Below are 72,089 nucleotides of genomic sequence, written 5' to 3' on the forward strand. Positions count from 1 at the left end.
CATCAAGATCAACAAACCAATTCACATAAGGAACAACAGCAAACACAAACTAGAGAGGCAAGATGACAAAAGAGATGAATATAAGCATAAAGCACGTAAGGTAATAGAAAAGAGACCCCACGTGCTAATTAGAAATGACCCACGAGATCGATCAAAGAGGGGGTGTAGAGAGAGAGAGGAAAGAGACGAGAACTAACACGTGTGAAGGCACTCGCAGATGGTGGTGGCGTCGCAAAGGAGCCCCTGGCAGAGGGGGCACGTGAGGCACGTGACGAGCACCTCCCGCTTCACGCTCACCTTCCCCCTCGCCACAAGTCGGGACAGGGGAGGCTGTGGCGAGCACCCGTTACCGGTGGATGCGGCGAAGGAGGCTGGCGTGCGCTGGGTTCTCCGACGACGACCCAACGGCATTGTCTCGCTAGAGAAGGAAATGAAGGAGAGAGGTAATTTTGTGATTTATTACTTCTCTCGCTCTCTGTGTTGGGATGGCGATGTGTTTCAATATAATTTCTCTCTCTACCCCTCAGGCTCGCTCGCTAGTTGCTTGGCGAATTAATAGGGAGTTTTTGTTTTGGTTGCCTACGGGCTACGGGTATAATTTAGTTTATTTAAAAAATTGCTAAACCGAAAGGGCGAGTTTTCCTTTTATGACCCTTTTTAGGATTGGTTTTAGTGGGCACAATCGTACAACTGGCGAATTGAGTATTTTTTTTTTTTTTTAAGAAATAATTGAGTACTTCAAAGTTCAACCTGGTTGTCACGCTACTTGGCACAAAAATGGAAGGGGTAAGTTTTCTTTCATTTTTTTTTTCTGAGAAAGGGGTAAGCTGCACCATCATCGTACTTCATAGAATTATATACCGAGTAAGATATAAATAGTATAAAATATTCCGTACTATTATTTTAAAAATTTATTGTATAAATTTTAAAATTTGATCTAAGTAGTTTAATAAGTTGGTTATATAATGAATTTGTAGAATACTAATTTTTAATATTTTTGAAATTGTTTTTACTAATTTTTATGATTTATAAAATGTGGCAAAAAAATAGCTAAAAAATAAAAGAAAATTATCAATATTTTAGGTCATTTTTTGTCATCTTTCATAAATCATAAAAATAGAAAAAATTAGTATCTACAAGTTCATCATATATAACAAATTTACTGAGCTACTTAGATCAAAGTTTGAAGTTTCTACGATAAGCTTTTGAGGTAATAGCATAGACGGCCATTTTTATTAATATCCCTAAAAAAAATGAAAATTTTAAAAATAACCCTATGTATCATTTTTTTTTTATTTCTGCGCTGACCGCCTGGGCTTCGGGCAGCCCAAAATACCTTGTGAGGCGCCAGCTCCTGGGGCGCCCCATAAGGCCAGTGAGGCGCCAGCCCCCCGGGCGCCCCATGTGGGTTTTGTTTTTTTTTTTTTTAGAGAAATCTTAGTATTTTGATTTGAATAATTTTGTGAAAAAAAAGTTTAGGGTTTATGTATATGTGTATGTGTATGTCAAAAAATAAAATATTATGTATATCATCTTATTTCATTTATCAATTACTAATTAGAAGTATCATTTAAATAAATGATATTAAAAGAAAATCAAAGTTAACTCGAATATTTAACTAGTAGAGCTTTCGTGCTTATAACGTGTTATAAAATAAAAACAAAGAATAATAAACAAGATAGAGAAGATATAAAAGATGACAATCTCTTTATTCATACATTTCTCATATGTGTACAATACAAGATTACAAAGGCTCTATTTATATAGACCACAAATATATTGTTAATGAAAAACCATCTAAATTAATTACAATAATAAATGGGAAAATGAATTTCGATAGTAGTTGGAGTAGTGGAGAAATGAATATTGAGAGTAATGAACATCCATATTAATAATTTATTCATAACATTTTTTTATTAATTTAATTGGAGTATTAGCAAGAAAAAAGTTACGTTAATTTATCAAATAAGAAAATGAGAAAGAGTTATTTTGCACCCTTATAATTAATCAATATTAAATTGTACATAGTTTTTTTAATTTATACATACTACTATATAATTTTTTGTTATTATGATTAAATTTATTTGTACATCATTTTTTATTAAGTAATTTATTATAAAATGAACTTGTCCAACATTTTATATTGTTTATTAATTCATAATTTATGACAAAATTGAATTATACAACATTTAATTATGTTTGATAACTAATTTATAATTTTGTCACTAATGGAATAAAAATATATCTTTCATATTTTATAATATTTTGTAGATGATAAGTTTAATCAATTTATAATTATTTTTAGATTAAATCAACTAAAATGTTATTTTTTAGATAATTATCCTACTCGTTTCGCTATCTAGGATATAAGTAAAGTCAAAACTTAACTAGTAAAGATAAGATATGAATAAAACTAATTATATGCGGATATGGAGTATGAAAATACTTTCACTCAACTCATACCGTCCTCATTGACACCCTATAATCTCTATGAGAAAGAGATTTCATGTCAATATATAGGATAGCATTCTAACAAGGGAGTAGGGTTGTTAATGAATCAAGGTTATTAATGAGCGAATAAACTCGAGTTGAGAAGACAACACTGAGTAGACAACTCAACTTGTTACCAACTCGAGATAACTCATAACTCATTAAGACTTAAGACCAATTGATGTTAAATTTTTTAAAGCTGGAAGTCCTAAATAATGCCTAATAGAAAGCAAATTTAACAAAAAAAATAAATAAAAACACTAAATCTTTGAATAATATAATTTAACAGCTAAACAATACATGTCAAACAACTAGAGAGTAGATATTTAACATAAGCAAACAACCAAACAATACAAAATTTAATATAAGCAAATGGATAGTCGATGAGATAGGGTATATATGCAGGGTCCTTTACAATTTTGACTTGAGTTTGGATCCGTTTGAAATTGGATGTGATATGACTTCATGTAATTTGAGTTGGTAATGAGCGAGTTGGAATCTACTCGTACTCAGTTCATTAAAATAACAAGCAAGTTGATAAGAAACGAGATATTGGCGAGTGAGTTATGAACAAGTCATGAAAAAAAGAAATGAAATAATAGATATTAGCGGACACGAGTTACAAACTATTTTCTCTCCTTACGTGGGAGGCCACTTCAGGGAAAAAGAAATGAAATAATAGAAGCTACTGAATCCAACTAGTCAACTACCCATATAATTCGTCAAAAACTCTATATTATTTTAATATTATTTTTATAAATAAAAAATTCTGCTTATTCTGTGATCGGCTGGAGACCTGGAGTTGGGTCAAGGTATGTTCCTACTTCCTACACAGCTACACTGATACATAGCATCTTCCGACTTACGAGTGGAACTGGCTCAGGCTGATAGCCTGATACTGATACATAGCATCTTTCGATTTCTGTGATCTCCCTTGACAGTTGAATAGTTGATGGGATAGCTGCTTTAACCACATTTGGGATCCATACAACGGCACAAGGGGTATGTCGCATTAGCGTGCACAATATTTGCAGTTATCTTGGAAGAACGCTATTAATAAGAATTAGTTCTAATCTTGGAAGGTTAGGAAGCCCAAGTAATATGTACCTTCCATTAAGGGTGTGCTCCAGTCGGGGGTAGAAGTTCCTCATTAAAGGAAAGGGAGGGGAGACGCGCTCAGCCCGCTGCTGCCCGTCTCGTTTACTCGCTCCAGAAACGAGGAGATCGAAGAGGAGAGGAGGGGAAACGGCTGTTGGAAATATCAGACCCAGATCAGAACACACCACGCTGGTTTCAGAACAAATACCAGTAAACACAGAACAACAACAGAGAATTTTTTTGTGGTGCAAAAAACTGCTACACCATTTTCTGGGTTTTCTTTCTTTTTATTAGCATCTCACTATTACAGCAAATTAAAACTTACCTAAAAAATAGTTTACAAATATGTTGTGGCTTTCCATTTTCTTCCACGCCATATCCATAACTACCAAAACAGAAAATTGCTTACTAAAACTAATTTTGCACCATAATTGGTGCTACAAAAATATAACTCAGAAATAAAACAATAAAATTAACTTGACACAACACTACAGCAACAAAGACTTTCAGAGACCGGTTTTCCGGTCTCTGATAGTCACGTCGCCGGTCGCTGATAGTCATTCCGGTCTCAGAAAGTCAATTCCGGTCTCTGATACCCCGGTCGCTGAAAGCCTTGTCGCAGATACTCTTCTGCTGACGTCACCGGTCGATGAATGACGTCAGCCGGTCGCTGATACTTTTTCTGCGACCAATTGTTTTCTGTCGCTGTTAATTTTTGCTGACGTCAGAAAAACATATCTGCGACGAAATAAACGGTTGCTGATAGTCAAAAACCGGTCGCTGATAACCTTCTGTCAATTTTTTTTGGTTTTTTTTTGGTTATTTACTTTCCCCCATTTAATTGGTACCACACATACCAAACATTCACATCGATCAAACATAAATAACAACATCTAAACATACAAAATATAAACAACATTCAAATCAAACAAAATCGATCAAAGCAAGAGTATATTACATCATGCTAAATCAAACATAATATCACATTTTGACAATACTAATTACATGAGCTAATCCACAAACACTAAAATCTTCTTGTGACCTAGAATTAATTGATAACTTGGTCATGAAGGTTCTTGTTGACAAGTTGTAGGTGGTCTGTTTGAAAAAAGATGCAATTATATCTGTTACATCATGCTAAATTCTGTATAATATGCTGTTTTCATATTTTTGAAAAGTCTTAACTTTGAAAATGGTTAGAAAATAGCAGAAAAATCAAAATGGAGAAAACTTTGGCTCTAAACCACTTGTTTTTCTGTCCTCTATCTAACTGTGTAAGTGGATTTTGGATTTAGACTTTTGATCAGCCTGCACTGGCTGATCTGTCACAGGAGGTCAAGAAAAGATCGTAGCCAACTTTAGAAATTCATTCCAAGAGTTTTACTAAGCCAAATTTAATGTTCTTTATATGAAAATTCTCAAGACATGGTGTTCTATATGCTGGTAATTTTTCATAAATTTTGGGGCTCCCTAACTATACCAAACAGTAGCCTAAACACAGGGGTAAACTGGGAACAGTGCTGTCATTTTTGCTGTTTTTTCCCATTTCAAAGGCTGAACTTCAAAAATTCATTAAAAATAGCAAAAAAATCCAAATTGATCAAAATTAAAGCCTAAACTGCATGAAATTAAATCCTCTATCTATCTGTCCTATTTATTTTACCAGAATCAGAGTTTATGTTCTCTAATTTGGTAGTTTCCAACAGAAGTTATCTCATGAGCAATCTACAAATGAAAATACCAATCTACAAATAAGCAAGTACAAATAAGCAAAATTGCAAAGAGTAAAGAGCTTACTGAATTTTGTAGTAGTTAAATTAATGGTCAAATCCTACCACAACAGCACCAACCTGCAATACCACATATAAATATGCTAAAGTAATAATCAACCACTTTATTACAATAAATAAAGGGTCTTTTGCCAAAAAAGAAAAAGAAAAAGTAATAATCAACCTGCAATTCACCTTTTGGCCTTCTCCAGTTGCAATTCGAGCTCCTGAATCCTTCTTGCATGAAGCAAATTTCTAGTTTCTGCCTCGTTAATCCGAAAATAAAGTTAATCTGAAAATAAAGTTAAGATATTTTAGTATGGACCAAACTGAAAATAAACTTTGATCAAAGTATGTACAAAACAAGGAAATGAGATGGAAATTAATTGAACTTTCTTGGGGTAAAACCAAATTCAATAATACTGGATCATTTTGTTTCCTTTAGTAAACCAATGTCTGCTTGGAATGAGCCTACACACAAGATGTAAATGCATCCTCTAACAAAACCAAAAGAATAAAAAGTGAAAAACATTTACAAGAATTGCTTCTTTCTTGCGGCAGAGAACAGTCAAATACACCGAAATAGAACACATACAAGCTTAATTCTCACTTCTTGCACAGCCAATAAGATTGAATCCTATCCATGGAAAATATGAGCAAGTTGAAGAATGTGTGTCAGAACATGACAGTGAGGATGCCCAAAGATCTTAAAGCACATGACAACCAACTATTTAACCTCAAATTATATAATTAATTGAAAGATAAAAGTTAAAAATGAAGCACTTGGTTAGAAAGAAGCAGTAATCCATTTAATTCTTACTAGAGGAAAGATGTAAAATCATATTAGTAACTCTAGATGCTTTTCACTTTCCTATTTTTTCAACTTTTTCCCATAGGAAAGCGGCATACTAAATTGAAACATTTGAGTATGAATATACTTGAAAGTAAATTAGACAAAATTGAAAGTAAATCATCTACTTTCCTGTTTTCATCTCTCAAGTTTAAAAATTACATTTGGTACTAAAATTGTACCAGTTTGCTCCATACTTTGACATGAGTCACAAATTTCTAGTTTCTGCCTCGTTAATCTGAAAATAAAGTTAAAATATTTTTAAGCAACATTTCAGCTCATATTTTGAGACAAAATTTGGCTTTAGATTCCACATATTTTTTGAGCAAATCAACAAAACCCTAAATCGGGTGACAAAAGAGAAAGAAACAAAAAGAAAAGGAAAAGTACCTAAGAAGAGACGAGCGAAAATCACACGATTGCGGTGCTTGAGAAACCTCGCCATCTTGTCTTGAGCCGTAGCTGACAGAGGAGATTGAGGTGCGCGGAGGAGAGAGGAGGAGATGGAGGTGAGCGGAGATGGAGGCGCGCGAAAGAGAGAGGAGGAGATGGAGGCGCGCGGCACTTGGCACCAGAACCCTAGCATCGGGGCGGAGAGCTGCGTTTTGATTTTGGCTGAGGGGGTGGCGCGCATTTTATTTTTCATTAGCCGCTTTTTTAATTTTCAGCGATATCAAAAAAAAAAAAAAAAAAACTTTCTGCGACCGGTATCATTCCCGGTCGCTGATACCGGTCGCTGATAGTCGTGGTCGCCTGACAAAATAAAATTTCATTTTTTTTTATTTGAAAAATAGATTATCTGCGACCGGCGTCAGCACCGGTCGCTGATACCGGTCGCAGAAAATCTGTTTTGCTGTAGTGCAACTAGCTTAAAACTAACATTCACTTCCCTAAGCTTGTTGTGTCTTCTTCACAATACGCAGTCCAATCCTTTCCCTCATTTCAATAAACTTTAATCTTCCCAAAGGCTTAGTTAGAATGTCTGCAAGCTGATCATTCGTCCCAACGTGCTCGACCATAATCTTTCCTTCTTCTACACATTCCCTTATGTAATGAAAACGTGTATCGATATGTTTACTTCTGTCATGGTGTACTGGATTCTTACACAGAGAAATAGTGGACTTGTTGTCGATGTTGATCATCACCTTGTCAGGGTTTTGGTTCAAGAGATCCGCAAGAAGAGATCCTAACCAAACTCCCTGACACGCCGCAGATGCTGCTGCTATATACTCTGCTTCACATGAGGATAGTGCAACCACCAGTTGCTTCCTTGACAACCAGCTGATCAGATTAGAGCCCAAGAAAAAAACAACTCCAGTTGTACTTTTACGATCATCTACATCGCCGGCCATGTCACTATCACTGTAACCCACCAAACACAGTTTCACTCCTGCTTTTCTTCTCTCATAGTGACAGCCCATACCAAGCGTTCCTTTAACATACCTCAGTATCTGTTTTACAGCAGCCATATGTTCGGTTTTTGGTGACTCCATGTATCTGCTCACAATGCCAACTGAATAGGCTAGATCTGGCCTAGTGTTTGTGAGATATCGCAAGCTACCCACAATGCTTCTGTACGTGGTTTGATTCACTGGTGGTGAAGAGCTTTTCTTACTCAATTTGAGCCTTGCTTCCATCGGGGCTTGAGTTGGATTGCAATCTGCCATACCACATTCTTGAAGAATCCTTTTTGCAAATGCCTCTTGGCAAAATGAGATACCATTTGGCAATTGATGAACTTCTATGCCAAGATAGTAACTCAATAAGCCTAGATCACTCATCTTAAAAATCTCCTTCATCTGCTGCTTGAATTTTCCAACTTCTTCCTCATTACTTCCTGTAATAACCAAATCATCCACGTACACACCAACAAGGAGACAATTCTCCCCTTTGCCCTTTTTGTATACAGCATGCTCAAATGGGCTTCTCTCAAAACCCAGTGACAACATTGTGCTGTCTAATTTTGAGTTCCAAGCTCTTGGAGCCTGTTTTAAACCGTACAAGGCTTTGTGCAACTTCAATACTTTATGTTCACTTCCCTTCTCCTCAAAACCAGGCGGCTGTTTTACATATACTTCTTCTTCTAATTCTCCATTTAAAGACGCCGACTTAACATCCATGTGATGTAGCCGCCATCCTTCTTGAGCTGCTAGTGCAATGAGTAATCTCACTGTTTCAATTCTTGCGACCGGTGCGAACACTTCTTCAAAATCGATACCTTGTTTTTGCACATACCCCTTTGCTACTAAGCGTGCTTTGTGTTTCAACACCTTTCCATCAGGATCCTTCTTCACTTTATATATCCATTTGAGTCCTATGACTCGCTGGCCAATAGGAGGATCTTCTAAACTCCATGTTTGATTGTTGCGGATAGAGTCGATCTCTTCCTGCATGGCGCACCTCCAACTTTCCTCTTTGTCAGCATCCAGGAAGCTTGTTGGCTCTTCTGTGCCCAGCAAGCAAAGGCCAGAATATTCAAGTTGCATTGGTTCGGTCACATCGTAAATTTCATGCAAATTTCGCATTCTTACCGGGGCTTCCCATGATGAAGTTGGTTCCTCAATTATGCCATGTGCTGAGGATGACTCCGGTGTTGTTTCTCCCTCTGATTCACCTTCCTCCTCTTGTACTACACTGTGTGTTGGAGTGGGCGGTGTCTGCTGTAGTTCATGTTCACCGATGCTCTCATCGCTGCCTACAGATATAGCTTGTTCATAGTTTACATGAAACACATCATCTGTTGGAATTTCGTCTGCATCTTGCATCATACCCCAGTCCCACGCCTTCTCCTCCTCAAATATAATATCACGTGTTATAGTTACCTTTCTGGTGGAGGGATCATACACACGGTATGCCTTCGAACCGCTCTCATATCCAATGAACACCATCGGACAGCTGCGGGCTTCGAATTTTCTGATGTGGCCATTTACTTCTTTCACATGCACCACACATCCAAACGTGCGCATATGATGTACTGTCGGCTTTCGCTTGTGCCATGCTTCGTACGGCGTCATCCCAATCACACTTTTAGTTGGCGCACGGTTCAGTATATACACCGCGGTCATTACAGCTTCTCCCCAAAATTTTGCAGGCATTTTCATACTCTTCATCATGCTGCGTGCCATGGCAACAACTGTCTGGTTCCTTCGCTCGACCACCCCATTTTGCTGAGGAGTATAAGGGGCAGTCAAGTATCTTTTGATGCCCATCTGCTTGCAATAGGCAATGAATTCATTTGACTTGAATTCACCTCCCCGGTCAGTGCGGAACGCTTTCAACTTTGTATTTGTTTCTACTTCAGCCGCCACCTTGATCTCCTTGAATGCTTGAAATGCCATATCTTTGGATTTCAACAGTGCAATCCACATGTATCTACTATAGTCATCAACCATCAGTAGAAAGTACTTGTTGTCACCCGCAGTTGAAGGTGTGATGGGCCCGCACAGATCACCATGTACTAGTTCCAACACCCCGCTTGCTCTGAAATTTGCCTCTTGTGGGAATGGTTTGCGGCGTTGTTTTCCAGCTAGACAACCATCGCACAACTGTTCTACATGGTTAACCAGCGGAAGGCCTTCAACCAAGCCCTCCTGGCCTAGTTTGCGCAGCGCTTGGAAGTTTAGGTGCCCATAGCGTGCGTGCCATCTCCAAGCATTGTTGTCGAGGCGTGCCATCAAACACACTGGCTGTGCAAGATTGAGATTAAGGATGTACAATCTGTTCCTTGCTCTCTCGACTCGAACCAGCAATTTTCCCTTTCTATCAAACACACGCAGGTAGCCGTCTTCCAACACGACTTTGCATCCGCGCTCCTCGAGTTGACCCAAACTTATGATGTTGCTGGTCAGCTTCGGTATGTAGTACACATCGGTTAGTGCCTTGTGTTCACCTGTGCGACCCTCAATTAGTATAGTGCCTCGACCACCGATAGACACCGCCGAACCATCACCAAATTTGACCGTGCCTCCGATAGATGTGTCAAGTTCGGTGAAGTACTTCCTACAACCAGTCATATGATTGCTAGCACCTGTGTCAAGGTACCAAACATCCTTCTCATCCACTTGCAGATGGAGTTGAACGTTCTCCTCCATGAGTGTTATTTCACCAATTGTTTCTTTCTTGGTTTCCATCAGTTCACAGGTTTCAAGCATTAGTAGAGCAGGCTCATCATCTCCTTTCTCTGCCACAAGTGCCTTCTCCTTCTTGGGCTTGTGGCACTCTGATGCAAAATGCCCATATTCTGAACAGTTAAAACACTTAATTTTGGATTTGTCAAACTTTCGATATGGCCTTTTTCCTTTATCATTTTCGCGCCCACTTCCTTGGCTATACCCATGCCCGCTGCCAGAACCTTCACTGCCCTTGTTTTCTTTTATGGACAGTGCTTCCCATTGTGCACGTGTGAGCATCACCTGCTCTTCTTCTTCCTTGCGATCTCGCCGTCCCTTCAGATTCTCCTCAAACACCCTTAACCGTCCTATCGCCTCTGTAATGGACATAACCGACATATCTCCCCATTGTTCTATCGTACCAATGATAGGGAGAAATCTATCCGGTACGGCACTGAACAATTTCTCAACAACCGTACTGTCCTTCAATTCTACTCCTAGGGAGCGGATTTCACCCACCATACTGGTGAGTTTCTGAGAGAACTCAACAATATTTGTAGAGTCTTCCATGATAATACGATCAAATTGCCGTTTCAGAACTTGTGCCCTTGCTTTTCTGACACGGTCCTCGCCTACACTCATCTCCTTGATGGCCTCCCATGCTTCCTTTGCTGAACCCTTCTCCGCAATTGCCATCATTACATTGTCTGGCACGGCCTGAGAGATTGCAGCCAGGGCGCCATGATCTTTATCTTCTTCGATCGGTACTTCACCCTCTATTGCCTGCCACACACCCAGTGCTCGCAGGATGATCTTCATTTTTACAGCCCACAGGCCATAATTTGTGTCACTTAGCATAGGATACTGAATTGGCACAACACCTCCTCTCGCCATTGCTTTCGGCGGTTGGGTCTTCTTCTCATCGGTTTTATCTTCCATTACCTTCAAAGCCTAGGCTCTGATACCAAATGTTGGAAATATCAGACCCAGATCAGAACACACCACGCTGGTTTCAGAACAAATACCAGTAAACACAGAACAACAACAGAGAATTTTTTTGTGGTGCAAAAAACTGCTACACCATTTTCTGGGTTTTCTTTCTTTTTATTAGCATCTCACTATTACAGCAAATTAAAACTTACCTAAAAAATAGTTTACAAATATGTTGTGGCTTTCCATTTTCTTCCACGCCATATCCATAACTACCAAAACAGAAAATTGCTTACTAAAACTAATTTTGCACCATAATTGGTGCTACAAAAATATAACTCAGAAATAAAACAATAAAATTAACTTGACACAACTAGCTTAAAACTAACAACGGCATTGTGGTAGGGGAAAATCAAGCGTAGAAAGTTGCGAAATTCGTACCCCCGATTTGGAGTGTAGACGGAGTAACACGATCGCGTTCTCCTTCCTCCGTCTTCCGTCTCCTTTCTTCGCCCGACAGACTTCTAGAGCACACCCTAAGGATGAGTTCGATGTTGAGCCATGGAGCGACCGATATGTGTACCTATCGTTTTTCTAATCCCGAGTTGCTGATGTTAAATTAATAAATTTATAAGTGATCTTAATTATTGTATAATTATCTGTCCTTAGTAATAAAAATTCAAGTTAAATGCCACAAACACAATGAAATGGGTCGGGTTGCATTCGATCCAAATCCAACCCAATCTGAATCTTGTTAAAAAAAATTCTAGATCCGTATCCAACCCATTTTACCTCAAATGGATTCAATCGGTGATCGACCCATTCGGATTGAGTTGAAAATTAACATTCCTAATTTGTTAGCGTGGATGGTGAAGGGATATTAATTAGCATTATCAGAAAGGTATTTAACATTCCTAATTTGTTAGCGTGGATGGTGAAGGGATATTAATTAGCATTATCAGAAAGGTAATTAAGGGTTTCGGTTGGTATGTTTTTTGTGATCATAGTAATAAGATTCACGAATAATTCATAAATAATTCGAATTTGTACTGGTGAATCAATTTGCGTATTATTCAGTTTTCTTAACTTTTTCCAAACTATTCGCTAATTTTACGAATTATTTGTGAATTTTTCAAGATTTTTTTTTTTGGTCTAGATGTGGAATTTTTATTTTTCACTCTCATTGTATAATTCCAAATTATAACCGAATTATTCCCGAATCACGAATTTTTGACCCCATCAAATCTTTCCTGAATCATTAAGTTGTCACTATAGTTGTGACTAAGGGTGTCAATAGGTTCAATATGATTAGTTGGAAGCATTTTCAGACTCATACCCATTAAGAATTGATCATACTCATATCTCACCCTTAATCATTAAGAATCGACTTTCTCTTACTCTACATTTATCTTTTAAAATTATTGGATAACAAAATAGCAGCGAACGAGGAACGAGTAACGAGTAATATTAATATATTAATTAGTTTTATTATATTTTTTGTAAAATAATATATTAAAAATCATTCATAGAAATCACATTACTAGCATGAAAATCAAAATACAAATGTGCAATCACATCCAACTAATAATTTTTTGTAAAGAAAAAAAATTCAAACACACGAATATCTCTTATGACAAATTCAATTACTTAATTAAATAACAAAACACGTAAATAAAAATAATATGTTTAACATAATATTAAAATATTACGCTTCTAACAAAAGGAATAGACATTTTCATGATATCAATTTTAACAAGTGCATCACTAATTATTCTCCAATATTAATACATTATCATATGAAATACCACACAAATCAATTTCACTAGCTATAAAAAAAATTAATAAATTCGGATATGAATAAAAATGCTACATCAATTTCATTGCATTGGAAGAAACTGTTGGTCTTGGGAGCCCTCGACTTATTCGTTTGACTAGATTTGTAAAACATATATAATTGCATTTTATAGTTTTTCTTCTTGAGTATTTGTGCAGGTTCATGACAAGTGAAGGATCAGTAATTATACATCAAAGATGAATTAATGAACTGCAATACAACATCAAGGATGTAGTCGTGAAGTACAAGACACTAGATAACAAAAGCATTAACTCAAGATTAAGAATAACGTATATGTAAGATTGATAAAATAAGCTTGGAATTGACCTAAGTGAGGCCTACCACTGTAACGGTCCAGTGACCGTTACAACGGAATAAATAAATCTTGTACAAATCTCGTGACGTATAAAATTAGTTTTAGCATCACCGAATGCTAACCATTCCAGAGGATTTTTGTGGTGGGTACCGTGGTCACGGTCAATGACCGTTATCAACAGTGACCACCATTATACTCCAAACCACTCAGATTAACCTACCGTTGTAACAGTCCCCTATACAGTTGCAACGGTCAGCACCACTTACTTCTTTTTTATCAGCTCTCTATAAATAAAAGCTATACCAAGGTTTGGAGTATCACTCTAGCCGCCTCCAACTTCAATATTTCGTATTTACAGATTTAGAGAAAGCCGTTGTTGCTTGTGCATTCCAACTTCAATATACACAATCAATCCCAAGCTTATTCAATCAATTAACCAACTCCTAGAGTGATCCTGCATTATCGAATCATTTACTACTTCGAGCCTTGTGCTCATCTAGTAATCATTGAGTCCTCGCGAATCAGATTGTCTTGTTAGGGCCGTGTTACTTTCCAGAAGAATTGTAAGGGCTCATCAGTTCCACCTTGTACTCCTTTCTCATTGGGTAAAGAAAGGCGCGCCATCTCGAAGGTTGCAGGCCCCGGAGACATAGGCATTAGTGCCGAACTCCATAAATAACTCTCGAACTCTATAAACAACTCTCGTGTCAATTATCTTTAAACTCTACTATTTACTTTACTTACTTTGCATTTAGTTTAGAATATAGTTATTCTAGTTTTTACAAAAAATAACTTATAGACACGCTAGAACATTATTAAATAGACAAAAATATAAAAAAAAAAAAACCTATTCACCCCTTAGGTGCCTTTGGGACCAACAGAAACATAAGTTATAACCTAGTTAAGCTAGAAAAAGAAATGCCACGTCAATTTGTCATATGTACAATAAACTTTATGAATGACGAAATATTTATTTTATTTTGTCACAGTTCAAAAAAAAGTAAATGGGGTTTGGTTCAGGTTTATCTATGTATTATTGTATTATATATTGCTGAAATTTAAAAAAAAAAATCTCACAAAAAAAAATAAAACCAAAAAAAGTATTGAATTCTGAAAATTTTAAAATTAACACGTCTGCTATTTGTTGTTGCAGCGGATCTCAAATTAATTCTCTATTTATCGTTGCAGATCCATTTCTAATTAAGCAGACACTAATAATGGATTCATTATGGAATTCATAAATCATAACGACAAATAGCGGATTTATTCTTGAGGTCCGCATTTTTTTTTTGAGGATATTTTTTAAATTTTCGGATCATATTGGGTTGAAGTTAGACATTAACCTAAATATTTTTAGGAGTAAAGAATATGCACCAGATGACATTAATAAATTTAATTTTCATCACCATATCTTATTTTTCAGCATCAATCAAACTATTAAAATTGGGTCCACTCGGTTGTAAAGTGTAAACAGTTTAGGTATCGCGTATCATGAATGTATCCTCTACAGTGTATTATATTGAGTTGAAGTTAAAAAATGTCGGTTTTGTTAAGCATTGGACACCTGTGACGCTGGAAGAGGCATGATTTAGGTTGAATGGAATATACTATAATTTTTTTTTTTTTTTATAATTACAGGATACGAAATAATTTTGAGTGAGTACATGGTATTATGCATAGTAGGATTTGGTTTGTAATATATATAAATATTTTCGTTTTTAAAATTCTAACTGTCAATCTGAATCGTTTAACATGATGTTCATATGAATATGTATTTGCTAACCGAATTTTATATTTTTTTGAGAAATTTTTATTATTTTTAAATATAGTTAAAAAAATTACTGTTTTTGGATGGTCCACAATTTCCAGATCAATTGATATTCTACCTATCTTAAAAAATAGTAATAAAATTCGGTCAGCAAGTTCATATTCATATGACGATCATGTTGAACGGTTTGGACCGACCATTAAAATATATAAAACAAAAATATTGATCCATATTACAGACAAACCCGTAATATGCATAGTACCATAGACTTAATAATTTTTATCCGTATCTTTATATATTTAGCTAATGAAAAAAATCTTTATCTATATTAAAAAATTAATAAAAATGAAGTCTTATTTACACTCACCTTATCAAATATGATATGGGTCAGATAGACAGCTATATTGACACCCCTATTTGACTCTGATTATCTGACTTATGTGAAATTAACTTAATTTATTGATTAGTTTGAAATCAGTAGCATGCTAATTTATATCTCTTCTTAGAAAAATACGGCATGCAAGTTATTTTAATGTACATGTATAATTTTAACTAGTATCTTACCCGTTGCAACCGAGATATATTATAAGATTAAATAGAATATGAAGATATCTTTTTGTCTGACATTCACATAAAATTAAGAAAAATATATATATTTAAATGAAAATAAAAGACACAAATGAAAAAAGAAAAGAAATGCAAATAATAAATAATAATAAAAGAAACAACAACAAATAAAAAATAGATCAAATATAACGTGAAAAAAACTATTGAAGTATCATTGCAATTTAATATCTAATTTTCTCCACAAACAAGACATGTCATTAAACAATTTAGATGATAAATAATATGTAAAATAAATAAAATTAGAAAAGATATGATTAAATGATTCAAATAAGGATTTTCTCTATATATATATATATTCTTGAAGAAAATTATTTTAACAATAAAAATTTCTCTACAGGTAATTTCAACACAAAAGTTTTAGATATTTTTTATTTTCTCTCCATATCGCAAATATATGATTGTTTCCAAGATCTTTTTTTTGTCAAAACTATAGAGGAAGATGAGAATTGAAACGGATGAAACAAAAAAAATAAGAAAATGATTTAATTGCAGGAATCGAAGATATCTGGAAGAAGAAATGAGAAATAGATTGCTAGAGATTCATTCAATTTTAATTGTGACAAATCATGTAGCAGTTTGTGTGGCGAGTATGTTTTCAACTAAATTTAGATTTCTACACATAAAATAGATATATTTGATCAAAAGAAGACAAATTATGTGATTGGATGGTTGATATTCAATTTAAAATTTCATCTTTCAATCTCAACTATTAACAGATCATGACAATTATGTGCATAACATATTAGAACTCATAGAACAGTCGAAAGCCATATCTCAAAGATTTGTTTTATGCATTTTAATGCGGTCATTTTTATTAATACCCTAAAAAAACGATTTTTACAAATCTACCCCCGATTTCATTTTTATTTTAAAAATGCCCAAACCGCCCAGCAGAGGGGTGGTCCATACTCAGAGCTGACCGCCCGGGGCAGGGGCGGTCCTCTAATTTTTTTTTTTAAGAGATCTGATCTTAATATTTTCATTTGTGAATTTTTTGTTTTTTTTTGTTTATGGTGTATGCCAAAAAATAAGACATTTGATATATTTACGAGTGATGTCATAACTCTTTATAACTTTGATTTGATTTGTCAGTTGGATATCACAAGTCTAAAGATAACACTAATTAAGGACTTGACTTTGATTCAAAATTTTCTAAGCTCTGACAGCTTGTTGATATTCTTCTCTATATTTCTGGTACTAAAACAGTAGTTTACAGCTACTAAAATATGTTCAAACCTCAAATTAGATCTCTGTCCATGCACAAAGCACCCTAGACTGACATTTGGTATGGTACCAAATCCAAACTCAGCAGCCAAGCACTAAGCAATGACCACTGGTATAATGCAATGCACTAAAAACATCAAATTTGACATCTTCTGATAAATCAGCAATTCTAGGCTGATACAGAGACCAAACTATAAAAGTGATTACACCAGCATGTAGAGCATTCAAAAATACACATAATTGATATAAATTTCAATTTATTTGAATTTTTCTACAATTAGTTATGAATTTCCAAAGTTCAGCTTTTGAAAAAACTTTAAACAGCCATAACTTTGACTAGGAAAGTTGGATTTGCGCGTATGACCACTTTTTGAAAAGGGGGGACGAGACAGATCCGAATATTGCCCCGGAAAAAACCCCTGGGCATTCAAAGCATTAGAATTTAAAAAAAAATGTCGTTTAATGCCTCAAAAATTCAGTTTAAGTTTTCGTTCAACAGTAGACGTATAACGATCGGTATTTTGTTTAGTCAAAAGCTTGAGAGAATATTCAAGAACTATCCATATAATTATTTTAAAATGCATTTACTATTTATTGTGTTTGTTTGCCTATCTCCGAGCAAATGGTATATGTTGACAATAATCAAATAATTCAATTATTCTCTAAAAAAAAAAAGTTGACATCATTGATGCAATCTAACATATTTCCTTGTGTATATTTGAATAAAATAAATTATTTAGAATCAATGCCAAGTTTTTAATTAGTGTTATCTTAAGACTTGTGATATCCAACTGATAAATCAAATCAAAATTATAAAGAGTTACGACATCTCACTCGTAAATATATCAAATTTATTATTTTTTTTGCATACACCCTAAACAAAAAAAAAATCAAACTAAAACTTCACAAATGAAAATATTAAGATCAGATCTCTAAAAAAAAAATAATAATAAAGGACCGCTCCTGCCCCGGGCGGTCAGCTCTGAGTATGGACTGCCCCTCTGCTGGGCGGTTTGGGCATTTAAAAAAAAATGAAATCGGGCGTAAATTTCTAAAAATCTTTTTTTTAAGAGTATTAAAAAAAAAGCCGATTTTAATGAGCCAATAAACACCGGCTAGCTTTTTTCCTCTTACCTTTCTGGTTTCTGCGCTTAAGCAATAGAAAACACGCGCATCTCTCACAAATGTTGCTACTATCCCGTTATCCCACATAATAGTTTTGAATACCGCTATTAAGTTATAACGTACAAGTCGATATCTTTAATTTATCGATATCAATATCTGTAGATTTTTCATATTAAAAGTGGTATCAGACCTGCCAAATTGAGTTCGAGTCAAATCTGATCAGTTTGATGCAAAGGATACTGGTCGGATTGAGTCGGATTGGATCAATTTAAATTTGGATTGTTTAACTTTAAATCATGTTTAGATTTTGGATCATTTCTGATCGGATGAGATAAGGTTTGGATCAATTTACCTTTTTGAAATATATCAATTCTTTAATCAAGTCAAATCGAATCAAATTTTATCACTATTGCCGATCTTTTTATTTATAAAATTAAAATAATAAATTTAAATAAGTGACATTATTTCGAGAAAATCACAAAACATAAAATGCCCTCTCGTCCAAAAAGTTTACAGTGGTGCATTCTTTTAACCGCTATTATTGTTCGTAGCATCCAAGTTATTTTTTAATCTAGATACTACATGCAAAAAAAATACATGTAATACAAGGTGGCTTGCGTGAATTGGGGAATCATAGACGCTGGCGTCGTGCTTTGTGGGAAGCGTATCCTCTGCGGAGCTGTACGGAGCTTTTAATCTGATCCATTTGTTTTGAATCGAGAGGATAGGAAGAGGGCAGGGCAAATTTTGAGAATTTTTTCAATTCGGGCAAAATTTGATTTGGTCCGCTCGATTCAAAACAAACGGATCAGATTAAAAAATCTGCACAGGTCCGCAGAGGATACGATTCCGTACTTTGTGTGGGTGAAATCACATCTAGCCGACGTGGCAATTATGAAAAAAATCCCCCCTTTTCCTCTCTCTCTCCTGCGCTGGACTGAAGATGAAGTCAGCTCCGACTCTAAAATGAAAGCATAATCCATTTACTTGGTTATATTACTAATTGACGAATTGGATCCTCAATTAATGCTGGAGAGAAATGCGGTTGCATTTAATTAATACGCGTATCATATGCTAGAGTTTCGTATAAGACCTATAATTCAATTAGCACATTTTTGAAGGATACAACTGGAAAATTTTCAGTAGAGTTAAAAGTAGAAGCATGACAAGAGTTTTTTAATCGTTTCTGACAACAAGTTTACATTAAATAATAATAAAGTGATGTCATCTCTGCCATAAAGTTTATGGTTGACTAATGCCGAATTTTTTATTAATAGAAATAAAATAAAATAAATATCGAAATTCGAGATTACTGTTGAGTTTTTTCGAAAAATAGGTAGGATGGGTTGTGTTAACCCGTCCTGGTTACATCCCCTAATTACCTCCTCTTAATCAAATTCGTGCAAAAAAAAAAAAACCCGGACGAGTTTACAGGACCCATCCCGAACTTAAAAAAATAAAAAATAAAAAAAATAAATTCTGAACGATTTTGTTAAACCCGTCCCGACAGAAAAAAAAAAAAACCCGGATTTGTAGCTTTTGTCCCATCGCAATCTATCTCTAAAACCCAGATTTGTTAAACCCGTCCCATCCCAATCTATCTCTGCTACTAGGTTTTTTCTCTTCCTGTTTCTCTTAGAAGGACGAGATTGTCTCAAGTCTTGAAATTAGGTTTAGCTTTTGTCCCCAAAAGAAGAAATAAGGTGCACATTTGTCATTTTGATGGTTTCATATAGTATAAACAGTCTCAATTTTGAATTTGGTCAGATTGCTTGCACGGGAAGGGATAAATGCAGAGCAGCTTGCAAGAGATCTCAAGTCCTTTGAGCTTAAGGTAACTAAACCCGTCCTTTGAGCAGCTTGCATAATGTTTTTTATGTTAACTTTTGTAGACAACCTTTGAAGATGTTTTTCCTTCTGAAGCAGCTACCCTGGAGGACTATCTACAACAGGTATGTAGCTAGGTTTATTATTTTCCTTTTTTTTTTTTTTTTTGGTTTGTTCATGTCTTATTGCAAAAGAATGCTGAATGTTGATTCATTTCTAGAGTTGCTTCATTTTTGTGGAAGATCTTCTTTCCCACATTTTGTATTTCACGAGTTATTATTTAATTTGTTTCTCCATTACAAGTGAAAAGTTTTAGAGTTTTGGTGAATCGACGCAAACAATTAGAAAGAGAAAAAAAATAACTTGAGTGTGTGAAAAGCTTTAGAGTTTTGTCCGGATTTTTTTTTTTCCGCCAGGATGGGTTTAACAAAACCGTCCGGAATTTGTTTTTTTTTTTTTTAAAGTTCGGGATGGGTCCTGTAAACCCGTCCGGGTTTTTTTTTTTTTTTTTTTGCGCGAATTTGATTAAGATGAAGGAGGTAATTAGGGGATGTAACCGGGACGGGTTAACACAACCCATCCTACCTATTTTTCAAAAAAACTCAACAGTAATCTCGAATTTCGATATATATATTTTTTTATTTCTATTAATAAAAAATTCGGTTGACTAATGACTAGACATCGTTATAAGCAAAAAAAAAAAAAAAAAAGAGGTGATTTTGGGCCGGATAACATAAGGATCTTTTGGGCCTCCGAAAGCAGGAAGAGTATCTCAGCTGTGTTGGATTTCAGGGTAACCAAAATCCGTTTAGGCTTAAGCTGCGGAAAGTACGTAAAACAAAAATTTTACTTCTAACTTAAGCCAAGGATTAAACGGGGTATGTCAGGAAACTTCCCAAGGCGGTCCACCTTCAATATTCCTTTGGCATCAAAACCCAATTTAATCCTTTTACAGATCTACTCCATGATTGATTTCTAAAACTTTAATCTACATACCAATTAAATAGATTAATATAACATATTTATACATTGTTTCCAAATCACAGTTGGAATGCAGACCGAGCGAGTAGAGTTACATCACGGGAATGATTCTCCTCGGAGCACCAAACGTATAGTGCCTCTATAGGTTATCCACCAGGACTAACCAGAGAACGGTTTATTTCTTTTGCTAGAAATACCGTAAACTGCGAAATTCTGCAAAAACACTATTCATGGAGAAAAGACGAAAACCCGTAAACACGAATTTTTGGTTACTCAGTTTCACAAATAAGCAAAACTGAAATACCGCAAAATTCGGGAAAACACTATTCACTGATCCCGTAAATATACTTCACAACAACCCGCAAGATTATACGTCAACTACGTATAATTTTTTTTCTCAACCGAAACACTATTTGGGAGAGAAACCGAGAAAGAGAGAAAATACCAATTCGATTCGACACGAAAAGATACGAGTGAATTAGTGGTTTTTCTCTCTACCCCTCCACCCCTATTTATAGGGTTTAGGGTCAGTTGCTAAAAGACCGAAATACCCTCGGGTGGATAAAGATGATGACATGTCATGATGACGTGTCATCTGGATAAGACTGATGACGTGTCATGCGGATAAGGATGATGACGTGTCATGCGGATAAGGATGACATGTGAAAAGACAAAAATGCCCCTGGCCGAAATCAATATCCATATAATTATTCTGAACAATTATATTTCTTGCGGTTGTTGTTTCGGTAACTTTTATACAACGTACCTTGTACGTTTATAAATTAACCGTTGTTTTTGCTTGTCATCTTATATGACATTTATAATTTAATTATAACACGTATAATTAAATTATAACTATCTTACTATTGATCATAACCAATTTATAATCAATCACAATAAGATTCTCCGATTAACTCCTATATGGTGTGACCCAATAAGATATGTGTTATGTTGGTAAATAGAATTAAAACTGTTTTAACTTCTATAATCATGAGAGGCATCTGGAAAAACGCATCATGACCATCCAATTACACAGATAATGTTGTACAGTACAATATCACGATCCAGTAAACAATTTACTTGTATCAGTTCTTTTGTCACATAGCTATCAGATCAGTTTCAAGGTAGATGTGTGTCATCCTTGCTAACTTAATATTTTCTTGATCTTGAGCAGATTATCAAATATAATTACTCTTGTAATTATACCGCATGTAGATAATCTAACTCTACCAAGGGGCCCAGTGATGCTATAACTCGTACAAAATACGAGGGACAATAGTACTTTTGGTAAACCATCACTTCCTCAGCATAAGTTATGTATGCTGAAGAGCTACCGTTATAACTACTTTTTACAGATAGCGTTAGGTAGCAGTCACAGATACATCTCTTATGTAGGAAAAATGAATACCTCATACTTTAGAACTTAACACTGAATGAAAGCATTAATGACACGAACACAATTCCGTATAATGTTTCATTCGGGGTCTGTCAGATATCATGTTCCTGGAACATATATCTATGTGATTAAAATGACAACTCCTTGTCTATGGTCTGTAAAACTTGACCATCATTTAATCCACATACTAACCTTATCGTGATAATTAGTGTTCTTGCTAATTACCTTGGTCAGTGACTTTTTAGAGTATATATCATCTATATTATGAAGTTTCACAGTTCCAGTCATGAACTCGAAATGATTCATAAATACAATAATACTCAAGACAACAAAATGATATTAATCATCCAATTCATAAACAAAGCTTTATATAATCAAAATTATCGTATTATTGACTTCTAAATTATTACAAACTAACAAGCTGTACGTACCTGAGTTAGAAAATAGAGTAAAAATTTTAGTCCCCGCCTTCTAGTCCCCTAATAGTCCCCCGCTAACTGTCAAACCCCACTTTTTCCTTTCTCTTTTTTTTCTTTTGTCGTTTTCTTGTCTCTTTTATATTTTCTTTTGTCTTCCTGTCTCCTCTTCTAATCTGACTCCTCTTCTAATAAAGGAGGAGATATGATCCTCTTTCTATTAAAAAACCTCGACGGCCTCTGGCCACCGAGATCGCAACTCCCTTCAGCAGCCTCTGTCACCCCCACCACTACCCCCTATCGGAGTGCTGCCTTGCGGAGGAGAGTGGCGAAGTGACGTGGCAGTGGCGATTGCAAGGAAGAGGACTTCTCGGATCTGGAACAACTCCAGTTCATGCGCCTTGAGGGATCAAATAATGCTAGAAATCATATTTTTCAGATTATTTTAGATGAGCAGATCTGATAAACGGAGCTGGAACAATGGCAGCGACGAGGTGATGTGGCAGTGAATATTGTTTCATAACAATACACATCTTCACGCTTAAATATGAATACTAAGTGTTTTAAGCTTTTAGAGATGTATTTTCCTGTGTTTTAAAAGCTTTTAGATATCTGAATCTTTGTACTAGTACTGATTGATGTACCAGTTATTGTTTAGGTTAAGAGAGCTTGAGTTCCGGTTCATCATGTATAGTGCTTTCATGATTTTGGTTCTTAATTTGAATAATGTAGAGTGCTTTCAAGATTATTTAGATGGTATGAATACTTTATATTTTATGTATGTATATTCTTATTTATGAATATGTGTATGAACGCTTGAATACTTGCAAAATTGATGCATGTACAAATTTGTTGATAAATATTGGAGATGGTTGAGGTTTATTAATTTTTTTTTAACATTAATATTCGTACATAAATTCATAGGTATGAATACAAATGTTAATATGGTTATTATTATCTATAAATATCAAAATAATTAAAGTCAAATATTATTTCATAACAATACACACTTTCACGCTTAAGTATGAATACTAAGTGTTTTAGATATCAATAAATCAGATGATGTGTGGATGAAAAAAACTAATAACACAAATGAGTAGATATGAATACTTCATGTCTTAACTACTGGCAAAATATATGCATTACAGTAACACTAAAATTTGACCAAGTAGATATAAATACTTCATGTCTTAAAAATTGGTAAAACATATGCATCACAGTAACAACAAAATTTGACAAAGTAGATATGAATACTTCATTTGTTAGATATGCATACTTCATGTTAGATATGAATACTTTTTGGAAGAGGTGGGTGAGAGAGATGAATCTGACAATGAATTTTGAATTGTATAAATTATTTCGAACATGTTTGAATACTTTGTAATCATCACTATGAATACTTCTTGGAAGAGGTGGGGGTGAGAGAGATGAATTTGACTTTGAATTTTGAATTGTATAAATTATTTCAAACATGTATGAATACTTCCTAATCGTCAGTATGAATACTTCATTTGTTTAGATAAGACGTCAGCGGTCCCCCTGGTCGTTACTGGTCCCCTCCAGCTTGTGTTTACATATGACGAATGGTTTTGATAATAAGTATGAATACTATACGTTTTGACTATTAATAAAATAGCATTAATCTTGCTCTTTGGCGGTAGTTAGCACGTTTTAACTATTTTTTTTGTCTTTTAGTACGGGGGACTGTTAGTCGATCCCTAGAAAATAAACATGTTGGTAACTTGTTATTCTTATTCCAAAAGAATAACGGGGTTTCTGACTTTCTGTTATTCTGATTCCAACTATTGATTTTTATTAATTTGTGAAGGAAAAAAATTGAATGATTAGAATCGGAATAACATGTTCCTGTCAACAGATTTATTTCTCCTGAGTTAACCTCAGTCGAACGTTTTATTTATCAAATTTGTATTAGATGCAGGGTCTTTGCGATGCGTCATATTAAAATGAACAGTCCGGATCTTATTCTGTCAAGTAGCTAACTGTATCTGAATTCGTCCTTAAAAAAAATTATAGATGGGTTGTGATCGGAACAATAATTATAGAAAATGAAATTTAATTTAAAAGAAAAGAAACAATTAGATAGATTTGAAATTGAATTTTACAGATACAAAGAAGTAAAGCAGACAAAAGAATTTAATATTTGATAGGAAAAGAAAGCTCTCAAAATTAATTAAACTAATAATATGTGCCATTATCAAATAAAATGGACTCCTTTCTTTCGAAGAAAAGAAACAAAAAGTTTAAAACCAAGTCGAAAGAAAGAAAGAAAGACGAAGACAGAAGTCAAGCTGAAAATCACAGCGACTCGCGATTCGGCTCACACCATAATTTCATCGAGACGGAATCAATTCTCGTCAAATAGCTTTCAAGTTTGTTGCGATTTCGCTAGAGTAAATATCCTCTCAAATCCCGCCAAATCAAATCATCTGATTTCCATTCCGATCAAGCGACGAGTGGGAATTCTCATTCCATTTGTCGTTTGAGGGAGAAGAATGCGTATCTTCTGAGATATCTCATATTTTGCGTGATCGACGTGTCCGGTGCCTATTTGGGATAGAGCAGGGGGCAGTATTATTTGAGCTTTGAGATTCATGTAGAATGTATTTGAACGGTTGAGATTATCCAAAAAGTCACGCAAAATATGAGATATCTCAGAGGGTGTGAATTCGAGGGAGAAAGAGCTCGTTCCATGGAAATAAATCTGCTGCGATTCTTTGGAATTGCAGGACCCTGCTTTTTCAAATCAAACTATCCATTTTTTTGAATACACGAATCTCAAAAACAATTGGTTTTAAGCATGAATTTCAAAACAAATGGATGGTTTGATTTGAAAAAGGTCCCTGCGATTCTTTGGAATCGCAGCATATTTATGGCATGATCGGAATAATAGTATAGCAAGAGTTCAAAAGAATGATTTAGAATTAAATTTTAATGATTAGAATGATTAATTTTAAAAAATAATTGATTTAAAGATATATTGGAAAAGGTCATAATATTCCTCTTATTTCCATTGTATGCTATTTTCATTCTCATTTACATCTCCCGTTGCTTCTCATGTCTCGCTTTCCCTTCTTCTAAAATTAACCAGAGAGTACGATGAAGAGAGGGCTCTCCAACCATTTCTCTCACGGTACCTTGCTGATCTGCCGCTTCGACACCTTGTTGATCCGCCTGAGAGTGCCCTGCTGATTTATCTATTCTCTCAGGCCACCTGCTCTTACTGTTTTCGTCAAAAAATTTATCGGAGAAAACAAGAGTACAAATGACCTTTCATCCTTGCGAAACGAATTCTTGTCAAATACCGACCTTTTTCTCGTGATTTTTCAGCAGGATTTAACGCTCCTAAAATCCTGACAAATCGTCTCTATTCTCCTTCTGCTTCACGTTCCGATCAGAAAATTGATGAGAAAGAGAATTCTCTTTCTCGTTTGTTGGGACTAGAATCCATTCTGATCAGACCCTTATTTCCTCGTTGCGGAAGCACGCCGTTTAGTAGGGTTTTTCTCGCCGAAAAACCAATTGTGCGGACTTCAGGCTGTCTGTCATCCCAAATTGGCGGCGGTTGTTTCCGGTCACTGGCGGCGTTTTAGGTTAAGGTATGTCTCTCTTCCCCTCTCTCCTCCCCCCCTCTTATCTCTCCGCACCTCCTTCTCGAGTTAAACCCTAAACCCCAATACCTGGTCTAATCTCTCGTTTTATACCCAATCAATGTTTTTGCAGGTATAATTTGGTGGATTGGTGTTTGTTTAAGTTTTTTCAACAATGTCTTCTCTGAGAAATGCTATACCTCGAAGGGCCCACAAGGAGCGAGCTCAGCCGTGAGTTGATTCTTACTTTTCACAGTGATACAAACTGAACGATATGATTGCTTTGGAATTGTGAGTACTAGTGCTATCATTACTTGCTGATTTCTGTATGCTTGACAGTGAATCGAGGAAGAAATTCGGGCTTCTTGAAAAGCACAAAGACTATGTTTTGAGAGCGAAGAATTTTCACAAGAAAGAAGAAACCCTTAAGGTATGCAACTTTTTAATTAGTTTGGTGGAATCTTCATTATTAATGTGTTGATGTGTTTGTAATTAGCATGGATTAATTGTCCTTGCAATGTTTTTCTTTTAATTTGTAGAAATTAAGAGAGAAGGCATCGTTTAGGAACCCAGATGAGTTCTATTTTAAGATGGTTCATACAAAGATTGTCGATGGAATTCATAGACCCAGGTATCCTATTTTTAATGTCAAATATAATTTACTTTTAAAAATGATACATTATGTATATTATTACTGTAGATAAGGGCATTCAAGATTTTTGTTTTTGAAATGCCATATCAGGTATAATCTGAATCCATAGAAGGAACTTTTATGCTGGCTTCAAATTGAAATAAGTATATTTAGTGGGATTTATATTATAATTTTGCATTTATTAGGAGCGAAGCTAATAAGTACACAGCAGAGGAGCTTTTGGTGATGGAAACTCAAGATATTGGCTATGTTCTTCAAAAGCTTCAAAGTGAAAAGAAGGTTGATTAGAATGCTATTTCAGTTCTTTTGACCTTTTTGTGCCATTTTCTACCGTTCCCGTTATTCAAATAATGCTTTATTATATTGTAGAAAGTTGAGAGATTAAGTTCAGCACTTCATGTACTAGATGAAAAGCCTCTAAACAAGCACATCTATTTTGCAGAAGATAGGTACTACTTTTGAATTATTATTGCATAATTGTACGAGTCTGCTATACCATTGATTTTATAGTGCCTTTTTAAGTCTTACTGGTTATGGCCTGTTATGTTGTGAAGGCTATATCCACTATTTTCTAAGAAAGAAAGAATTGCAAATGCCTGCGCTAAAAGCATTTTTTCTCGTTGTGATGTTAGGGAAGAGGCTAAAGAAATAAAAGCAAGAGCTGCTGACCAAGATAAAAGGCTACCCAGATTCAAATGTATCCCCGACAATATAAAACGGTAAATAAATGCCCAGAGTTTATTATAGGTTTGCAAAATTTAGCAGAATATAATCTCAGTGGAAGCTTTGAGACTAAGCTCGTTTTATTATGGGGCTTCAGGAAAACAGAAGTATCATACAAGGAGCTAAATGAGAGGAAAGAGAGGGTTAGAAAGCTGGAGAAATTGTACTCTGAAATGGCATTGAAAAAGGAGTTGCAGGTTTTTGCAATTAAATATTTTACTCTTTTATGAAATGTTTATATCCTGAACTTATTAAAACAATAATATTATTATTGTTGTTGTTGTTGTTGTTGTTATTAGATATGCAGTACAATGTCAGATGTTTGTCTTTCGTCTTTTCTCTTGTGTTTTGAGAATGACATCCCAGTTGGTTGCATGTGAAACAAAATAACCAGCATTTTTATGTTTATAACTAGCACCAAACATGTTTTGTGATGTGTAAAGTGTAAACAACACCAACATTAGATTATGGTAAAGGTGCAGATATATATCATTATACATTGGCAATTGTACTTTGACAGTTTAACTAGTGTGCTCTCTCTCTCTCTCTCTCAATTTATATTTGTGTTTGAAACAGAAACCTGGACGTGTGCGAAAACTCAAGGAGGAAGAGATGACTTCTCCTACAGACAAACCTGTTTATAAATGGCGAACAGAAAGGAAGAGGTTTTTCTTTCTTTCTTTTAAATTGAGCTTGCATTATTATTTAATTTGATTTTTTAAGCATGAGCTTGTTGTTTGGTTTACTAATCGCGACTTTTATGCTCTTCAGGTAATTTTGGGAAGCTCTGTGCAATGTGCTTGTATCACTTGATTGATTTAAATTGAGCTTTTACTTTGATGCCATATAAGTCAGATCTGTTGTCTCCAACCCCCCCCCCCCCCCCCCCCCCCCCCCCAAACCTTTTTTGTGCTACAAAGCAAATTTGAATGTAGGGATATGTATGTTGATGAACATTTTGATTTTCAATGTGCAATTTGAATCTCTTGTTTGTGTTTTTTTTTTCTTCTGAATGGTTTACAAAACTATTTTTGCCATATATGCCATGCCAGTGCCATCTATATTTTATTTTTCAATTTTGGACTCTGTAAAGTATGAAAGAGTTTGAGCTTACCTTCAATTGGCACGGTGGTATTTTGTAACTTAAATAATAGCCACAAATTTGAATGCAAGACATGTAATGGAGGTTTTTTTATTTCTTGAAAGCTACACTTGCGTTCCCTCCCTGTTTACTACATGTCAATCTCAGGCTCTTCCGACATACACAATCAAATGAAATAAACATGCCGTTGAGACATTTCTTTGGGGCAAGATGCAACATGAAAGATATGTCTTTCATTTCATGGTATAAGATTTGCTCAAAAGTGGAGGATGGGGGCTTATGAATAAGGGATATCCGCCTATTTAACAAAGCACTGTTGTTAAAGGTTGTATGGCAACTGGCATCGAATCAGGACAGACTTTGGGCGCAGGTTTTGCGATCAAATACTGCCCTTCTTTGAAAAAGATGTTATGTGGCACGTAGGAGATGGGTTGAGCATTCCGGTAATAAATCAACCATGGTTTCCGGGGTGGGAGATACAAAGGGTGTACATGAATGCATAGAGACTCAGAGAGACACACTAGTGGCAGAAATATTTGATCATGAAACCGGGGAATGACGGAGAGAGAAAATCCAAGAGGTCTTAGGGCAAAAGGCAGTACAAAACATAGTGATATCGGGTCCAAAGCCAACCCTAAACACACTAGTACCAGACTATGGGCAGGCAACAAGAAGGGGACCTATACTACAAAGGATGGGTACATACAGTTGGAAACGCACAAACCACCAATTCAGTTCAGGGATGACAAAAAAGAAGCATGGAAGGGTGTAATACTAAGGGTTAAGATCTTTTTGTGGAGAGCCATCCATGATGGTTTGGCAACAATGGGGGAGCTGCACAAAAGAATTAGGTCAATTAGCCCCAAGTGCACAAGATGTGACGAAGAAAATGAATTCCTAAACCACACCCTGTTCTTCTGTAAACAAGTATCCTCTCCAATATGTGTAAAAGATTCCCTTCACTTTACGGTTTGAGAAAACTAACTGAAGGTTTAGAAATGCTCTTCAAGCTTGTATGTATTCTGTGTTGCTATCTGCAAAAGCAACGAGCAACAATAGCAGGATATATTTATTTCTGCAATAAGGAGAAAAGAAATGACCTAAAAGTAAGTTTTCACATCAAGAGAGCAAGTGCCAAGTGGGATACTAATATTAACAAAATGCAAATATGCCTGCATTATAAGCCAAAATATGGTCCGGTACAAGTGCAGAAACAGAAGCACTCTTTACCATAGCTACACATAAACCTATTCTTACAAACATGCCCTCAAATTATAAGGAAAAAAAAATCAGATGCAAACAAAACTCAATTAGTCCAAAAAGCCTAAATATTCAATAAAACCACAGCTGGGGTTGATTTAACTCATATCCTTTAGCCTTCTCTTCAGAACATCCATGGACTTCTTCCTCGCACTCTGTTTTGTGTTTCTATTTGAGAGGCTACCAAACAGTCGATCTGGTGCATCTTTATACTTATCGCAGATAATTGACACCTTCTTATGATCCAAAGTGCCATAGTTCTTCACTCTAATAACTGGATTTATGAAATTTTCTGGCTGGTTACTCAACAAAAGATTCACCAACTGCCTAACCTCCACCAAGCAATCCGTAAAAGTTGCCTCCTTACCAATTTCGCTAACACCTGTACTTTGGTAGCGCTCCTCAGCAAAAGATTCAAGCAATTTCAGATCATTGTCGATACCAGCCACGGCATTGACATTGAAACGTTTCAAACTGTCACTCAAAAAGGCTGTCATGATATAATCTGAAACATGGCCTAGTGCACCAATTGCGACTTTGTAAAGCGCCTCTAGAGGTAGTATTTGTTGTGCAGCTGACACAACTGAGTCGAGATATACCAAAACCTCATTCATGTAGTCATTTGCATGTTCAGATACCTCTTCTGCTGTCCAATTAATGTTGGACATCTGTCCCATTATGCTGTCTAATTTGTCATTAACAAGGTATAGGAGTTTATTATATGCCACATTTTGTGAAGCCTTTAGTACAGCCTTGGCCGTCAGACCTGAATGCGGCCTCTCTACAATCCGTTTTGGGATACCACAAAGCTGTCCTGCTTGCCAGAGAAAGAAACTGTCACAGGCTCGTTCAAAAACTGATATGTTAGACCCGATTTGCATTGCTTGGGGCACACCAAAGGCGCCTCCATGTATTATATTTAATAAAGTATTGTTCAAAACCTCAATCAATAGTTTGTCAAGGTACTTCTTCACAACCTCGTAGGAATTGACAATAAAGCCCCCACCATACAACATATAACTAACCGAGTCCTCTATAAAGGACCTTATGACCCGGCAAACATCTGGTACTGATGAAGAAAAGGATGCCACATATGGAAATTCTGGAATCATATCCATAGCTTGTAAATTGAAAGATACCACGTTCATATTATATTCGTATTCCTTTTTTAGAACCATTTGCTCATAGGAATCGTCAGTAAGGATGTCGCTAATTTGCTTCCTACACTCGGTAAGAAGTAATTCATGGTACTTATCCCGTGACTTATCAAGTATATCCATCAGAGGACCAACACGGTAGCCATATCGCTTCAAAGTCGCACCTAGGAGGCTCACATAGTCCTTTATGAGCAACAGGTGACTCGCTGTGTCTAGCCGAGTAAATTGATCCTCTAGGATGACCGTAATCTTTGCAATGGCTGTGTCCCAAGTGGATTCAACCTGCTCCTCTGTTAGCAATCCACCAGCTGAACGCAATACCCGATCCTCTACAATAAAAAAGCCTGCAACTTGTGCAAGGAAAGGCTGATGTGATTCTAGAAAAGGTTGCATGGTTGACACTTGTAGGTCAAGTTGTAGTTGCATCAGCCGATTTTTGTGGTAGTAATCACGAAACTTTTCACCAATCCCCAGGCATGAGTAGATGTGATATGCACGGTGCACTGAGGTTAGGTTGAAATCCACCACGACATCCTCCTCAGCTTGTTCAGTTGAGTCTAAGGAGTAGACATACTCATTAAATGCAGTGGACCCAGTGCGAGACTGTTCCTCAGCCTCTCTCTGACGGGACCGCATCTCCTCGTCACGCTGCCGTGATGTGGCAGTCTGGCGGATTGAAAGCTGTCCTATCTCCCTGGCGGTGGTTCTGATATAAACAAGCCAGTCATTGAACTCCCCGCATATTTTCTTCTCAATGTGAAGCTTTATAGCGGGCAGTTGCTTTGAGATGACTCGTCGCAGTGTTTTAACAGGTATAGAATGGAGGTAGTCTTTCTGGATAATGTCTAGGGTTTTCAATGCAGGATAGAAGCGGCCCTCTGACACGTCACAGCTGCATGAAAGGCACAAGCTGGTCACATGCACACATACCTGTGATTATCAAAAAAGTAAGTACTATAATGGATATAATGAGATAGGTTTAGCTAGTTCCATAACTAATGTGAGCTAACTGGTACAAGTCCAGGAAGTAGTAATACATTACAACATCTACTTACAAACTTGATAAAAATATATCTACTTACAAACTTAACTCTCTACAGTGCTTCAATATAAGACTGCATACTCAAAACTGACTCAAACTTTAGTTTTGGTTAGTCCATTCAGCCAAATATTGGTTAAAAATGTGTGTCAAAATGTAATTGAACTCTTTCAGATTATTATGATCACAAAACAATTAGGTAGAAACGGTGCTGATTTGATGACATAATTAAGTTAGGGCCAAATTATTTAAGTTTGTCAATATATCTTTTTCAATTTCTTAAAGCCTGCTTCACATCATTCTGGATATTTACTTTTTAGGCAATTCCGTTGCTGCCTAAGTATTAAGTCAATTTAGGGGTCCAATGTTATAGATAACTCAACAAGTTATAACTCAGTTAAAGAAAACATTCTCTTTGGGGAATCTTTTGTGCAGGTGTGCCTCTTCTTATCTTCTTCTAGTGTTATCTGTCTCTTTTTTCTCTCTTTCTCATGATAAACCCCAGTCCTAGCTTCCCACTAAATCCATAGTGCATGATATGAACAGTTCACTTCAGAATACTATTAAACCAAAACCTGATAAAACAAAAATTAAATCGAGCTCCAAAGTTGAAACCCAATAGCCAGACACCTAAAATGGCCAAAACCCTGTAGTCCAATAAGAAAAAGCAGCCAACTTCAAATAAAACATGACTTAATCTCACCTAAACTAGCCTGTCTACCACCTCTCACAAAAAACAAAGTTGTATATTGATGTTGCACTATATGTATTGTACACAGCAAAGCTTCATAGAGTTACTGGGACACTTTAGTAATATTTAACCAAGCATTTTATAACTTAGTAAAGTTCCTGTACAGACGGCAAACTTGTAATACCTTCAAGGCAAGTATGGCTTCTGCAACATTCCTCTTCACCGAGTACAAATCGATCAACTCCTCGAGCTTCGCAAAAAGGCGGACACCTTCATCTTGCAACCTGGAATTCTCTAAAATCAATTGGCTTTTCAAATTGTCAGCATCAACCAAAACCCCTTTTAATTCATCAACTGCAAGAATGAACTCTCCGTAGTGAAGCTTACACAGCTCCTCTATCTCGCTTTCCTTATTTTTCACTATGTTGCGTAGGTGGTGTAGGAGGGCTTCAGGTTTGCCCGACTCAAATACGTGCCTCACTATAGGACCCTGTTCCAGATGTTACAAAATTAGTTTGCACGAGTACTAGCTAGTATTTGTTGGCAAGCATTGTTAAAATCTCAGGTCAGTGCAAGGGGTTCTCTCTTTGTAAAGTCACAGATGAAAGAGAAATATGCATTAACACACATCAAGTAGAGATATGGTGACTGCAGTATCAATGTACCTTACAGCCATTACGGTTAAAAGGTTAATGTAATTTTGGAGGATTGGGTGAATTAGTTTCAGAAATAGTAAAAAGGAAAAAAAGAAAAAAGAGAGAGAGAGAAAGAAGAGAGAAAAAGTAATCAAAGGTAATATGAAAAACCACATGGAGTGGAGTCGTTATTTTTTCTTTAAGATTCTACATTAATAAAAATAATTCAACATTTGTTATAGAAGGAGATCCTTGAATGGAATTCAACCATTTGGCAGGACATTTTCTTTAATACCTGCACCTTATAATAGAAAATCTAAATGCAAAGGTCCCAAAAGCATCACAGATTTCCCATTTTGGTCCCTATATTTTGGACTCTTGAATTCATCCCCGGACCTTTATGTTAGGAAATTTGAATATTATTTCTTTAATCAAACAAACCATGTTAAAATTGAACAAGAAGAGTATAAAAATTATCCCACATCATTCGACAACAAAATGATACAACGTGCAAAGTTTTAGGAAAGAAAACGGAACTTTCTTCAGTGATAATCAGGAAATGTGTGATAAAGTACCATCTGTGTAAGCCACTGGTTAAAACAAGGTCAAACCACAGAGGCTGCCGACCTTCTGTTACCAGTTTCCGCCGTGAGATTAATGCTAATAAGAAGAACATTAGCACATAGTTTACAATAAAATAAATCAGACATACCACATCCTCTCCATTAGCAATGGCAGCAGCTAGGCCCGGACCAATACCACCATCACCTCCATTTTCTACCACAGCTCTCTTCTTTGGCTGTGCATGCATTTTTCTCCAGCTATGAGTCGAAGATAAGCATTTCAGCTAAATATTAATTTGGAAAAGTTAAAAGTAGAAATTAACAATTAAAAAAAAAAATTCCTCTAATTTCTTAAATGGTTCATGATTATTCGTATAAACTTTATGCAAGGAAAAATGGAATTTGACAGAAACAATAAGTCCTCCCACAGACGGAACGAGGATGTGGCCAGCGGAGGACCGCCCCCCCCCCCCCTCACCCCACCACCACCACACACAGACACCCCCAAACCAAACCCCATTTCTATTGTTTGTGAACTACCGTACTTATAATTACAACCTTCTACCATTGCAGGCAATAATCCATTTTTGCTACCATGGTTTGGACAATCTATCGGCAGCCCACGATCCGATTATTGTGAGATTCTCCAAACCGACTGGCCGCATATTGGGCAAAGAACGCTTGGAGGAGACTCACCGTCCGAGTTACGCTGATTCTTCCTTCTAGCTTGTTTGTGACTGAGTGATTCTTCAGATTTGATTTTTTCGATTCCTCAAAGGTGGTATGCGATTGTTTATCGGAAGAGAGATTCGAGGGTGGCGTTAAGCATTTATAGCTAACTAAAATAAGAAATAATAGGAGTCTGTCGGGCGGGCTCCGATGGTTAATAAAGAAGCTGCTTCCAGAGAATTCGGATCATCCCTGGTACCTGACTCAAGCAAATTAGAAACTGACGTCCCAGGATCGTTCTTTTAACTTGGCACGAATCTTAAAGCACAAGTATCTGGGAGGCTTCGGACTCGGATCCGTTTTTAACTTGCTCAGGGGAAATATAAATGCAATTTGTTATATAGTTTTGTTGGGCCAGCTATGGTCTTTTTTCCCTTTTAATTGGTCCATGAGCTATAGATGCAATTTTGTATAAGTTAATTATTGTTTTAAACGAAATTATAAATTATTTTTTTGCATATAAGTTGGGGTAAAGAGGCCATCAAACACATGAGAAAGTAATAACATAGTACCATAAAGTTCCTCAAATCAAATATTTCGTAACTTCAAAAAACAATACTTAATTACAAAATACAAGTTTTCAAAATAAAACTCTACACAAAAGAGTTAACAACACATCTAAATTTTAAAGAGAAATTGGTGTAAGACAGAGACAGACAGACAGTAAATGAAACAAAAGACGCATTGTATCATTTAGGCTTCAAATAGACCTAGACTAGACAGAGTGCTAGGGCCTCTCCGTCTTCCTCTGATATGCTTCGGCTGCACCAGCTTGTATATGTACTGATAAATCAAATATATATCATTGAGTAACACTAAAGTGTGTTTAAAAAAACCATCATTCCTTGTTTTGCTTCAGAAAAATATTTCAAAATACTCTAACAACTTAGGAGAACTAAAGGACGCATGAATGGAATGGATACCTGGTTCTATATATCCCTAACCGAAATTTCGCCACTTCGGCTTCTCAACTTCATTTTAATTATCCAGACTGAAGTTGCTATATATACGTCTCAACTTCATTTGAATTTTGCTTGTGGACTAACCCACAATGTGTTGATGTACGGACGTCCGCAATACTTTTCTTTTGAGCTCCATGTTCGCTGACTCGAACAGAGAGCCGCTGGCTTCCTTATTTTTATTTTTGTTTCTTCTTTTCTTCTTTTCTTCATTTCAATGTTTATGGAGACATTAATTTTATTTTTTATTTGTATTTTATGATTTATTTTTCTTAATTGATATTTGTATCTTAAAACTCATATGACTTAATTATTTGATAATTATTTGTCTCATATCCGTATTCGTAGATTATCCGCTCCGTATCTGTAGCCGTTTAAGTATATCTAGCTTTTAATTTTGACATCCATTTACTATTTATATCCGTATTTGTATCTGCTCATTGAAAAGTGGATAAAATAATTTGATATTAACATTATTTTCACTAAATTCGCTCCATTTGCAGGCATAGTATGCATCTAGAAGCCATCGATCAAAGATTGTATCACAATTTTTATACCACCAAACGATTAATCACCATGCGATCAATAAATCGGATTTTTGCCGACAATTTATTATCCATGTTTTAATACAAAATATTCATAATTCAATCAAAATTTATTTATATATTTGAGAATAAAATATATATTGCTTTTTTCGTCCAAGAAAGGACAAAACAGAAATTTAAACGTCTAAATTAATGATTTTTTAGCTATCTTGAAAAAAAAATGCATGTACTTATTATTTTTGTTCTTTTATTTAGATAATTGGTTTTAAAAGTTCATATTCCGGTTAGACATAATACAAAATTATAAAATGACTACTATTCATTGTCAATATATATAAACCATTTACAATTATAAATAAAAGTCAATCGCTTTCGAAAGATTAGAAAAATCGCTAGACATCCAATTAACAAATAAATTACACTTGATAAGTAAACAACTTGCACTTTCAGAGATATCATTAAGAGTAAATAACTAAATATTCATAAAACTTAAAAACTTCCAAAATCCATTGTCAGTGAACAAAAAATAACAGAATAATTGATATTATAAGATTATAATTTTAATGAATATTTAAATCAGAAAAAAAAAAACTAATACCAAATAAAATTTTGTGAAGTCTAGCTAGTTCTATTGAGCTTGAGATCATAAAAAAATGGAGTTTGAATGAAGTAGAGATGAGTGTGACCAAACAAGCAACACTGCGCAGTCTGGATAATTAATCGAATTTGCAAACGGATTAATTAGTTTGGCGGCCGATTAATCGATTCGGCCAAGCAGAATGATAGAGATCAGAATAACTCTTCTATTGGAGAAGTCAGATAGGCATAAAAGACAACTAATATATTTTTCTTTTGTAATTTATCCAAGCATACTACGCAATCCTGCTCGATGCAAATATATTGCAAACCCAATACAAAAGCCTTCATTTGGCAAGGCTGTAAACAAATTTTACAAACTGAATCCTTCGTTTTCTTTTCGTGTCTTTCCCTAAAGAAATAGAATTTGATCCTGATCCCCCACAAAAAATTTAATCACATGTCATGAAATAATTTATACGTCTTGACATCCAGCACGATTGATCTAACCGCGCCAATGCAACCCAAAACTGCAACAAGAGAGAATAGTGCTGCTATGGAAAAGTTGGCAACTCTCACAAGAAGACTTAAATTAGAGTTTTTTTGCATTTTTCCAGCCATCAAGAAGGCCAAAGCAGGAAACACAAAATCTAAAGGGGTGAACCCGATTGCACCGCAAATGGCTACAAAATCTCCAAAAAATGGCATTGCGGCTGAAATTAGAGTTATGATGATGATGTAGACTGATGTGTAAGCAAGTCTACATAAGCATCTTTTGAGCCACTTCTGTTGCAAAGGAGTACTTTCTTCAAACAATGCATATGTTGGTCTGGAATATATCTGGACAGAGCAAACAAAAAAAATGTTGTGAGCAATTTGATATCTAGATTACATTGTTTTTTTATGGGAAGGGAAGATCTTTAATTTTGTGACGTAGTAAAAATGAATGTAGATTAAAGTGCCATTTGTTGCAATGATCATATTGGATACCAATGAACTCATAAAATTCTTCTTGTTTTTTATATAGTTCAATCAAAATAAATCCCCAAACTATTAATGGATAAGTAACTATGTATGTGAAAAATGGCATACATAAAAAAATAAATCATTCTATCAATTTGTAAGGCTCTTTAGCATGCGCAACTAAAATTTGAGGAGCAATTGAATGACCTTACAAAAATATAAACTTCAACAGTGGGATTCTTTGTGCGTAACTGAGTATCGGGTTCTGCGGAAAGAACGAATTCAAAGAATATTTTCCGGGGAGATCAAGCTGATGGGAAGATTACTTAATAAGGCAGAGCTAAACCTGAGAAAGTGGCTTTCTAATTGTTGATTACAAATAGACTATTGTTTTGACTGTTATAAATGGGGTAAATTTTATTATATCTTCCTTTTCCATTTCCTTTATAGTCTTTTTAGAAAAAAAATTAAAATCGTTATTTCACATAAGTTTTATCAATTGCCAGATAACTTTTAGAAGGAAAAAAATCATTCTATAAACAAAGAATAAATGAAAATTCTTAGTACCTGAAAGCAACCTAAAATCTGAATGACAGCAAATAAATTTGCCATTACAATGGTCCATCTTGGAATGGAAAGAGAGGATAAGATATACGGTTGGACCTGCGACCCAAAAGCCCAATAACCCGAAAAGGCCAGAGTCCAATAACTCACAATAATAATGCTATATGCACCTGAAACTCCCTTGTACATGTTTTTCTTTGCTGGTTCTCTGATAGTACTCTGCATATGGCAAGCACAAATGTATCGGGACCCAATAAAAATTCTATAATATTAAACTCATATATATCATTCTTCTTCCAGGATTCCACACTGGATTTTGAAACCAGTAGTAGTTGTGCAATATTGTAATGACTTACTTTTATTTCATTGATTTGGCTTGTTTCATTCTACATCACAATAAATAGTAAGCTAATGCTAAATTGGGTAAATATCCCGCCAATTGTTTTTATTTCCCTTATGATTGCTAACTGATGTCAGTTAATTCAAAATTGGATATATAGAGGCAAATCCCAACAAGTGGAGCTTAATTGGTCCTAGCCAATTTGAGTCGACTTCCAAAATTCAGGGATCCAGTAATTTATGGCTCCATAACGTTTCAGTGGTGATTACTATCGGCAAGTATCAGGAATCCTTGCTCTCCTATACCAGAATCACTGGTATAATGGAAGGGGTTTGGTAATACATAATTATGGGGTTTAATTCATAACCTGGATTTCAGGAAGAATGGCGTCTCCAAATGAAAAGGCAATGGTACCAAGTGCGCTAAATGCTTTCAAGATCTTACTGGCTGTTGTACCCTGCAAATTGTAATTAACTGAACTTCGGTCCGTATTCATTCCTGAAAGAAAACAAATGCAGACACTTTATCATGTTTTATACTTTTATTAAATAAGTAGTACAATTATGTATGTAATTGAACGTTCTAAAAAAAATGTATTACAATTCAAGTTGGACATGAATTGATAATTAAACACGCACGAAGAAAAATAATCACTTACAAAAAATTATAAACTGGAGCTAGTCCAAGAAAAAACAAAATTACCGTCATAAATGGTGACACCAGTTGCAGTTGCAGCGAACCCAACAGTGCTAAAGGTGCATATGCCATTGAACCACCTGAGCGAATGGATATCAGGAAATTGTGACAAAATCAGCTCACAAATACCGAAAAAAATAATGAAGTCTTGCAGAGTCAATTTGGCATCATTTTGGTAGTACTTGTATACTGCCTGCCAAAATTAATTTTATGTAAGGCAATATATAGCTACTTATTAGAACATTTCTGAATTGTATTTTGGCAGGAGAGCATTTTCTGAAGGTGTACGGGTGGTACCTTGAGACTGCTTCCAGCAGCAATTTGGATCGCAATATTATTGCCAATCGATGCCAGTTGCTGAAACAAAGCAATGAACCAATATCCCCAAGGCCCTTCAAAATTTGAAAATAGATGCATTATCATGGTAGAAAAATAAATTTTAGTTGCAAATTGAACAAGTTCAGAGTCCCGAAAGTATGTGTAGTACAGAAATATATTTCTGTTATACTGAATATGGACGTAAAATCTACAAAAATTTCACTGTACAATATTCTATTGTTGGTGTTAGTATTTCGGATGCAGGATATACTAACCAAAAATACTATTGGCGAGGAGGCGGTATGTACTGTGCTTGTTTCCATCCCATTTCCAAAGTGACGCTATCAGCAAGCTAGAATACCATGTTGTCAGTGTTCCACCGACCAAACAGCAAACACCTGACAGCATAATCCAGTGCAAGAGAGAATATCAATTGTCCATTTCAATTGCTATTTTGTGTATGGTATATATAGTAAGAAGTCAGAACAGTGCAATTGTGTCCAATGTCTCATCTATCATGGTAAAAATGAAGACGCGTCAAATCATTACTGGTGTGATAGCATATATGTAAATTTGAAAGAAATTACGCTCTGGGAAATAATCAGAAAGAAGACGCATAATTATTAGTTTTATAATAGAGGTTGAATTTACTTATTTTTTTAGAGCTTAGAACGGCGGCCCATAGATACCAGGTTGTTTTATATTGAATATTCTTGTTAATTAATCAACTACTGGATCTGTTATTTTGATTGCCGAAAAGATCCCTTGCATAGTTTCATGAAGAAAACGTGTACTTTTGGACAATCTAATAATTGTTAAACTACATATGTATACATTTAAGAGATTGCTATTAAATTTTAATACTCAAACGCTCTTACTTATTTTCATTGTTAGCATTTCTGGAGTCCCAATGTTCATCCTATTTATGCACTTAAAAATTGAATATTTTGAATGATCAAATATGTAGGTCAGAAGAACTAGACCAAAGTCGGTGTATGCAAAACAATTATAAATATATCTTCACTTGCAATCTTGCATACTGGTTTTTGTGGAACAAAACATACCCTGGCAATAATTACAATGGAAGAGCATGGAAAGTAAGTAAAAATAATAGAAATGTGAACCGAGAGGCCAGCCAAGAGAAGCGAGCGCAAAGGGCAATGGTGCGTAAGCTGCCGGTGTGGCAATTGTGGTTGCCACATGAAAAGCCGCATGCTTCCATGTACCTCTTCCCTCTTCTTCTTCTTTTTCTTCCCTCATTCTTATCGTGTTATTATGGTAGCTGTAGCAATGGATCACCTACTAACGTGCCTTCTCCGGGAAGCAGGAAAAGTCCAGGAATGCGGAAAGAATATATCGGCGGAGTTAGTTAGTCAAAGCGGCATCTTGTATTATTTGTTGCAAGTCGGGGAATGAAGCAAATATGTCAACATAACTTTTTTCTTGGACAGGGATTTAATCTGGAATCCGAGAAAAGAAAAAAGAAATTATAAAAATGAAGTGCCAAGTCAAACTTATGTCTAAAATGGACTGGACTCAAGACTACTAATCCAGGGGGCCTGTATCTGCTCTAGCCCAAATATGTGGTCCATATACCATCTGCCTTTACGATTCATTTTCCTTTATGAATGGTAACATTGTAACCAGAAGGTTGTCATTAGGGGTGTCAATAGCACCATTTTATCAGTTTATTTGATCCCTATTGTATCCGAAAATACAGATAAAAGTAACAATTTTTTTCTGTTATATTATCCGTTTTTATAAAAGATAATTTTTAAAAATTATATATATATATATATATATATATATATATATATATATATATATAGAGTACGGCTAACGCGCTTCCTCTAGCATATGGGCCGAAATGCTTCCGGTGAAAATTTGAAATCTCAAAATCCAAAAAGTCGATCTGAACCGTTCATCTTCTTCTCCATATTAATATCTGCTTGGAGACCAAATTTTACATTTTTCTGAAATTTTTTACTATTTATTAAGCCACTTTGAAAATTGCTGATCCAACGGTGGCTTGCCAAACAGTAAAAATCAGAAGCTACCGTTGGATCAGCGATTTTCAAAATGGCTTAATAAATAGTAAAAAATTTCAGAAAAATGTAAAATTTGGTCTCCAAGCAGATATTAATATGGAGAAGAAGATGAACGGTTCAGATCAACTTTTTGGATTTTGAAATTTCAAATTTCCACCGGAAGCATTTCGGCCCATATGCTAGAGGAAGCACGTTAGCCGTACTCTATATATATATATATATATATATATATATATATATAGATAGATAGATAGATAGATAGATAGATAGATAGATAGATAGATAGATAGAGATGGGCTATGGTGCATTGCAATGCATGGAGGAGTTTGTGCATTGGATCATAAATCTAAAATTCAAAATCCAAATGGCCGATCCAAACTGTTCATCTTGTTCTCCATATTAATATGTGCTTGGAGACCAAATTTTACATTTTTCTGAATTTTTTTACTATTTATTAAGTATTTTACAAAATTGTTGATCCAACGGTGGCTGCTGATTTTACTGTTTTGTGAAGCCACCGTTGGATCAACAATTTTGTAAAATACTTAATAAATAGTAAAAAAATTCAGAAAAATGTAAAATTTGGTCTCCAAGCACATATTAATATGGAGAACAAGATGAACGGTTTGAATCGGTTATTTGAATTTTGAATTTTAGATTTATGGTCCAATGCACAAACCCCTCCATGCATTGCAATGCACCATAGCCCATCTCTCTCTCTCTCTCTCTCTCTATATATATATATATATATATAGGACTTTGCTATGGTGCTATGGGTTGCATAGAGGCCTCCCGTGCTACGGCTCAATATTCGAGTTTTTAAAACCCTAATGGTCGATCCAAACCGTTCATCTTGTTCTCCATATTAATATGTGTTTGGAGACCAAATTTTACATTTTTTTGGAAAAAATTTTACTATTTTTTTAGATTTGTTGAAAATCATTGTTTTTCAGACAAATCTGAATCATAAGAAACAGCGATATTCAATAAATCTAAAAAAATAGTAAAAAAATTCTAAAAAATATAAAATTTGGTCTCCAAACACATATTAATATGGAGAACAAGATGAACGGTTCGGATCGACCATTAGGGTTTTGAAAACTCGAATATTGAGCCGTATGACGGGAGGCCTCTATGCAACCCATAGCATATTAGCCAAATCCTATATATATATATATATAGAGAGAGAGAGAGAGAGGTTGACTAAGATCAAAGTGGTAGTTTGTGAGCTTTGGTGCTACCAATTCGTTTTTCAATTTTTAAAGTTCAAAATGTTGATCCAAACCGTTCAAGTTGATCTCTATATTAAAATGTGCTTGGAGATCAAATTTTGCATTTTTCTAAATTTTCTTTACTATTTATTAAGCCACTTTGAAAATCGCTGATCCAACGGTGGCTTCTGATTTTACTGTTTTGTCAAGCCACCGTTGGATCAGCGATTTTCAAAGTGGCTTAATAAATAGTAAAAAAATTTAGAAAAATGTAAAATTTGGTCTCCAAGCACATTTTAATATAGAGATCAACTTGAATAGTTCGGATCGATATTTTGAACTTTGAAAATTGAAAAACGAATTGGTAGCACCAAAGCTCAGGAACTACCACTTTGATCATAACCTCTATATATATAGAGAGCGAGAGAGAGAGAGAGGTTGACTATGAAGATTTGTATGAAGATTTCTAAAAATTAGTTATATATATATATTTGTATGAAGATTTCTAAAAATTAAATTACATATATAGATATATATTTGTATGAAGATGATACATGATACAATAAAGTTTTGTATTTTATTAAATTCTCTTAATACAAATTAGTTATATCTATTATTATTTTCTTTTTCTTTTTTTCTTGTTTTGAAAAATATTTTATCAAAAGCACAAATTGAAATGTCAATGGTATTTTTTATCTGTTTACCCGACCTCCGTATAGTACAGCTAATGATCAAGGTTAGGCTCAAACTTGTCTCAGCTCAATGAGAAAAGTAAAACAACTCGGCTCAGTTTTGAAAGAAAAAGCCTGACTCGGCTGGACTCATATAAAAAACTTGACTCGGCGAGGCCCGGCTCATACCATATTTGGGCCCAGCTCGGGTACATACTTGGCATAGTTTTGTTTCAAATCTGGCCTGAACCCTTCTGTTCGATTTCTCCTATATTTTATATTTTTTTCTCGTCACACAACATTTGATGATTATAGTCTATGAAATACTTGATATATTTTATAACTCGGTCTGATTGAAAATATTATAAATTGTGGGTAGTGAGCTGCTTGTATATTCCGGGTCAGCACACATACTGGTATTACCAGCACCTGAATTAGTATCAGCATGGAAAGTTTAATTTTTTCCGTTATCATTGAAATATCCAATATAAGAGCTGAGTACAAGCTTCAAGTCGTTCTTAAGGATGATTGAGAAAGCAAAAGAGATGAAACGTCAGAAAACAACAGTAGGAATGATACCCAGACTAGATTATTGTATGTAAAAGGTGAAATGCTTATCTGGTATTAGTAATTGTTGTTATATTATAAAATATAAACATAACAACTCATCTTATCTAACACTGGGACTGTTGTTGCATATTTTTTCTGAAGAACATGTCAAACTATTTAAATTACTAGTATAAGTGCTGAATTCTCAGTGCGTGAAAACTTTTCCATCTTATTTGACTATCAAGTATCTACTATCATCCCCCTTAAATGATAGAAGGAAAGAGGAGACTCGGGATGGGCTCATGAGCCAGCCCGGCTCAGTTCGAATTAAGTTATAAAATATGAATCGAGTTGAGTTCGGGCTTTTTTCAGTTTAGAGTCTGATTCGTTATAAAATATTGAGCTGTCAACTCATTAGCTCATGAGCCGGCCCGGCTCATTAGTAGCTCTAGATCCGTACCATATTTGAAAAGACAGGCAAAGGTACATATATTTCTTTTGTTTTTATAATGGGTACGAGTATGAAAATGCCTCCACCCGACCCGCATCGTTCCCGCTAACGCCCCTAGTTGTCATCCTCATTCGCTGATCAATCGATCGTATAAATGGAAAACAAATGATTAATCAAACAAATAAGTCGATTAATTAGTCAGTCTCAATCACAAATATCCTTCCCACAAGTTTGTTTGTGACAGTTTGATTACCGCCACTGACTAATTGACTGATTAGTCGAACTAAACTTTGTTTTGTACAAAGTTGATTTTTACTATTCTTTCACCATTGAATTCTTTATTTTTTTTTTCATGATAACTTTACTTTTGTAACTTAATTTTTTTTATAATATTATAATATTTTCATTATTAAACTTTAGGGTATTAAAATTTATCATAATTTTAATAATAATTATTAATAAAAACACTGACAACATGTCTAGAAAAATAAATAATGTAAAAAATATTTTTTTTTCATTAATGTCTTTTCGAATTTGAATTTATCATAACTACTCCCGCATTACCATCGAACATTCATTTCAGTACATTATCATAGTCAGTCTTAAATTTCTCTCAAAATATAAATTCCCATAAATTAATTTGTGAATTCCTGTATCCAACAAAATTCATCCCGAATAATCCCGTCACAACGGAACAAACCCTTATATGGCCCAGTAAAACATCAGGCAATTAGCACGCTATACCCTAATATTTTGTAATCTAGACTTAATTAATTTTTGCAATGTTGTTGTATATGTAATTTACTACTTTATTGATAGTGTAGACGCAGATGTTTTTACTTTTTATCATAATTAATCATGTATCACTTTTGTATAAATTATATTAAATATATAGAATTGAAATTAATACGACAACAAAATCATGTCTAATGTAGTAACTAAGACACTATTTTTTTATGTGAAACGTTATAGATTTGTAACAGCTGGAATTTATAACAAGAAGAGGACTTGACTCTTTTATTACTATAAACAATTAAATAAGATCACGGTGTGAATATATCGTACAAATACGTGCATAAAAAGATTATGTTATTTTTTGTTTTTAAAGAATTAGTCTTTGATCTAGTAGCGAAGGCACATAGTCTCTATGTGAGAGATCATGAGTTTAAAATTCGAATTGAAATTTTTTTTGTTGTGTAACTTGACCTCTTACTTTTACTCAAAAAAAATAAATTATGTTATTTTTAATTTATACTAAAGGTAACTTAGAGCAGGGAAAAATGTTTAAAAACTATCAGCATTGGCTAGACTTCATAAATTTTATTCTTTAATCGTTGATCCTAGTCTGAATGCTAAAATCTCTGGTGAACCTTTTGTTAGGTGACTCGTCAATGTCAGCCATGTTGTGAAGGAATCCATATCACCCTAGGAACTTGAGGTGCAAGCTATAAATCTGGATCGTTATTTTCATGTGGCACGAATCTTAAAGCAGACATCTAAAGTTCCAACTGGATCTGGATTGACTTGGCCGAGCTGGATTAATGTGGGCCGTCAATTTTTTAAAATTGTACCCCAGATATCTAAGAAGTACCTGAGGTGCAAGCCATAAATCTGAATTGTTCTTTTCATATGGCACGAATCTCGAAGCAGATTCCTAAAGTCCCAACTCCCAACTGGATCCCGATTGAGCTTGGCCCAGCTGGATTAATCTGGACCGTCAATTTTTTAAAATCGTACCTCAGGTATTTGAGAGGACACGCACTCGTTATGAAGCATGTCCAACATGCACTCAAGGAATCAAGCCAGAGACGGTATGACTATGACTCATAGAGTCTATGACCTCTGCTCTTTCAAATTTCAATGGACATCAATGCTGTTTGCTGTTTAAGTGAGACCGATCTAAACCAGCGGGGACCACATCCATACCATTCAAAATCAGACACGTGGAGCTGCACATGCAACTGCTCCTCCGCGCCGCCCGCATTGCCGCATTCGTGCTACCCGCATGTGTTTGCTGTTTCCGTGTACTATCCAGTGGATCCCACCGTACGAAGCTGCCTCTGCACGCTTACACGTGAACACTCGAGTTTACTCTACCTCACCGTGGGCCCCGCGCCTACTCCTCATGGCGGTAGTCTTACCGGAGAGTGAAACCAAACTGACCGTTCAGATTTGAATGTGTAGTCTGGATATTTATTGCTTTTCCTGTCGGGAATTCCCCAGCGACTGAACGGCTCGCTTTTTACCATCCCATTAATTTATTTGCACGAAGAGGCCGCTTGTAAACCTTTTACTCAATTACCCCTATTTACTTATATATTTACAAATATTGTGTATATTATACAAAACAATAAAAAAAGTTTCCTTGCTTAAAATTCCTCTCACAAGAAAAATATATATTACGATAAGATCGAATATTCTTCTGAATAGTTAATTAAAATTACCGAGTTCATATAAGAACTTGGGGCAAATTTCTAGAATAAATAAATGGACTCGGTCACTTGTAAGAAGTAAACGTGTTTAATTAGACAGAATATTTAAAATAGAAAGGAAGAAATAGGGAATAAAACCTTGTATTTAAAATTGAAAAATACGAGCGTGACTTTGCAGAAGACCCATAACAAACGTACAACAAAAGTCAGAAAAGTAAAGATCCGGTCTAAACTCCCTAAAGCTCAATAATTGAGCAACCTCTCCGTTTCTATACAGGGTCCCACAAAGCCGACCCACGTAGCCGGTTCACATAAAGACAGGTATCGGTTTATTCGCACCTCTGGACGAATTCGTATCCTCTACATTAACCCAAAAGGGAATCTTTTGATTCAATACATCTGGATCATTGATTCGTTTAAGTTTTTTGCAGACTAGATTCGCACTAATATTAAAGAACTCCTGTGTTAAAATCAGACAGTCGGATTGGTTTCATTTTAAAATCAGACGGTCAAAATGCATTAAATCAATCTTTTGAGTTAATGCAGAGGATACGTGTTCCCTCTGGACCGCGCACACATTACTGTTTCAGTACAAGGGACCATTTGTGTATATTACTCTCACGGTAGAATTCTTCCAAGAATAACTTTTAACATTGTTGTTGGGTTCTTTTTTCTTTTCTTTTTTTGGATTATACAATCGCTAAATTATTGAAACCTTTTGTTGACTTCTGAGAATCGGATTTTAAACGTATAAAATTGTAATACGACCGTTGGCAGAACATCGCAGGAGGCGAAGTTGTGGATGCAATACTGTTGAAAACGAGAGTATAGGATTTAAACGCAAGGAGTGCATGATGTAATATTTTTAGTAGAAGCGTCGAACACACAATTATGTAATCTTTTACCTTATTGCCCCAAGATGTAACTAACATTTTATTTTCATACAATATTTTTTTACAGCCTCCAAGAAATAAAAAGAAATATTTCAATACAAAGTACAAGCATCTTTTTACCCCAAACAGTATCTGTCCTTCTGTATCCATTTTCATGAAATCATGAGCAGCTAGCTGCTTTTGATGGTTGCCCTTGAAATTCAGAATTCTACAGATAGAATTCCAGAGGAAGGTAGTCCCTCTCTTGGTATCCGGCGGCTTGTTAAGAGGAGTATTTTTCTCCGCTTTTCGGCTTTTTGTTAGTATACTTTTCGCTGGGGCCTGGGCGCGACGCCGTCTTACAACCTAAACAGGCAAAGTTGCGATATAAATAACGAAACTGCCACCGGATATTTTGTCCCTGTCGGGGAGAAATAATGCGTGATAGATCTTAAATCTTTTAATCTTTTCTTAAAGATATCGTGTGATACAACTTTTTTGAATTTCTAGGAAAAAGGTATGTGCTCATTTATTCTGTAATGAATTCTCCCTTGTCTTTCCACCGAAAAAGAAAATTACATTTATTTTGTCGTTTTTTTCAACGGTAGAATGAGACCAGTGCTACTCACGTTTCACGAACACATACAATCTGGCATTACCAAGACAACAAATCCATGATACTATTCTACAACATAACAGACGCTAAAATTATTTAGTGCGCATGCAAGTAATAAATAAATTGCTGATACCTGCTGCGTATTTATGATTCCAGCTGCTAACCACTCGAACATAGGACTTTTATTTGCATAGTTGTTTATTTTTGTTCCTTCATTGGTTGGTACGCAATATAACTACTTAGAAGAGAACGTAGGTAGAGGAATTACGATTTTTTTTTGTAAGCGGGCTTAAATGGTAAAAATATATTTTGGAACTTGAGATTTGAAAGAAACATAATGAAATTTGAACGGAGAAAGTGTGGCGGTCAAGGTTTATAATTGCAACAAGCCAACAAATGAAACTTGGTCACAGAAAGAGAGACATGCTGGAGCCGCAGAGAAAAGAAGAATTGATTAATCCTGTCAATCCCATCAGACTCCCATTAATTGCGCATGTCGAAGGGCAGTTCCGTCCATTCACACATACATCGTAAAGGATAAAGGAGTTTCTTGAAAACGAGCATGCGAGCTACTTGCAGTTGCGGTGAACAATGAACATTAATTAAAGCCATCAGCACTGGACCGATCAAGCGGCGCATAACACGAAGTCTGGAAATGTTTTTAATATAATATATATTACTATAAGGTCGAAAAAAAATAATTCTGTTCTAATATCTATTATTTTACTCGACAGCAAGTTCAAGCTTTTTAACATTTCGAAATTTTCCTTTCTCAAGAGAGCGCTTCTTTAGTTTATCTAACGGGAACAGAGGCGAGAAAATGTTTTTAACGATATCGAGTCTTTTTCTAAAAGAATCAATTAATCCGGTATAACGATTATTGCAAAAAAAAAAAAAAAATCAAGAAGGAGCTGTAATGCCTCAGAAAAATTTATTCACCGATTAATAGCAGCCTGAGTAGATTACAACCTCATTAGTCATTACTAAGATCTCGGCCTAATTAAAACTGTACAGAAAGAGCTTTAACAGCCCCAAAATACCCTCGTTCGAGCGAACTAAACGACATAATTTCCTAATGAAAAACAAAGCTTCACGCTTCGCAAAAAAAGGATCTAAACAAACACCTCGTGGATCAGAACAGATCACTACTGTAAGATGTCAAATCAATGGAGGCGGCAGGTTTAGATCGAAAGGAAGCACCTTGCACCTCTTCCTACTCTCCTCAGTCTCCACTCCAGGAGGCCTCAGCGCCAGATCCACAACATGCGGCATCATCGCAGGTCGCCACGTGTACATCCCCCAATCTGCTGTCGGCCGCTCAGTTCCAGATGGAGCAATGGCAACGGGGCCAGCTGTCACCTCAGGCCAGGAGAAATTCGTCTTGGCCTTAGGCCCCCGCAAGCTGCGAGCCGCCTCGTCGTAGGCCCTTGCTGCCTCCTCAGCCGTGTCAAAGGTGCCGAGCCATTTTCGTGTCTTCTTCCATGGATCACGGATCTCGGCCGCAAACCGGCCCCACGGCCTCTTTCTGACGCCACGAAACCGGGTCTCTTTCTGAGGCGTATCCGGGTTGAGAGAAGCAGTGCTAGTTCCTTTGTGGAGAAATAGTGTATCGGGTGCTGCCATATAGAGATTTGATATGAGAAAGTTCTGGATTGTATGATAAAAGGAGGGGATGTGTGGAGGAAAACAAGAGGAGAGGTATAAATAGCGGTGTGGGAGGAGGGGTGACAGGGGTGCGAATTAATTAATCATCAAATTGGATTTAGGTTTGATTAATTGCGAAGTAATTACGAGGCGCGACGACGATTCAATTCGTCGCCTTGTGTGGTGGTGTGCGCGCGCTCGTGTGAGATCTCGTGCAGTGTGTTGATTTATTTTGTTGTTTTGTTAGAGAATTTCTATTTTACTTTATGGCAATTCATTTCGTTAGATAATTTAAGATGGGAAGAAGTTACAGATGTCGGATTAAATTGTGGACATATAAGTTCGCCGGCGTGGGAATCTATTTTAAAATCGGGGTCAGTTTCATTATGTACTAGTTTAGGTGCTGGTTTTTGTGTGTACGTTAATTAAATACCAACTTAAACTTTGTTTCCTTAAGAAGTAGAAGTCGTGTGCGTTTATTTGAGTACTACAGTTTTCAAGAGTTGATCTAAAATGGAGTTTAGCTAGTATAACATCAGTGTTATTTTGACTTATATAATACTAATTTTAAAATCTATCGAATCAATTTTAAACGGTGCATTTATTTGAGTACTACAGTTTTTAAGATTTGATATTAAAATAATTCAAAAATATAAAAAAAAAATGTATGTAAATGTATCACTCATAAAGTAAATTGATTTGAACGGTTTGAATTAGTTATTTAAAATCTATTCAATTGATTTTGAAGTTAGAACCGTATACACCACTGTTATATTAGTCGGACTCAAAATGGAGACATTGACACTATATTTTCTTTTTGATGTTTGGACGGCATTCTTAGGCTACCATGTGTGACACTACAAGTGGGCCCACGTGCACGCGCAAGGACGAGAGAGGGTAGAGCGAGAAAATGACACAAAACACACACGCGGTTCTGTGAACCAAGTACACCAATCACAACCGTCTAGCAGGGCTTCTCAAAGTGTGGCCCACAGTGGTTCAGGTGGAGCACACTGGACAAGTCCATTGGACCACTATTTTTCGCGGTATGGTCCGTACTCTGTATGGAGACTTTTCTTCACTTGTTTATACTCTCTCCATTGTTGACTGAGCTGGTCTCCTCTCAATGGATGCCCACAGTAATAGAATCAAATAGCAGGTTTAAAATCAAAATCTGTTTACATTGCAAACTGTTCATAGGCTGTACAATATGATAAACAACATAACAAACAAATAAATAATATTGTGCTACAGAAAATTCGATATGAATTTTCAACATATCATCCAACCCTACGATGACATATTATGTTTTTGTGTCATTAGTTTGTCGATTTTTTCTCTCATGAATCATACTTTCAATTTGAAATTTTACAAACTGGAAAGTTATAATTTGTTTGTACTAACCAAACAAACTTGTTAACATTAGTTTAAGAGTGAGTCTATGGTACTATGCATATTACGATTTGGCACCGTGCTACGGCTTTATATTCGAGTTTTCAAATCCTAACGGTCGATCCGAACCGTTCATCTTGTTCTCCATATTAATATGTGTTTGGAGACCAAATTTTACATTTTTTTTAAAAAAATTTTACTATTTTTTTAGATATTTAGAAAATCACTTGATCTGAAAATTCTGGACCATCAAAAAACAGTGATTTTCAATCAATTTTAAAAAATAGTAAAAAAATTTCAAAAAATATAAAATTTGGTCTCCAAACACATATTAATATGGAGAACAAGATGAACGGTTCGGATCGACCGTTAGGATTTGAAAACTCAAATATAGAGCCGTAGCACGATGCCAAATCGTAATATGCATAGTACCATAGACTCACTCTTAGTTTAATTTTTAAAGTTAGTGGCTTTTAAGTGCCAACTAACAATTTCATTGATGAAAAAGTCAAACTTACAAGTTAGAACGAGTGAAATGATTCTAATCCGGAACCCTTTTTAAAAAAAAAAACAATTTAATTTGTCCTTCCTTTTTATGTTATGAAACTATTTATCTACCTAATGATAAAAAATTCAGAAATATATTTATTCTTTTAAATTTATAAATGTTAATTTAATTCAATTTTGATTGTAACAAGTACTTAATTGACCTTGCTAACTGATTTCTTAATATTGTCTTAAATGTTTTCGGTTTTGAATCAAAAGCAGGGAAGAAAGTAGCTGTGCTGTGTGTGAATTTGTTGTCCTTTTTGTTCCCGGTGGATGTTGAGGTTTCTTGTTGTGCCATAAAGCGCCTGATAAGAAATAGAAGGGGTCTTCGGTTTTGAACCAAGTGGACAGGAGCAGAGTAGTTGGTGCGTTGGTGGTTACTCTTTTTGTTCCCAAAAGATAATTAGTGGACGTTGATAAGTCTGCGTAATCAAAATTTTAAAAAATAAATAAATCGAAGCATGAAAGGGAAATGCACCGGCTTATCTTGGATTTTCAATTTCGTAAAGTTATGGGTACCCAGGTTTATCCTTGAATGTTTTTCTCTCGGTATCGACTGCAAGGAAAAATAGCTCATTTGTTATTTTGTCAAATATTAGTTTTTTTTTTAATATTTATATAAACAAATTACAGAATAATAGAGAATGATTCAATTGTTAAGCTCAGAACCACAGACTTAAACGGTGGCACACGTCTTATTTTCATGTTGCTTGTTTTAAAAATGGTGGATGATTTATACTACTTGTTTTCATGACTTACGAAATAATTAAATACACATTCACAATTCTTACGTAAAAAAAGCAACACAAAAGCAAAGGAAAAAAAGTATAATTCACATTTAGTAAAAAGAATGAAAGCGTTTAATTGCACACAACTAGTTGTCCATAGTTTTTTCACAAAAAATTGTCATTTGACTTATACGAATCCTGTAAAATTTCAATTCTATATTGTAATCTCATATAACAAATCATATACAAAATACACTTTAAAATTATAACATTCAGCAGGACCACTTTGTGTGCTTGCACAACTTGTCAAACTAACTGTACTTGCTGCAGAATCACTTGATGTACTTCTCTAACTTACAGTTAATGACAGTTTTAAAACATTCTAAAATATTTTAAAACTGAACCACTTCTTTGAAGGATTTCATGATGCGGCAAGGTGGTCAAATAAAAAAAAAAATTTGACATTCTTACAAGCATCTACGGATCTATTTTATTATACTAATTCTATTCAAACAATTCATATGCACAAATAATTATCAACTCATTCATTCACCACAAATCTATCTACTAAAGGTGATTTGGATATACCTCTACCAAATGTAAATTTGGTAAATACAGAGAAGTCGAATTCTCTTCTAGATCTCTTGCATACCTTTGTTTGTCAAAATGGTCTCCTAGTGTTCACCTTGAACTAAACAATGATTAGAAAGACCTTGCTAGAGATCTTAATCTAATATAAGCTTAGCATATAGTTAATAACCCTTCTTGTTCTTCTAATAATTCTTCATTAGAGAAATCAATAATATGAGAGGAAGAAGGGTGGCGGCTTAGAAGGGAGAGGAAGAGAAGAAAATAAATTTTCAGAAAATTGCTTACTTGAATGCCTTCTCTACCTCTCCGTATATACAAATATACTAGGATTTCTATTGTGCAACCTTCATAGTATAATTTCCCTTATTAAAAGAGCCAACCCTAGCCGCTGCTACAGTGGGCGCTACAGTAACTGCTACAATACCATCCTCAACTGATATTAATTTTGAGTTTTAATAAACTTATGTTATAACAATGTTTTGCACATTATTATAATTATGTGTCATGTATATTATATTATATAATATGCACTATATTATACCAAATAATATATATACACACTTCTCATAAATTTATCTTCGTTCTAAGCAATTATGATATTTATTTATCACATGTATATTATTTCATATCATATAAAACAATATAAATCATATAAATAAAATATTCTTCTTATTTCTCGTTCAGTTGGTGTGACCTATATGGAGGATACGTGTTACGTTACGAAACTTTAACAATTAAATTCTGAATATCTTAAAAGCAAGAGTCGAAAATTGTGCTAATAAAATAGACATTTAAACCTTAATTAAGGTTCCTCTAAATGAGTAAATTAAGTATGAATCAAAACCGCGTCGGAATTTTGAAGTTCTGAACCTTTATAGGTCCAGTGCGTCCGCACTGGTGGTGAGTGCGGGTGACTGACCCGCACTGGATTCTGTTTTTCTTGAGTTGTTTTTTGAATTTCTTCTCAGTGCGTCCGCACTGAGGTTGAATGCGTCCGCACTGAGAAATTCTGTATTGACTGAATTTTCCAGAATGGGACTAACTACTGAGTGCGTCCGCACTGGAGTATTCTTCTGTGTTGATTGAATTTCTTTCCAAAATCCGTCTAAGTACTGAATGCGGGTGACCGACCCACACTGAAATTGAGTGCGTCCGCATTACGCTCAGACATTTCCCTTGTTCAATGCCGTTTTCATGGAAATTTGACTAAAGCACTGAGTGCGTCCGCACTGGAGTATTCTTTTCTGTGTTTTCAAGCTGCCGAAAATTCTGCCAAGTGTTGAGATCGATCCGCACTGAAAATGAGTGCGTCCGCACTCGTGTATATTTCTATCTATTTTCAACTGCTGAAAATATGTTCCAAGTGCTGAGTGCGAGTGACCAACCCGCACTGAATTGAGTGCGTCCGCACTCAGGGTATTTTTAACCCTAAAACTCAAATCGAACCTTCTCTCTCTTCCCACAGCCCACTTTCTCCATTTTTATGTGATTTTCGCCCAAGAGAGAAGAAAACGAGCGTGAGAGTTTCCTTTTCCGCTCAAGCCCCGATTGTTGCGAGAAATCAAAGTTGGAACCGAGCAAGCGGCCGTGGATCTCTCCTAACTCTCCAATTCGGTATTCCTTTCTCTCCTTCTCTCTTTCGAAACCTCAAATTTTCTCGATTTCTCGGGTTTTCATTTTAAACCCGAGATTTGTGTTCGAATTGCTTGTAAACTAGCTCCTTGAGCCTCTTTGGTCATTTATTTGTCGATTCTTTCCCGATTTCATCTCGATTTCGGATTTCAATTTTTAGGGTTTTCATGCCAAAACCTAAATTGGGCATAATCGTGAATTGATAAGTTTAATCCAACCGATTAGACTTGCAATTGGTAGGGTTACCTCTTGATCTTGGATTTCTAGAACGTTTAACGGTTAATTTGAGGTTTTGACCAAATTAGGGTTTAACCAATCGGTAAATCGAATTGTTACGAGAACCAAATTGAGAGTTTATATGGTCCAGAGGACCTAGATGAAATTGTGTGTGGTTTTAGAGAATTTTGGTAAGAAAAGAGGAATCAAAAGAATCGGTACCAAAGAATAGGAATTGGTTAAGGAATATATAAGCCCTAATACAACTCGAGTAAACTCCTCGATCATGAACCAAGGTTAAACCTAGTATACGTGTAATATAGGCGTGGGCTCGGTCGAGCAAGACTTCGCGAGGCAATTCGAGACGTCCGATCCTTAATTAAGCGGTACGCTCGTCGTAATCAGGTGCGGGATTCTTGGACTTGTTTGATACTTTATTTTCAGGAATTAAACTGTTATTCATTTGTCATGTTGAATCTCATTGATTGCATCATTGAATTGTGTAAAGCATTTGCATAGCCCAATCAAATTAAACTCGAATTGATATGACTTGAGTGATTTGCATGCTGGTATGGTTGTAGGTTGTGTTGATCTATTATTATCTGATTTGATTGAAAGTCACCACGATTTGATATGTATGTGAATGGATTTACGAAGTTAAGCACTTGGATCCAATGAATTTGCAAAGTCGGGCTGTATGCTGACTTTGATTCCCAGGATCCTAATGGCCTTAGGTCAACGGCCCTCAATGTTTCCCAGTACCGGTTGGGACGAGGGAGGGTGATTATGTTATGATGTGTGAATTGGAATCGTGGGTGACTAGTGTGTAACGTCTGTGGCTCGGTGGCATTCTCCTTCGTGTTAATGCATTTGGAAGGTCAATTGAATATTGCGAATATTGGAAACGATTCCAAAGAGGATTTTCTTTATGTGACTTGAACCAGACCTTAATAAACGTTTAAGCTAAGCAATTGCAGATGGGTGTCAGATAAAGGGTCCAGCTCGGTGGGCCATCTGTAGGTGTCAGTAACCCTACAGATGTGGGTTTGATAAAGGGTCCAGCTCGAAAGAACATCTGTAGTTGCTACAAGCCCTCATGAGTCGAGTTAAGCCAAATATGTGTTATGTTTGAAATTCATCATGGAAATTCCGTAAACTGTGATTTAGTTTGATTAATTGTTGTCGAGCATTGGCATTCTATTTATTTATGAATATATATATCTGCTTGGAATTGTTATGGTTTGGGTTTCATTTTTGAATATGGAGTTTGATTGCAAGTCCAATAATCTAACTGTGGCAAATTCGCACTGAGAATTTTATTCTCACCCCCACCCTTCGGGTTATTTTACAGATACTGGTGCGACTGATTTCGGACAGGCACGAGAGTAGTAGGCCTTAGTAGCTTACCATTACATGACCCTAGATATGTTTTGTTGTATAGATTTAGGGTAGGCCTCATGGTTGGTATCCGGATGAGATACTTTTTTCGTATTATTTTCTGTCCAGACTGTGTACTCTGATCGAATATTAGAAACTCGTTTTATATTACTTGTTGTTTTGCTTGAATTGTTTATTGCCTTGTAAGCATACACGGCGTTGTATGCTTACGGCGGGGGACTGTTGCGACCCGTGGCCGCAAGGTGTGACAATATGTGTTATGTTGGCAATGGCATAAAATATTTTATTACCATAAACTATAAGCGGTATTCTAGCTATACATTATAGTTACCCAAACAACATAAATGTAAAGTATCATTTTACAATACATGATCATTTAAAGTAACGTTACAAATAATATTACTTGTGTCCATTCCTTGCCACATGATAATATAAATAATATACAAAGTCGGACTATGTCATCTTTGTATTATATTCGTTTTTTGGTCTCTTAAGTAAATTATAAATATATAACTGCACTTCAATTATATTGCATGCATTATAATTCTACTTTACCAAGGGGCCCATAAAATATCATCACTCATTATAAATGAGGGGCAATGATACTATTGACATATAACTTTCTCCCGCACAAGTTATATATAAATAACTACTATTTTTATCACCACTTATGATAAATAGCTTTTAATACTAATTGCATTATATGTTTCTCATGTGAAAAAAAAATACATCTCATATCTTAGAATTCCAAGACACAATGAAAATATTAATGACACTAACATAACCCATATAATATTTTTATTCGTTAGGTCTGTTCAGTATATGAAACCTTTCATATACTCATGTTATTAAACCATAAGCCTCTATCAACATTTATAGAACTACAATATACTTTAATCAACATGACAAACTTATCATTGTATATTAGTGTTCACTGTGTAAAAAGTGTGGACAGAAGACAGTGGATGGAAATCTTTTTCTCAAAAAAAGAATTGGTAAACAAATGGATTTACTTGGGTGAAACAGTCTTTCTTTTATTTCTTTAATTTGAAAGAGTATTTAGACTACATTAAAAAATTATACTTTTGATTTGAACTAGACATTGTCGTGTCTTATACTCTTGTATGAAATAAATTATAAATATTATTAATTTTTGACAAACAACTATTATTGTAAATAAATTAACATTGAATACTATCACACAACACGTGCATTAAATACTTACAAGTTACAAGCACGAGCCCTCTCTTAATCTATTATTAGTTTGTTTTACAATTCATATATGTAAAATTATGAATTATTAAGCATCATATTGATTAATTACTCATTTAATATTTGGAGCGCTGAATTTGAAAAATAAATAAAGAGCTCTACCCACTTTCGTCTCTCACATGATTTCAAATATTAAAATGTTTGCTGGGGCTTTGCAATATTTTGGCCATTCTGTGTGCCTTATTTGTGCATAGAGCATTTTCTATAAAATGTTCACATTGAGGGTGATACACGAGGAAACATAAACAATTGGAAAAATAAAATAAAGCCTGGGTGGAATAGACGGCGCCGGCGAGTCACACGAGCCCCCATACTTACACATCTTACACCACTGCGCAGTTTATACGACTATTCACCTTCTGCTGTCGTGGGCGTTATTATCTGTAGAGGCGCAATCGAATCTGGTAGTTGGATCCGGATACTTTTGTCGAACTTTTAAATCCGTAATTATTTATTTTAAATCATGTCGGATTCAGTTCTGAATATTTACGTTTAAAATATATATTTTTTAATTTAGTTGTTCAGATTCGAGTAGAGGTATTTATATTTTTTTTTTTGTAAACGATCAAGTCTGGAACGAATTCAAATCATATGCATTTGGTTTAATCTTTGGATTTTGATAACAATCTCCGCAGCTTTATTCTCGCAAAAAATTAGCACAAACTGTTAAAAAAATTATGGGAGGACCGCACAATCATTAATAAACATTTAACTTGAAATATCAAAGCATTTATCATGAATTTGAAAAGTATTAATCCCTCTCCAATGATATCTATTTATGAAATAATAAATCAATCCATCACTTGTCCCCGCACAAAATTTCTATTTTTTTTTTTGAATCGTCCCCGCACAACTGGAGATCATTAAATAAACAATCCCCTTATAAATACTTGTCATTTATCCCCGCAAAAAATTTCATTTTTTTTTCTGAATTGTCCCTGCATAACTAGGGACCATTAAATAAACAATTATCTCACCCAATGATAAATATTTCTCAGACATAATGATAAATACTTTATGTTACATGGATAAATACTTTTCAAACATAATTACAACTTTCAGTAAAATATCAATGATAAATACTTCTCAGACATAATGATAAATACTTTATGTTACATGAATAAATACTTTATGTTGAGTATGGCTAATATAACATCAGTGTTATTTCAGTCTATATAACACCAACTCCAAAACCTATCAAATCGAGTTCAAAGGTGAATCCAAACCGTTCAAACTAATTTACTTTATAAGTGATGCGTTTACATACAAACTTTTTATATTTTCGAGTTATTTTAGTATCAAATCAAGCGGCAAAAAAAATTAAAAAATGAATGTATTAAAATTAACTTAAAAACTCACACATTTTGACCGCTTGACTTGATACCAAATAAACTCAAAAACTTATAAATTTTACATGTAAATGCACAACTAATGAAGTAGATCGGTTTGAACGGTTTGGATTCACCATTTGAATTCAATTTGATAGGTTTTGGAGTTGGTGTTATATAGACTGAAATGACACTGATGTTATATTAGCCATACTCCTTTATGTCACCAAGACTACTATCGTCCCTCGTATTATTATACGAGTAATAGTAACACTGGGCCCACTTCATAGAGTAGGATTATCCGTATACGGTATGATTAATGGAGATTAATCATATATGGTAATCTACTCGATTAAGTTTGCAAGGATGACACATATCTACCTTGGACTTAATCAGTTACTATGAGACGATGGAATTAACACGAGTAAATTGTTTACTTAAAGATCGTGATATTGTAGACAACATCATCTATGTAATTGGGGGTCATAATGTACTGCTATGTGCCACCTATGATCTATAGAAGTTAAAACAGTTTTAACTCTATTGCCAATATAACACAGATCCTATCGGGTCACACTGCATAGAAAGTAATCAGAGAATCTTATTATTAATTATATATGTTATAATTAATCAATAAGATGGTTTTATAATTAGTTATAAATGTTATAACTAATTATAAATGTCATATAGATGACAAGCTTAAACAAATTAAAATTACAAGCGTGTATGACACGTTGTGTAAAAATTATCACAACTACTCGCAAAGAAATATAATTGTTCAGAATTATTCAGAACAATTATATAAATGGATTAGTATATTTGGGCCTTAATTATATTTAGAATATAATTAAGAAAACCCAAAAGCCCAGGTCCATTACTATTCAATTTGGGACTTTCAGGGCCTTATACTTTTCATTCTAGGCCTTTTCGGGCCGAGAGGCATTTTGGTAATTTACTGTTCACCGACATACTGTTCATGCTGACCTACTATTCATGATACCTATAAATAGGGGTGGAGGGTTGGAGAGAACGCATACTCATTCCATTGTAGAGATTGGAAAGTCTGACTGATCGTCTGACAAAGTCAGATTCCTTTCTTTCTCGGTTTTTCCTCTCAAATAGTGTTTGAGTTAGGAAAGAAATATATAAGTATAGATTTCTGAGTGTTGTCAATAGTTGTAATCTCGCGAAGTATGCGGTAACTCCGCTTTTGCACGAGGGTGTGAAAGTGAGAGTATCTGCGGATCGTGAGACAACTATTTTTACTGAGTGCCTTGAGTATAGTATTTTTGGAAGAAGAAATACTCGATCTCTGGTGTTCCTGGTGGATTACTGATAGAGGTATTAGACATCTGGTGCTCTTGTCCATTCAGCAGCAGCGTGGCAAGTCCAGCGGCAGTTCCAATTCGAATTTAGTACCAAGGTATAATGTTATGATAATTTATTTAATTGTTAAATAAATTTAGTTTTAGAAATCAATCGGGGAGATCAGCTTAAGATAGACGTAAAAATTTTATTTTACGGTCTTTTTCGCACTTAAGCCAATACGAGGGTTTTTGGTTGTATCAGCAGCTAAAACCCAACAGTATTTGACCCCCTAATCTAGATATCAGAGCTAGCTAAAACTCCGTCGTAAAGTTGCATGACCAGAAAAGGTGTATATCCGTTTCTCTCGAATTGGTCCCACACAAAACACGTGCCACCGGACTTTGATACCCTCGCCTTTCTAGGACTGCCCTTGTGAGAAGTTTTTTTTGCAATAACACCCATATAAAGAACCTCACCTTTGGCGATGCCTTAATTTTCCACAATCTTTTCTGATGTCTGCAGCTGACACCCTTCCGACTGAGTATTTTATAGGCTGATGAAGTTGAGAACTGGTTACTCGCCTCCCATCTCCATAGCACCTGATTAATGTTTAGTGTGACTGTGGATGCCATGTAGAAATCTTTAAACTCCGTTAGTTCTTTTAAGACAAGTGATTTCTCCCCTAAATTAGCCAGGTCTATTACCGTCTCTATCTCGTAAAGGAAACTCAAAGTTTGGGCCCAGTTACTCTGCGGTTTTGCTTGAAAAACCCATATCCATTTCGTCAACAGTGCTTTATTCTGTGTTTGTAAATGTATGATCCCTAATCCTCCCTCTTCCTTGAGAGAGCAGGTCCTTTCCCAATTAACGAAACAGTTGATTGGCTTACATGTTTGGTGGCCTTTCCTAAGGAAATTACGTCTTATCCTGTCTATCTCCTTGAGAGAGCAGGTCCTTCGGTATTTTCAGCGCCTGCATGAAGTGTATTGGGATTGCTGGGAGTACCGCTTTGATGAGGGGCAATCTCCCGCCAAATGAAAGAAGCGCTGACTTCCAACTGGCCACCCTTCTCTCCACTACCGCTATGAGTGGCAGGTAGTCAGGCTTGGTCAGTCTTTTTACCGACAGTGGCAAACCCAAATACGTGATCGGAAGTGTTGTTGGTGGGCATCCCATAATTCTTTCAATAACTCCAACCAGCGTGTGTCTAATAGCCACCGGAACAAATGTGCTCTTATTTTTGTTTATTTTAAAACCCGTCAGATTAGTATATATAGAAAGGATCAAAGTCAATACCTTGAGTGTCCTCGGGTGTGCCTCAGCAATAATAATAGTATCTTCTGCGTATTTGATTGGCTGCGATGGAATGAATATTGGCCGATGCATCGATTTGATTGCATTTTTATTAGCCAATTTAATGAGTCCGCGACTATTATAAAAAGCATAGGGGACAGGGGGTCCTCTTGTCTCAACCGCTCTTGTGCCTGAAAAATGCAGTTAGGCTCCCGTTGACCTGGACCGTTGAGTATGATGATTTAAGCACCTGCAGTATTGAAGAGGTCTATTTCAGAGGGAAACCTCTTTCAATTAGCAAGTTAGTGAGAAAGCACCAACTGACCGTGTTGAAAGCCTTTTCGAAATCCACCTTATACAAAATCGATGGAATTTTTCTTCTGGTGCATGATGATAAAAATTCTCTAGCAACTAAGAAAGATTCCATAATAGATCTACCCTTTACGAAAGCGGTCTGCCTGTTCGAGACCAAGCTCGGTAATACCGACTGTAGCCTAACTGCCATGGCCTTCGTTATAATTTTCACTGAAGTGTTAATCACACTTATTGGCAAATCAAAGTATGATCATGTTAGGGACAATAATAAATGCTTCTCAGACATAATGATAAATATTTGTCATAACAATGGTAAATATTTTTTTGAACATCAATAAACAGATAAATAATTGTTACCGAGGTTGTTATTAAAGGACAGTATAATTAATGCGGGAATTGTTATTAGAGAACAATATAATTAATGCGATGATTGTTATTAAAAAAATAGTATAATTAATGCGGGGATTGTTATTAAAGGACAGTAATTAATGCAGGGATAAATGAAAATTCGTAGCGGAATTAATGGGGAATAAAAGACAGTTAAGAAAGTTAATTTGGAGAGAGAGAGAGTGGGGGGATAAATGGGGGAACAGGGGTGAGGGAAATGATATAATTATTCTTAATCTTTATCTTTTGTAAAAACACATATAATCCTTATCTTATTTAAAAGAAACTGCATTAATTTTTTTTATAAAATAAATTAAGTGAAATGTTTTAAGTTAAGATTGTATTGTTAAAATTTAAATTATAATCTACTTGAATTAAAAATATTATTCTACTAATGCAATTTTGACAGTTTAAATACTAGCTTTTATTTAATAATAGAGAAGAAATAGAAAATGATTGAAAAGTATAAGTATTAACAGATGTGCATCGGTATATTTCCAAAAAAACGAATTCACACGTCTTATCATAAAATTTAATTTTCATAATACAAAAAGATAACTACACGCAATAAATATTTTACGCGTTAATAATTAATCATTCTTAAATAAACATATTACAGTTATTTGAATATTTATATAAATATTGAGTTGGATGCGATTTGGATCAGATAGTTAACTAAAATTATATTCTATCGATCGTTATTTCAAATTTAAATTAGATATGTAACTATTACTTTTAAAAATATATAATATCAAAGTAAATTTCGTCAGATGCCACATAACTTTATTTATAAATTATATCGTATCCGATACACGTGTTCTTTAGTTGCTATTGCACTCTTAATTTGTTCTAATAAAATTGGTCTATTAATTTTTGATTCAAAAATTAACAAGAGATGGAGTGAAGTGGAGACGGGTGAATATATTTCATGAATATTTTGAACACTAAAAATAACATAACTTGATTGAAACAAATAAAAAGCTCAATGATCATTGAATGACAAAATTAGCTTGAGCGACTAATTCCTGATAGTGATAAAGAACAAAGTTTAATGTCATTGAGCAAAATTTACCTTTCATATTATAATCAGTTATAATTCTGAAATCAGATCCGTAATCGCATAAAATCTGATAATCTAGTTATTTGATCACGTCTCTACTCCACACGTAAATCACGGTAAAATAAATGTACATCCAGAGCTAACAAAATTCTTTCTGAGCAAAGGTATGGTTGCGTGCTTTTAATTTTGTAGCTTTTGTTGACTAAATAGTGGGTGTCCTGTCTGCCATTATCCCTCCTCTCCCGTCCCCTACTTGTCTCTTTCTCCTCCCCCAGGATTCTCGAGTCAGCATCGTCTGCAGTAACTCAAAAGAGCATCTTTTAAGTTAATAGATATTAGCCGTCCGATTATAAACGGAGCCCATCCGGCCGCCCGCTGATAACATAGTGTCTTTCATTTTAGTGCTTATCTAATTTACACGAATCTTAAAGCTAATCAGACGGTACAGATACATTAACTCAAAAGATTCCTTTTTGAGTTAATGCAGAGGATACGCCTCCACATTTCCCTTTCGCTTACGTTCACCTCCCGGTGAGTCTCATCTCCTACTCTCCTTGCCTCCTAGGATGCTTCTCTTCCTCCTTTTTGTTTTTTTTTTCTTTTTTCTTTTTTCTTTTACATCTATACTTGGAAATTTGTTTATATTTCAATTTTCAGGCAGTGGGCATCTACAGGACCACAGCCGTATCGAAAAGGTCTTTTCTTTTTTCTTTATGAAACTTTTATCACAGATTAACAAAAAAAATAAAAGTTAAACGATTTAAAACTTTAAAAATCAACTTGAGATAAAAAAAATGATATTTTTCAAAACTTAGACCTGAAAGCTTTATAGTCAAATCAAATGATCAATTAATGGATATATACACCGAAAACAGAGAATAATGCACCAACCATGAATCACACAGGACACAAGGTCATAAAAATAAAATAAAAAAAAATCAACAAAAAAGAATCACAGAAGTCGGCAGGTCCCAGCCTCCGAGGCCCATTTTAGTAATCAATAAAAATACTAGTTTTCTGGAGAGAAAAAACAGCCTTCTCTGGACACGTTATCAGATCATTTGATATAGGAACAAAAGAGATACGTCAGCTGACGCCGAGGTACACTACATTTCACGAGTAGCCACGCTTGCGTGCGGTTTAACGCGCCACGTCGGCGCCTCGGAAGTCCCATTTGTCAGGAGTTCCGATCTCTTGTGTTACTACTCCGTGTAACTGTTCGTGTATCCCTACACTATTGTGGTTGTTTTTTGAGTACGTAAGAAAGCTAATGCGTATCATAAACTCAAAAAGGAATCTTTTGAGTTAATGAATCTCAACCGTTGGATTTTGAACGGAGCCAATTCGGTTCTTGTTTATAATATTAGGGTCTTTTAATATTAATGCGAATCTAGTGTGCACAAATCTTAAAATAGATTGAATAGTCATGATTCAGTAACTCAAAATTTTTTCTTTTGAGTTAATGCAGAGGATCCGAATTCTAAGATAGCACCCCTACCTATAAATTTCCACCATGATTTCGGTATTTAATGTTCCCGACGAAAAAAAAATTTGTTTTTGATGTTTTGACTGAAGTCAAATTAATAGTACAGAATCGAGCACATATATTAAAACATTTTATTAATTATAGATTGTACAAAAAACTTTTCAAAAATAGAAGGCACATTATTCATGCAAATTTATTCATCATTACAGCTGATTCTAACTTCTAAGGCGGGAGCCGCACGGCATATAAAAAATGGAAAGATATCGCACAGTGCGATTTTGTCCGTACTATAATTAATAGATTCATTTTCAAGGATATACGAAGAGGCTATATTTTTTATTTTCAACTTTTTACTTTTGAATGATCTAGATTTTTTTTGAAAACATGATTTCTTTTACCTATCCGAAAAAAATAAAAAATAATAGTCGGCAAGTACATTCTCATTTGAAGATCATATTAAATAATTCATATCAACTGTGCAATGCATTGTACCATGGCCTCGTATTAGTCTTCTGCGTATATTTCTTGAGATAGGAGTATGTCCGATGGCATTGGACCTACTTTTAGGTTCAATTAGCTCTATCACATTACGATTAGAATTAAAATCTGTGCGCACGGAAATTGATAAAAACTCATATGGATTTTAATACAGAGTGCACGATTATTGATGCAATTAGATGGCTAGATCACCCATCAAACCAAAGTAGGTCCAATGGGGCATCGGACCTATTCCCAAGTGATATTTCTTTCACTGTTGCTCCTTGTCCGCCGCTAGTTTGGTGACTTTGGTCGTTCGTCTGAGTTGCCAATGAAATTGTTTTATTCTATCTCACTAGTATTTATTTTAAGACAAATACAATTTTTTTTTGTTATTAGCTTAACGAGTAATATTATTAATAAAAAACAGTTTTTTTAGATAAATTTCACTGTATGTCACTAAACTTTGTTATAGGTCAAGAATTGATTACTCAAGTTTAATTTGTCTCTTTTTAGTTATTCAACTTTGTCATTTATCATAATCAAGTCGCGCTATGTTTTTCCGTCCAAAATATTAACGGGATATACTTATTCTGTTAGTATTTTGGACGGAATATACATATTCCGTTAGTATTTTGGACGGAATGAGTATATTCCATTAATATTTTGGACAAAATGGAAATATTTTGTTAAGATTTTGAACGGAAAAAAAAATATAAAGTGACTTAATTGAGATAAATGACAAAGTTGAATGACTAGGAATTGATAAATCAAATTTAAATGACCAATTCGTGACGAATAACAAAGTTCAATGACCTCAAATAAAATTTACCCTTTTGTAACTAATCATATAAGAATATAAATATGAGCCATTTCGTGTTCATTACAAAAATAAATAAATATTAAATTATACATGTGAATTTTTTATTCGTATATATAATTATATAAAATAATAGTAATAATAACAATATTAATTATTATTATTATTATTATTGTTGTTGTTGTTGTTGTTGTTATTGTTGTTTTATATTCTACAATGGATATATAAAATTATATACTATAATTTGATTCTTACATATATTTTTTTATTGAGAAATGTTCTAGTACCCCAAGCCATCATACCCGAGTGCGTCTCCTAAGTAGTTTAACAAAAAAAAAACTTTCAATATTGTCTAACTTCCATTTCCAGCGCTAATATCCAAACATTTAAAGCTATGTTTATAACATTTTATAATGCTACTCGCAAGCATATAAACCTTTGTATGAAAGCATTAAAATTCTAAATCTGTATAGTTTTAACTCTTAACTACTTTTGTATTCAAGCCAAAAACGAAAAGATTCTTTTTACCCACTTTTTTATTTTTCCTCTGATCATTATAATTTATTTTTCCAACAATCCGTGATGTATTTTACGAATTTAAAAATACAAACGTTTTCTATTCGATTTTATCTTTCAAATAAGATATATGAAGAAATACTTTTGAGTAATTTTAAAGTCATTTATTTTTTTAAGTAAAACTCATCAGCATTTTAAATTTTCAAGTTTTTAAATCTGAGGTCTACAACCATTAAAATTTTCAAGGCTTTGTACATGAGGTTTGTATGCTTTGTAAATGAGCTTCGTAAATGCAGTGTTATTGTTGAGGTTTATATGCTTTGAAGTGTTATTGTTGAGGTTTAAATTCTTTGTACATGAGGTTTATGTGTTTTATTCTAGAGATTTAAAGTGTTATTAATGAGGTTTATATGCTTGTACATGAGGTTTATATGCTTATAAACAGAGGTTTAAATTATTTTGAAGCAAAATAAAAAAAATTGAAAGTCACAAATATTTAAAGTGGTAAAAAAAATTATGACACAAATATAACTCAAAAGTTATTCTTCATGGATCTCATTTGAAAGAGAAAATCGGGTAAAAAATATTCATATTTTTAGATTCGCAAAATTCATCACAGATCGTCAAGAAAATATATGAGAATGATTAGAGAAAAAATTAAAAAAAGTGGGTGAAATGAATCTTTCCGGTTTTGACTTGAAAACAAAAGTAGTTAGAAGTTAAAACTGTACATATTTAGAATTTTAATGCTTTCATACAGAGGTTTATATGCTTGCGAGTAGCATTGTAAAATGTTATAAACATAGCTTTAAATGTTTGGATATTAGCGCTGAAAATGAAAGTTAGATAACATTGGAAGTTTTTTTTGTTAAACTATTTGGGGACACACTCGGAGATTTTGTTTATGGTACAATTATCAGGCTCCTTTTTTATTATGACAAAATGATTCATACAATATATTTTATCATTTTGTAATTTTAAAATAGCAGGTAAATAATAATTATTTTTATATTTTTATTATTACGTAAACAATGTGTTTAATATACTTTTTTTTTAGAATATAGAATATTCAAATATAAGTTATTATCAATTTATTTGATAATTCTTAACATTCGTTTATAATCTGCTAACCTTGATATGTATAAATACGGTATGAATAAGACTAAAATTTGACAATAAAAATTTGGATATGAATAAGTTTATTTTTAATCAGACGCACAGATGCGGCAGAAAATATTTTCACCTTATTTTGTTATGTTTTTGTTGACACAATCGTTCCTGGAGAAGATTCTGTTTTTTTAAATTTTCTTCGGGAGTAAAAAGTGGCGGAACATTTAATTAACAATAAAATCATCAAAAATTGCGAGCTCAAAATTCTGATAAAAAAAGTTATAGTTTGACACATCAAAAAGATAAAAAGAAAGAAAAAGAAGCAACATTGTAGTTTGGAAGGCTAGGATGGTGTTTGGTTGTGGATTAAAGCTGAAGAGGTCTAAGACCCTAAGTTGATTATTTCAACTTAAATCGGTCTAAATTATTCATGGCCTAAAGTTAAATCATAAGTTAAATATTCCTTGTTTGGTTAGAGTTGATAGAGGACTAAAGTTTTGAAAGTTTAAATTGATTAATTATTTATAATAAGATACAAATTATATAATATTAATATATAAATAATAACTATATGAATTATATAATTATATATTAATAATAATTAATAATAAAATACTAATTATATAATTATAAATTAACAATAATTATTAGTAAAAAGAAACTAAATATATAATATTATTATAATAATTATTTAGTATATTAACAATATAAAATATTAATTATATAATTATATATTAATAATAATAATTAATAATAAGATACTAATTATATAATATTAATATATTAATAACAACTATAATATATTATATATTATAATATTAATTATTTAATATATTAACAAAATAACATATTAATTATACAATTACATATTAATAATAATTATGAATAAGAAGATACTAATTATATAATATTAATATATTAATAATAACTATAATATATTATAATATTATTATAATAATTATGTAATATATTAACAATATGGGATATTAATTATATAATTATATATTAATAATAATTATTAATAATAAAATATTAATTATATAATATTAATATATTAATAATAACCACAATATATTATAATATTTTTATAATAATGATTTAATATAGTAGCAATATAACATATTAATTATATAGTTATATATTGTTAATAAGATACTAATCATATAATATTAATATATTAATAATAACTATAATATATTACAATATTATTATAATAATAATTTCTATATTAACAATATAACATAATAATTATATAATTATATATCAATAATAATTATTAATAAAAGGATATTAATTATATATTATTATAATAATTATTTAATATATTAATAATATAAGATATTAATTATATAGGGTCCGTCTAATTTGCTGCCGGCAGCATTTTAGCCGGAGGTGCTGCCGGGTTTTTTATTTTATTTTGTGTTGTCCAAACAATAAATCCAAACCGTTAGATGTTTAATCTATATTATAATCTACTGGGAGATCAAATTTTACATTTTTTGGAAATTTTTTACTATTTATTAAGCTAGTTTGAAAACCGTTGTTTTCAGTAAATTTCTGCAGCATTAAAATCAGCGGTTTTCAAATTAGCTTAATAAATAGTAAAAAAATTCTAAAAAATGTAAAATTTGGTCTCCAAGTAGATTATAGTATGGATTAAACATCTAACGGTTTGGATTTGTTGTTTGGACATCACAAAATAAATAAAACGTGGCAGCACCGTCGGCAGAAATGCTGCTGGCAGCAAATTAGCCACAGCCTAATTATATAATTATATACTAATAATAATTATTAATAGTAATATAATAATTATATACAAATAAAATATTATTATAATTTAAAATTAAATCACCATGTGATGTGGTTTAATTTAGGTTGGCCTCAAGATCGACTTATATCATTTTAGTCCGATTCAATTAACACTCATTTAATGAAATAACAAAGCCTAAACTCCTTATTGCACGCCACAACTTATTCCAGATCTCTCTAAAAAAAATAATCCGCTGCGACAGAGCCTCTCGTTAGTCCATGTGTTCCAATTTTGAATTATAGAAGGCCAATAAGTTCTCATATATAGAGGTTCTAATGTCTTATTATCTCTCATATTTTATATACACACACATTCATATATAGAGAGAGAGTAAATTTCAAAGCACCATTTATATGCATCTGGTACGAAAACAAATATTTTTTCTAGTTCGCCATGATACCTCAAATATTATTACACAAAAAAACACAGGTAGAATGCAATAATTGCATGTTGCAAAAGTCTTTAAATGTGTTTGAACAATTTCGTCTTGATTTCGTCCCATAAAATTAACAAAACTGACTATCAAACTCCATATATATGATTTAATACAAGTCAAAGTGCCCTTATATCACGTGAAATATTTAAATTTATAAATAAATTTAAATATTATCTAATATACAGTTAAGATGATCATGGTGCTTGGGAGCACCTTTCAAATGAATTTTCATATCCAATTAAACCATTTTTTAGAAAAAAATTGTTAATATGTGAAAACTGTCACTGTGACATCGACAATCCACAAAGTCTTGCAATGTTGTCAATCAAGAGGTCATGTGATAAATTAAGCTTCAAGTTAATTTACCAATAATTGCTACCATTATTGAGCTTTTACCGACATCACTACTGGTACGGGTGCTGGTAACAAAAGTCCTAGCAGAGCAAGCAATTTTACTGTTTTCTCTTTCTTTTAAAACTTCAATCTGCTACATCAAATTAGATTTAATGTAATAAGACTGTCATCCTCTTTAACAATTTGTTTTGTACTATCTAATCTCATAAACATACATGTGTAAAACAGAAACCATTAGGTAAAGACAGGGCAAACATCATTGACTTTGATTCCTGGTGCGGTTGGACATTTCGCCAGTTGGCAGTGGTCATCGAGTTCTAGGCCCCACCAGTTGATCCCTTCTATATTCTGTCCCTGTAATGTCACATAGGCAACTATAGCCATGAATGCCACGCCGGCATCCAGACCGGCCGACAATACATAGTTGTGCCGAGCCCACCATCCCTTGTATCTTCGGTACACAAAGAAGTTGAAGACTACACCTACTAGGCCCCACATCAAGTAGTTGACAGATCGAGCCGGGGGCATACTCCCAGTAGCACCTATTAACATTTTGTTTTTGAGAAGAATTAGGAAACTATTACACCAAAATCGGATTACTGTTTTAAGTATTTAGTACCAGTATGGGTATTGACATGCTGTTATATATAATTAGGAAACTACGCATCCGTACCTATTATAATGGGCATGTTGATGAGTTTGATCCACTTCTTGTCAGGATAGAGAGCAGACAAAATCCACACAGGCAGAGGTGCAAGTAGCCCGGCTAAGAAAAAGTAATTCATCTTGGCATAGAGACCGAGTCGACCAAACATCCGAAGTGGGCCCACCACTCCCCATATAATGGAAGCATTGTAAAATACATCATCTCCTGGGCAAGTCCATGGGCTCCCTTCGGCCAGTGCCTTTGTCTGGTCACAGATGCCATCGACTGTTTCTAGTAGCCACCATGATGTGCCAAAATACACTGAAGAGGCAACAATTGTGCCTACTAACTGTTGATGAGATGTGTACGAACTTCATGAAATGAGTTGTTATAGCTCTTTAGAAAACACTTGTCCTGTGAGTAAAACTCTGAACAAGCTGGTTTGCTATTTCTTTTTATTATACTAGCTGGACGAAATTTATTAGCATCTTAATTAGTTAATATTTGTTGGATATATCAGACATTGAAATTGTACTGGTGAGGTAGTTCAGTAAAAGTATATGTGCTTAATTTACTCTGTACTATACTACT

General features: G+C 34.5%; 5 protein-coding genes, 1 long non-coding RNA gene and 1 pseudogene across 11 annotated transcripts in view; 1 reads left to right on the plus strand and 6 right to left on the minus strand.

Annotated features, from left to right (window-relative positions):
• Positions 1-535, minus strand: part of LOC144559198 (E3 ubiquitin protein ligase DRIP2-like) — a 3,620-nt gene extending 3,085 nt beyond the window's left edge. Inside the window, exon 1 of one of the 2 annotated variants that reach the window (XM_078308186.1) lies at positions 198-530. In XM_078308186.1, the coding sequence (XP_078164312.1) occupies positions 198-411 (214 nt within the window). In that variant the 5' untranslated portion in view covers positions 412-530. Of the gene's footprint in view, positions 1-197 lie in introns of both variants that reach the window. The other variant, XM_078308187.1, reaches the window with a different exon arrangement.
• A 4,850-nt stretch (positions 536-5,385) lies between these two features.
• On the minus strand, positions 5,386-6,434 carry LOC144559873 (uncharacterized). The gene is made up of 3 exons (XR_013513278.1): positions 5,894-6,434; positions 5,542-5,649; positions 5,386-5,438 (listed from the first exon to the last, which is right to left on the minus strand). It is a non-coding gene; the product is annotated as an uncharacterized LOC144559873 (long non-coding RNA).
• A 19,416-nt stretch (positions 6,435-25,850) lies between these two features.
• LOC144559874 (putative U3 small nucleolar RNA-associated protein 11) lies at positions 25,851-28,740 on the plus strand. 2 transcript variants are annotated; one of them, XM_078309025.1, is made up of 10 exons: positions 25,851-26,377; positions 26,502-26,599; positions 26,708-26,798; positions 26,908-26,999; positions 27,206-27,299; positions 27,390-27,469; positions 27,653-27,739; positions 27,841-27,940; positions 28,320-28,408; positions 28,515-28,740. In XM_078309025.1, exons 2-10 carry the CDS (start codon positions 26,544-26,546, stop codon positions 28,516-28,518), a joined length of 693 nt encoding a protein of 230 aa, XP_078165151.1. In that variant the 5' UTR covers positions 25,851-26,377; positions 26,502-26,543; the 3' UTR covers positions 28,519-28,740. The 2 variants fall into 2 exon arrangements, with proteins under 2 accessions (XP_078165151.1, XP_078165152.1); XM_078309026.1 differs by having other exon boundaries at positions 26,359-26,371.
• Positions 28,741-29,963: 1,223 nt separating this feature from the next.
• LOC144559200 (exocyst complex component SEC15A-like) lies at positions 29,964-35,055 on the minus strand. 2 transcript variants are annotated; one of them, XM_078308193.1, is made up of 4 exons: positions 34,887-35,055; positions 34,340-34,448; positions 33,177-33,482; positions 29,964-32,192 (listed from the first exon to the last, which is right to left on the minus strand). In XM_078308193.1, exons 2-4 carry the CDS (start codon positions 34,436-34,438, stop codon positions 30,204-30,206), a joined length of 2,394 nt encoding a protein of 797 aa, XP_078164319.1. In that variant the 5' UTR covers positions 34,439-34,448; positions 34,887-35,055; the 3' UTR covers positions 29,964-30,203. The 2 variants fall into 2 exon arrangements, with proteins under 2 accessions (XP_078164319.1, XP_078164320.1); XM_078308194.1 differs by having other exon boundaries at positions 34,340-34,474; positions 34,887-35,038.
• A 2,190-nt stretch (positions 35,056-37,245) lies between these two features.
• On the minus strand, positions 37,246-41,238 carry LOC144559708 (GABA transporter 1-like). Of its 2 annotated transcripts, XM_078308812.1 has the most exons (7): positions 41,005-41,233; positions 40,156-40,278; positions 39,860-39,954; positions 39,569-39,755; positions 39,234-39,364; positions 38,530-38,745; positions 37,246-37,839 (listed from the first exon to the last, which is right to left on the minus strand). In XM_078308812.1, the coding sequence occupies exons 1-7, from the start codon at positions 41,138-41,140 to the stop codon at positions 37,456-37,458; spliced, it is 1,272 nt and encodes a 423-aa protein (XP_078164938.1). In that variant the 5' UTR covers positions 41,141-41,233; the 3' UTR covers positions 37,246-37,455. The 2 variants fall into 2 exon arrangements, with proteins under 2 accessions (XP_078164938.1, XP_078164939.1); XM_078308813.1 differs by lacking the exon at positions 38,530-38,745 and having other exon boundaries at positions 41,005-41,238.
• An 8,409-nt stretch (positions 41,239-49,647) lies between these two features.
• LOC144559599 (ethylene-responsive transcription factor 9 pseudogene) lies at positions 49,648-50,662 on the minus strand (annotated as a pseudogene). Its single transcript, XR_013513187.1, has one exon. The product of XR_013513187.1 is annotated as an ethylene-responsive transcription factor 9 pseudogene (transcript).
• Positions 50,663-70,956: 20,294 nt separating this feature from the next.
• LOC144559840 (oligopeptide transporter 1-like) overlaps positions 70,957-72,089 on the minus strand; it is a 6,954-nt gene continuing 5,821 nt past the window's right edge. Inside the window, exons 8-9 of the mRNA XM_078308987.1 lie at positions 71,526-71,847; positions 70,957-71,394 (exon numbers count right to left, since the gene is read on the minus strand). Coding sequence (XP_078165113.1) covers positions 71,087-71,394; positions 71,526-71,847 — 630 coding nt within the window. The 3' untranslated portion in view covers positions 70,957-71,086. The remainder of the gene's footprint in view (positions 71,395-71,525; positions 71,848-72,089) is intronic.

This window comes from Carex rostrata, chromosome 9, assembly GCF_964058835.1.
Source record: "Carex rostrata chromosome 9, lpCarRost1.2, whole genome shotgun sequence".
NCBI classification, from domain to species: domain Eukaryota; kingdom Viridiplantae; phylum Streptophyta; class Magnoliopsida; order Poales; family Cyperaceae; genus Carex; species Carex rostrata.

What these genes read in the sequence shown, in the direction of transcription:
- LOC144559874 (XM_078309025.1), top strand. Translation starts at nt 26,544, where the DNA reads ATGTCTTCTCTGAGAAATGCTATACCTCGAAGGGCCCACAAGGAGCGA. An exon ending in GATGGAATTCATAGACCCAG is followed by an intron (nt 27,000 to 27,205) that starts GTATCCTATTTT and finishes TGCATTTATTAG; the next exon opens with GAGCGAAGCTAATAAGTACA. An exon ending in AGCTTCAAAGTGAAAAGAAG is followed by an intron (nt 27,300 to 27,389) that starts GTTGATTAGAAT and finishes ATTATATTGTAG; the next exon opens with AAAGTTGAGAGATTAAGTTC.
- LOC144559200 (XM_078308193.1), bottom strand. Translation starts at nt 34,438, where the DNA reads ATGCATGCACAGCCAAAGAAGAGAGCTGTGGTAGAAAATGGAGGTGAT. An exon ending in TTGCTAATGGAGAGGATGTG is followed by an intron (nt 33,483 to 34,339) that starts GTATGTCTGATT and finishes CATCTGGAACAG; the next exon opens with GGTCCTATAGTGAGGCACGT. An exon ending in AAGCCATACTTGCCTTGAAG is followed by an intron (nt 32,193 to 33,176) that starts GTATTACAAGTT and finishes TGATAATCACAG; the next exon opens with GTATGTGTGCATGTGACCAG.
- LOC144559708 (XM_078308812.1), bottom strand. Translation starts at nt 41,140, where the DNA reads ATGAGGGAAGAAAAAGAAGAAGAAGAGGGAAGAGGTACATGGAAGCAT. An exon ending in CTGCTGGAAGCAGTCTCAAG is followed by an intron (nt 39,756 to 39,859) that starts GTACCACCCGTA and finishes TAATTTTGGCAG; the next exon opens with GCAGTATACAAGTACTACCA. An exon ending in TGGTGTCACCATTTATGACG is followed by an intron (nt 39,365 to 39,568) that starts GTAATTTTGTTT and finishes GTTTTCTTTCAG; the next exon opens with GAATGAATACGGACCGAAGT.